This window comes from Lactuca sativa, chromosome 5, assembly GCF_002870075.4.
Source record: "Lactuca sativa cultivar Salinas chromosome 5, Lsat_Salinas_v11, whole genome shotgun sequence".
In the NCBI taxonomy this organism is placed as follows: Eukaryota; Viridiplantae; Streptophyta; class Magnoliopsida; order Asterales; family Asteraceae; genus Lactuca; species Lactuca sativa.
The window spans coordinates 330750656-330822744 of NC_056627.2; the positions used below are offsets into that span (position 1 = coordinate 330750656).

Here is a 72089-nt window from a genome sequence, read left to right on the forward strand (position 1 = left end):
CATTTCCACAACGGAATATCCAACGGCTGCATCTTGCCATGCGGTCTCTGATGTTCGGCCTTGACCTTCCTGCAGGTCAAACATCGCTCGACATACCATGCCACATCCCGCTTCATGCAGGGCCACCAATAGTCTAGACGAAGATCCCTATACATCTTCGTCGCCCCGGGAGGAATAGAGAATCGGGACTTGTGCGCCTCCTCCATCAAAATCTGGCGCACGCCTCCGTGATACGGCACCCACACCCTACGGTGTAGTGTCAATAGTCCTCGGCTATCATAATCAAAGGAGGAAACCTGACCCACCACACGCTCGCTCTTCCGGTGCTCCTCCTTGATAGCCTCCTGTTGAGCCTCCCGAATCTGCTCCAACAGGGGAGTCACCACGGTCATCCTCAAACAAACGTCCCTGATCGGCGCCGCCTTGTGGCTAAGCGCATCGGCCACCACATTGGCCTTCCCCGGGTGGTAAAGGATCTCACAATCATAATCCTTCACCACATCCAACCATCGACGCTGCCTCATGTTCAGATTCGGCTGATCCATGAGGTACCTCAAACTCTTGTGGTCCGTGTAGATGGTACATCGAACCCCGTAGAGGTAATGTCGCCAAATCTTGAGGGCAAAGACCACCGCCCCCAACTCCAAATCGTGCGTCGAGTAGTTCGTCTCGTGAGGCTTGAGCTGCCTCGAAGCGTAGGCAATGACATGCCCCCTCTGCATCAGTACCGCGCCCAACCCAGAAATGGACGCATCACAATAAACCACAAAATCCTCTACGCCCTCTGGCAGGGCTAAGATTGGCGCCTCACACAATCTCTGTCTCAGCGTCTCAAATGCAGCCTGCTGCTCGGGTCCCCACCAAAAGACCACGACTTTCTTCGTCAGCCGCGTCAGGGGTACGACTATCTTGGAGAAATCCTGGATAAATCTCCGATAGTAGCCTGCCAATCCCATGAAACTCCGAATCTCAGATGGAGACTTCGGAACCTCCCATCTCATCACGGCCTTGACCTTAGCCGGATCGACCAGAATCCCATTCTGGTTGACGAGGTGTCCAAGAAATTGCACCTCGCGTAACCAAAACTCACACTTGGAGAACTTGGCATACAAGCTCTCCCTCCTCAGGGTCTCCAACACCTCTCTCAGATGCTCCTCATGTTCCTCCCAGGTCTTGGAATAAACCAAGATATCATCGATAAAGACTATCACAGACCGGTCCAGCATCGGTCTGCATACGCGGTTCATGAGGTCCATGAACGCGGCAGGAGCATTGGTGAGCCCAAACGGCATCACCACCAACTCATAATGGCCATAGCACGTCCGAAACACGGTCTTCTGCATATCCTCCTCCCTGACCCTCATCTGATGATAACCCGAACGCAAATCAATCTTGGAGAACCAAGATGCCCCTTGAAGCTGGTCAAAGAGGTCATCAATCCTCGGAAGCGGGTAACGGTTCTTCACCGTTACCTTGTTCAGCTCCCGATAATCTATACACATCCAATGCGACCCGTCCTTCTTTTTCACAAACAAAATCGGGGCTCCCCAGGGCGAACTGCTCGGACGAATAAATCCCTTGTCTAGCAGCTCCTGCAGCTGCATAGACAACTCCTGCATCTCGGGAGGAGCCAACCGATACGGTGCCTTGGCTATCAGAGCCGCACCAGGAACAAGGTCAATCCTGAACTCCACCTGTCGCTCCGGAGGTATCCCAGGAAGCTCCTCTGGGAAAACATCTGCAAAGTCTTGGACCACCGGAACCTCGCTCACTGTCGCCTTACCCGCCTCCCGGGTATCCATCACATACGCGACATATCCTGCGCATCCCTACTGAAGGTAGCGCCTAGCCCTCGCTACTGAACATACAACGGGCCCATACTGGGGCCTCTCACCATGAATCACTAACTCTGCCCTGCTTGGGGTCCTGACCCGCACTAGCTGCTGTGCGCAATCTATCACAGCCCCATTAGGGCTCAACCAATCCATGCCTATAATCCCCTTGTTCCCACGCAACGGTATGGGAACCAAATCTACCAAATAGTGCTCCTCGAACAAACGCAGCACACAATCTCGAAATACCGCTGATGCTCGCACCGATCGATCATCAGCAATCTCCACCTCCAAAGGGCAATCTAGCTCGCCTGATGGCTCATGAAACTTCTTGCTAAGCGCAAGGGAAACGAATGATCGGGATGCACCCGAATCAAATAACACCTGAACTGGGAGGCCGTTCACATGGAACGATCCTAATGCATACATATACATACAGAGCACATATCAATAACATAACATCATAAAAATAAGATAGAAGGAAAGAATCATACCCGTCACCACATCGGGTGTGGCGCGTGCCTCCTCGGTAGTCAGCTGGAATGCTCGGCTTCTCACCACTGGAGCCTCTGCCTTGCCCTGCTGGCCATCCGTGATCCGCAGGGTCGCTGGAGCTGGCGCCTTAACCAGCGCTGAAACTATCAACTGGAGGCAATTGGCCTTCTTGTGGCCCCTCTGGTTGCAGTGAAAACACAGCAACTCCGATGTCTGAATAGCTGAAACTGGAGTAGTACAATCCCTGCTAAAGTGCCCTGCCTTGCCGCACTTGTAGCAGCCTACTGATCCCATCCTTCATGCCCCCACATGCGTCCTACCGCATTTCCCGCAGCGGCTCGGTCCTGACTGGCCTTTCGGCCTACCATCTGATCCCTTGGGCTTCTTCCCCAAAGCCCCTCTTGTCTGACCCTCCTCTAATTTCCGTTTCCGGATGTGCTCCAAATCTATCTCCCTTTCCCTCGCCCTGGCAATCATGGAGTCTAGGGTAGGGCAAGCCGAAAAGCTAACATGCTCCCCTATGTCAGCTCGTAGCATATCAAGATAACGAGTCCTCCTCATGTCCTCGTCACCAGCATACTGGGGCACCAACAAAAGCCCTCTCCCGGAACTTGGCGGTGATCTCCCCCACAGTCTCTGTCGTCTGCCTCATGTCTAGAAACTCCCTGGCCAGCTGCTGAAGCTCGACAGCCGGCGCAAACTCTGCCCTGAACCTGGTCACAAAGTCCGACCAGGTCATCGCCTCGATAGCTGAGGCTCCCAACGAGTCACCCACTGACTCCCACCAATCCCGGGCTCGGTCCCGTAGACATCCTGCTGCATACCTCACCTTCGACCCCTCGGGGCAGAAGCTAGTCAACTGGGCAGACTCGATGTCTGCAATCCATCGCCTGGCAGCAATGGGGTCTTTCACCCCATGGAAATCCGGCGCACCACTGCCCCTGAAGTCCTTGAAGGACAGCGTGCGAGATCCTGACTGGCTAGATGCCATATCACTCCTGAATGCCCGAAGGCGATCTTCCATCAACTCCATGATCTCTTCCTTGATCGACCCAAAGAGAATGGGGGTCGACTCAAGGATGCCTCTGGTAATCTCTGACGCGATGAACTCGCGTAGTCCCTCATCAATCGGCTTGGAACCTGATCCCGAACCTGACCCCTCTCCTGAACCGCCATCAATCGGCCTCGATCGAAGTACCACCATTCTGCAATACATCACAACAATCATTAGTGATACTGATACTTCCTGAGGGATCACAACTACTTACAAGTTCCCTGGTCTTATCTTGGCCTTCCTTGGTTCAGGTACGAAGGGCTGAGCCTTTGACGCTTAAACCCCTCGTGTTCTGTGGATGTTCATATTACTCGCCGAGTTTGAAGAACTACTCGGCGAGTTCCAGGCAATCTTCATAGGACTCGCCGAGTTTGTTCATCCAACTCGCCAAGTCGACGACCATCTTCATAGAACTCGCCGAGTTCCACCTTGGGACTCGCCGAGTCCTCCGACCCACTTCCTGAGTAGGCCAGATCTGGGACATGCAACACTTCCAGACCACAGATCCATGGTCCTAGGGTTCATTTACCACGTAAAGTTGTAAACTTTACGTGCATGCATGGCCCTATGAGCTCAATCATGCACTTCCAAGCTATACAAGAGGTCCTATGCTCATTGGGGACTTCCACTACCTCAACCACAGAGACTTTATGCTACTATGAAGTCCAAAAGGTCCACATCCGAAGTTCTTGCAGAACATTAGCCACAAACACATAGAGATTTAGGTTTTTAGGGCTTAAAACCTCTTTTCTTAGGGACAAAAGGGGACTAACGAACTAAAGATCAAGTTAGGGTCTTTTCTACCTGAATAGAAGCCTTTCACAGAGTAGATTCCGGATCTTCTTCCCTTCTTGTACTCTTCAATCTTCTCCTTCTTCTCCCAAGCCCCAAATCACCTTCAAAATGATAACAATCACCCACAAGGACACAAAGGAGGCTAGGGTTTCGTTCTACAGGTCTCTGGGAGTGCTAAGGGAAGTGGAGGTTGGGTTAGATTGATTAAATAGGGTGCAAACACCCGAGTTAGGGTTTAAGTCCAAACAGGGTCTACTCGTCGAGTCCATCGGACCTACTCGCCGAGTAGACCGAGTAGATCCCACGTCTAGTCCCGCTTCTACTCGGCGAGTCAGTCCCTCAACTCGCCGAGTCCAAGGCTAATTATGCAAAATAAAGAGATTTAATAATCACGAATACATACCAGGAATCAGGTGCTACATAGAGGAGTGACAATTGTGACTCTATGCTTTCTAAAGTCAATACAAGGAGATTTGGGATTGTTATTGCTATATAACAATCAAGGTAATATATTAAACCTATTCTCATAATTAATATGATTACTTGTATGCTAGAATTAGGGTTTATAGTCTTGGATAACTTGCATGTACAATAGAGAAACCTAGATCCAAGCATTAGGGTTTGTATGAGCACATAGGATGTTCTTAGGACCAAAACCCATCAATAGATCCATAAAAATCCCAACTTGGTCATTGTTATGAGATCATGCTTGAGTTATGAGCTTTCTAAGGTTGGAAATGGGATATTATGAGTGTTAGTGACTTGTACAACCATGCAAAGGCTTAAAGTCACCAACTTTATGGATTAGGAGGCTTAGAAATGTTCAGATCTAGAAGTTGGACGTGTGTCTTAACTGTTTAAGACCTCAAGAGCTTAGGAGTCTGAAACTGGGAGTTACGCGGGGCGTAATCCCAATACGCGCGACGTAAGGGGTTGTGTACCCCATTTCTGTGAGGACGCCGGGTACGCCCAGCGTACATGTTTGGTACGGGCAGCGTAACCCGTAGAGTTGATTTTTGTTGATTTTTAGGGTTTGGTCAACTTTAGGGTATTTGAGCCATGAGAGGGGTAAAATGGTCTTTTACCCTTCTACGAGTGCTAAGAGAGGGTATAGTCTAGCCTTGAGAGTTGTGTTGATTAGAGTGCTTATTCCATGTGATTAGGCGGAGGCTAGACCAGATTTTACTGAGTTTGAGATTACCGAGTTACCCGAGGTGAGTCTTCTCACTATACTTTACCTAGAGTGGTAATTCGAGTTATGTGACAGAGTATTTTGTATGCTATTTATATGATGTGATACACTGCATTATTTCTATGTGATTTATGCTATGTATGTTTCAGGGTTACAGAGTCAGGACCGGAAGGTCCACAGAGTTAGGACCAGAGGGTCCACAGAGTTATGGGACTGGAGGGTCCCACTGAGACACACTGACCAGAGGGTCAAATAGAGTTATAGCCTCGAGTGGCTATTATGTGTTGTATGTGGTATTCTGGGGAACTCACTAAGCTTCGTGCTTACCGCGTTATGTGTTATGTGTTTCAGGTTTTCTTCTCAGGATCGCGGGACGGTGTCGGCTTAATTGTGCACACACCGGAGAAAGAGTTAGGAGGATCCTGGATTACCGTTTAATTAAACATGGAGTTATGTTTTGTGATTTTAATAAATGATGTTCTTGTGAAATATGTATTGAGAATTATACGTTTTCAAAAGAAAAATTGTTTTGAAATTTACGGTGTTACATTCTTTCTATAAATTAATGAGGTATGTACAAAAGATTATTATTATTGAGCAAATTCTCTTAAACTAAAAATGCACTCTACCTGTTTGATGAAAGTCCTGAATGAATAACGAGTCTGATGTATCACTCCCTCCTTCCTACGACTTAAGTCCTCTTTAAGAATATGTATATACTTACAAAATATGAGTCACAATTGGTGAAATATGATATAATGTTTGCTTCTCATATTAGCTTCACTACAGTTTTGTTTAAATATGATTTTTTTTCAAACATAAAAGGTAGGAGATTAATTTTAGCATAATTTTGTTTAAATCTTGATGGAATTGTATATTATTATGATTATAATAATAGTATGTTTTATATTTTATTTTAAGTATCATGATGTATATTTATGCATGTTTGAAAGATTTTGAAAGATTGGTGCTTGCATCGTAGGGAAATATCTGACCATGTTGATGCTTGGAGCTTGGAACATGTTTTATCATTGGTTTGCCTCTAAATGATTAAATCATATTCTTGTTGATATAAATGTTATTCTTTTTCCATAATATTTAGACAAGTACACTAAATGGTGCATATATGAAAGATTAGTGTAATGATTATAGGGAAATCTCAAACTATGTTGATGCTTGAAGCTTGAAACATGTTTCTTCATTGTTTTTATTATTTTGATTATCTGAGTGAAAGGTTTAGGTTAGTTACTATCCTCCTTGTCAGTAGCATGTGAAGTAAAAGATGAATTTGGACCAGTTTAGCATGAAGCAGAAATGGTACTTGGTCCCATTTCATCATATTTTTTATTACATTACATAGTACATGGTACGTTATTCTGATGAGAATAATTGAAAAACATTACTCATACGTCCTTACATATTCAGAAAATTAAGTTTAGAATACAATTTTGTAAATATTTATACAATAATAAATATTAATGGAATACTTGTTTGTAGGTCAAACTAATGATGGTGCTGAAGAATCACACTCAAGTAATGAAATTGTTTAAACTAATAATTATTTAGTTTGGATTCTAGATATTCTACATGTACAGATATATAATGTTATAGTCCACTTTGATTTTTGTTTGTTGAACTACTCAATTAGTTCCATATTTCGTTTAGAATATGATACATGATATAGTGCACATATTTAATGATATAGTCTATTATTATATGTTCTATATTGATGATACTGATATCTTATTGAAGTGTATAATTCTAATTTTAATAATTTATAAGTGTAATATTCTAATACATATTTATAAATGATGATGTAATCGAATGTGTTTTCTTACTATGACTAATATTCTAGATCTGATTATTGTTATATGTTATATTCTACATTGATATTTGTTGTTGATATAATCAAGTAGTGTTGCATATAAACTCCTGAAAAGTAACAACATATAAAATTATTATAATAGAATGTTCTACACATAATACACATTATTAATTTTCATGTAATAAATTAACTTATTTATTTAAAAACCTATAACATAATTCTATTAAAATATTCTACATATATATTTATAAAAACAAATAACATATAACATTATTCTATTTGAATATTCTACATATACATATTATTTTTATTTAATAAATGAAATTATTTAACAAGAAACCTATAAAAATTTTCAATTAGATTATTAACATCATACATCATGCATTAGATTCAAATGAGATGACCTTAATATTGTGAGGTCGTGAGACCATGCGGCCACTTTTCTCTAGTGAAATATTCTAATATTTTAGTGTTCATAAAAATATAATACATGTAATATTCTAATATTCTAAAACATATAACATTATTCCAAAATAATTACTATACATGGACATACAACCTATAAAATTATTCTATCAGAATATTCAACATATAAATAGTAAATAAGTCTTATTAACAATACATATATCTACAAATTCTTTTTTTTTTTTGTAAAAAGATAATTACATATAAATCTATAAAAACCAACAAAATTTAACACTGTTATAATATAATGTTCTAAATGTAAAATTTTTTGAGACCGTAAGACCATGAGACCACTTTTCTCTACTGAAATATTCTAATATTTCAGTGCTCATAAAGATATAATATATGTAATATTCTAATATTCTAAAACATAAAACACTATTCAAATAGAATTATTATACATGAACATACAACCTATAAAATTATTCTATTATAATATTCCTCATATACATAGTAAGTAAGTTTTATTAACATCACATATATCTATAAATTCTAAAATATTATTGTAAAAAGGTCATTACATATAAATCTATAAAAAAAACTACATTTAACATTATTTTAATAGAAAATTATAGATGTACAGAAAACATATAACATTACTCTATTAGGATATTGTACATGAACTATAACAAAAAATGAACATTTGATCATAAAAGCATGATATTTCAGATTGGTCAAATCATAACTATTTTTTAACTATGACTATTATTCTGTGAAACATTAATTGGTCATTGAAACAACCATACCTATTGTTCAAAACTAAAAAAGATAACCATTATTCAAATGAACAAAACACTACCATGTCATTCATAATCAAAGACTTTCAAATATTCCAAAAAAATTATTCATGTCCTTCCAGTATGTTTCTTGCATCGATCCATTCCCTCATCATTTTTAATGACCATCTTTATCAACCTTTCCCTATTCCTTTGCTTCGCCGGTTACTTTCTTATGGAATTGGAATCTGATTGGCCAAAGCATAACTATTTTGTATGCTTCTTATTCTACAGAAAACCATCTTTACCCAAGTCAATATTTCACATTTCCACTTACCGTTCCAGAATAAATTTCCATCTGTCGCATTAAGAACACATCAGAATAAATTTCATTAGCTTTCAATGTGTATCAAACACTAATCCTAGATAAAGTAAATAATTTCAAGAATATTTAATCGAAACTACAATAAAGAAGTTCATTTCTAGCCCAAGCTATAGTAAATCTGTATTAAACACTAACCATAGCTACAATATAAATTTCAGAAAAATAATTCCTAAATTAGAATAAATTGTTTAACAACTTCCTAAAGCCTATTACAATAGATGATTTAGAATCTGCATTATGTAGAATCTAAATCTGAATCAAATATTGTCGAACTAAAACATAAAGAGATGAATTCAATTATGTCAGGATAGAATAACAAATTCTTAAAATGTATTTTAGTTTTGACTTATCAAAGTAAGCAGTAACATCTGGTTAATCAATAAAATAACATCTTAAATCAAATTTATGAAGTAACACCTAACTTTACAAATCAGAATACCTAGAATATTAAGTTACCAAAGACTATTTTACTAATATTTTTACTCGATCATCTAACTTATCAAACAAAGTAACATCTGATTCAAATTAAGAAGTACCATATTACTTATCAAGCTAGAATACTTAGAATATCAAATTATCAAACAATATTTCACTAAATATTTACTAGATAATCCAATTACTCAAACAAAATAACATCTAAAATCAATTTAGGAAGCAAGTTATGTTTGCATCTACAACATTCTATCATTTTCATTCACAATTTTTTTGCAGAAAATATGAAACCATTACAGAGTGCATTATGTCGAACACCTAGCGGGAGATCACTCATTTTACCAAACACCTAACTGACACTAGAAGTATGAAACTAATAAGATAAACCAAACAAACTAAAAAAATTATAATTCAAATTCCAAGAATATCTCTACAGACTTTGTAAATAACTTCATTTATGCATAAATAACATAGCTTGGATCGTAGATTTATTAACATTGAAATTGTTAACAGCCAAAGATGAGTCAATGAAATCTTTTATTACCTGATGAGAAGAATCCTTCCTCAACTAAGAATCATGAGAAGAAGTAGCAGTTAAAGTTTTTTGTATGAAAACGTAGCTCTGAAGCCTTTGATTGAGAATCAACTACTTCTGACGAATCATCACACAAACCAGAGCTAGAATTAGAATCAATTTTAGCAGAACGAGCCACGATTGATGCTCGATTAGAAAAAAAAACCCTTCAAATTGGTGTACTGGAGCTTGAAATCTTTTTTATTATTGTAATTTCTAGGGTTTTTGATACCTTCCGATCGAACAAGAAGCTAGGGTTTTATCGACTGATTTTTCAAGATTATTCCATCTAATTACACCTTTTGATAAGTAGATAAATGAATTTTTTTTTTCTAGAAGATGCTGGGAATAAGATTGAGAGGAAATTTGGATTGAGAAAATTTGGGCGAGAACAATGAACAAACTTTTGAACGTGAATTGATCAGATATCATCCATTAGAGTACACAATTCCTATTTTACCCCTCCGTGTCATTGAATTAATTCTAAGCTTTGATAAATTTTCAAAATATCCACCGCCTCTTATCAGATTTTATGTTTTGATCTCAGCCTTGGATTGTTTTTGATCAAGGGACATAAATAGGTCCCCATATCTCACAAAATATTATGGTCTCATATGAACTTAATATATATATATATATATATATATATATATATATATATATATATATATATATATATATATATATATATAATACAAAATTGTCGTCTTAAACCACGCCTTACAAATAACGTAGCTTGCTACAGTTCGTAAAAACTTGAGGTTTGATATTGTCGTAAAGTCTAATGTTATTTAGAAGTTTGTTAAATACTCTTTTGTGTGTGACCTTATATATATTCACATATAATTAGCAGTTTAATGTATTCATTGCTTTTTTATATTGTAGATTGAACGGAAATAAAACTGGAATTTCGACTAAAATGGTAAATTTCAATAAACCTTAAGGATATATGGTATTATTTATTTATTTATTTGAAAAACTAATTGAAACTATAAATTTCAATAAACCTTATGTAGCTTAGTCTTATAGAAATGTTTAATTAAACATATTAACTATCAACTTAAAATTGTATATTTCAAATTATTCGCACCCAAATTATCGCAAAAGATCTGGTGCTTATGCACTTCGTTATCTTAATAAAAGTCTTCCATGAACAATACGAATTTTATTTCTTGATATGGTGATTTGAGATTTGCTATTGAGTAGAACACCATTTATATGTTTTTGGTGAACTTTTTTCCAAAATACTCGATATAGGAGCATCAAAAGAAGAAATATATTTGTATGGCAAATTCTTGTCTGACTCTATAGTGATAGGTTATAACTCTATATGATATAATCACATGATAGGTCTTGAGATGGATTTGGTATAGACTAACCCGATAATACAATTTATCAATTTTATTAAAACGAAGAAAATGTTATGAGATAACTCTTTCAAATCAAAACGTTTTGATATATACTAAAAAAAAACGGTTAAAGATCCAAACTCTAATGAATTTAAAAACACCTATAAGTGTTGTGAATGAGGGGTGGCAATGGAAAAAAAATAATGTCTAAATTAAACTTTAATACCATATATTGTGTTAATGAAATCTACAACTATATGTAAAATCGGTGTTGGATTTAAGCTACTTAAACCAATATTTATATCATATTAAGTTTTTTAAAGATGCCCATAGGAGTATAGTGGTTGAAGTAGGAAATTTTATAAAAAAATATATGCAATTTAAATTATTTAAATCATGATACATCTAAAATATTGTTACAAATATGCGATTTACCTCCCTAAAATAAGCCTTAAAACGGATTTGCATGGTTCGCTAACAAAATGTGTCTTCCGATACGAAATCAACAACTTGACTGACCACATCCTTTCGATAATGGTCTAATTCATTCTTCGAATAATAGTTCGTTTCCTTAATTAATTCTTTCAATAAAACAAATATCTTTTCACAATTATAATAAAATTAACTATTACATTCCTTTTTCGATTATACCATATACCAAGCACTGTTTTAATATTGTTAAATCAAGCTTATCTATTAAGATTTTCTTTAATTTTTATAAGTAATCAACATATTAATACAAGTATAATTGTATAAAGACTAGTATTATTGATATAATATAATAATTTAGTAAGACAACATATATCAAGTTAGCAACCATCTCGTCGCTGTAAATTGTTGTAATTGTGCTGTTCAAAAAAATTGTTGTTATTGTACTTTATGCATATCTATTTGTACATTTTAACTTCCAACTCCGACCCTCTAATCTCTATTATTGCGCTATGACAGCAAACAAACACACGATAACAGACACCCCAAGCCCACGCAACCTTCTCCCATGTCTTTAAATATTTTCATTAAACCCCCCACATGAACAAATCATTAACCTTTTTACCCCCTCATACTTTTTTCCTTTTCCTTTAAATAAGCTCATTCTTTTTTTTTCTTTTTCTAAATTCAAGGCAAAAAGCACCAATCAACTTAAGCTAATCAGTGGTCCTCCGTAAAGGGGATTTTACTTTTTACTAATTGACTAGTATGGTGGGTTCTTATTTAAGAAAACCTTTGTGTATAAGTATTAAATATATTGTAAACATTTTATGAGTCATATTTGTTGATTAAAAGATCGAAAACTCGTGTTAGGGATGCAAAATGATTAAGTTATTCGCTAATATTATTTTAAAATCGTATTGAAACTTGTATGGTATATACATTTGATTTAACAAAACAATAACAAACTCGACTCCATTACTCCAATAAGAATGAGGTAAATGGAAGGTAAAAAGTGGGAATCTGTTTCCAAACAAGACTTATGACTTATATAAAAACAGAAAGAAAAAAGAAAGATCAAAACCCCTATGATCTCTTACATATTAAACCTGAGACCATCATGAAAAATAGATAATTAATGAATAGATAAATGAACAAAACGACTAAAAGAAAATTATATATAAACAATAAAACTATAACTAAAGATGAATGTGCCCATAATATGTGAAAAGACAAATAATATAAGTAAAAATACTAGCAATAAAGCATAGGGCTTGCACTAGCCATAAAACGTGTAACCAAAGTAGTAGATACAATGCAACAATAAAGAATGAACACTCGCTAAAGCTTATATTACTACAAGCATAAACTTAGAAGAGATGTTAGTATGGAAGGAAAAAAATGCATATAAAAGTCATACTCAAAGGACTATTGATATACTATTCTATTACCATAATTCTATATCTTCATACTTACATATTTGAGGTTATGTGCTAACCCTCGGAAAAAGTTAGCTCATTCAAGTCTAAAACCGCATCTACTTCTCAATTTTTTTGTGTGTCATCTTTTCCTCACATCATCCACAATAATCGTCTTCACCCTCCAAACTCTAACATTGAATGATCTCATGTTCGGATTCTACCATAGGTTCATTATAACATCCTTATTTATGAGAACCTCCAATATCCTCTCATGTTTCTTCTTAGTTGACCAACATTCATATTCATATTATCATAGTTGGCCTTACAACCATCCTATATAATTTTCCTTTTAGTTTCAACGTGACATTTTTGTCATACAAAACTCTCATGATTACTTTCTATTTAAACCATCTCGTCTTTATACGTTGGGTGATGTTCTCATTAACACCCCCATCCTTATGAATAATAAGCCCAAGTATTTGAAATTCTTATTTATAGTAAGACTTGTCACTGATAGATAATATTCATCCTTTTTGTGTCTGCCTCACCATCATTCGTTTCAATTACCCTTCTCTATGAAAACATTCTTTTTTTAGTTAATAATTATCAAATCGAAAAGGTAACAAGTAACAACTCATAACAAAATTTCGTTTGGATACCTAACCGAGAAGAAGAAAGTTAACTATATACTACATTGAAAAATTGTTTTTCTTAGAGCATCTTCAATGGTTACACTATAAATAAGTGTCATATCACAATTCCATTAACTTTGTCATCTACAAAAAAATACTACTCCAATGGTTAAGCTTATTTAATAGCTCTTTTTTTAATTTTTTTTTTTAACTAATTTACCCTTATCTTTCTAAAATGTTTTATAAAATCTTTTTATTTAATTACTCTATTTTTTAACAAAAATAATGATTGGATACGAATATATAAATATCGGTTCATTATTTATGTAAATAAAACACGAAAAATTATTATGTTATAGTTACAAAAATAAAATAAAAACATTTGAAAATATTATATTATCGTCATAAAAGTTATATTTTATAAATAAGATGTTATTAATATATAAATAAGAATAATTAAATAATAAAGAAATAAAAAATATTTAAAACTAAGGTATAATGAAAAGGCTAAATTGAAATATTGTTAAAATAAAAGGTGTTATATGTACAAGTTGTGAAAGTATATTGACTATTCAATATATATTAAATGGTCAAAATAAAAAATAAAAAAAACTGTGTTCTCCAATAATAATAAATGCTTATTTACAAAAAAAATACATAGCAATGAGGCATAAAAAAACCTCCTATTGCTCTTATAATTTTTTTTAAAAGTTACAACTTATAATCATGGCAAGAAAACCAATAAATTAACTTTGCTTTTGATACCCCATCCACTCATTAAACATTTAAACGAATATAAATTCTCATATAAAAAGTATCAACATCGAAAACGTATTGGTCACCCATTGAACCAAATACAAATTTCCCTTTCACAAATACAAGCATTTCAAGCAAAAAAAGTTTGCAACTTTCGAGCCCTCTTTCGAGCCCTCTTACTTTTCATTTTTGCTTTAATACCCCTTCCTATTTTTTTTTACCCCAATATCCATTATCCAATGAGGAAATTCCAGACTAAAGAACCCACGTATTAATTTAATGAAAAAGTTAATTAACTATTTAATATCGACTACTTTCTTTTTCTTAAACGCTTTCTAATTATTTTTATTTTATAAAAAGGTCATAAACTTCCATTTTACATTTAAGTTATAATTAAGTATTATTTAGATGACGGAGGTTATACAATCGAATCGACTTACCTAAATAGCATGTAACATTAAATTATTTATTTAAAATGAAAATATATGGCCAGTTGTTATATCAATTATTATTATTTTAAAATAAACATAATATTTATTTCATTAAGGGTTAAATGGAAGTTACAGTTTTAATTATAAAGAAATATTCGACAAAAATAGTTTTTATTTTTTCTTAAATGTTAAATTAGATAAAAAACTAAAAACTCAATATATACTTAAAATAACTTTTAAATGAAGAGATTTTGTTTAAAATAAAATTTGTAAGTTCTTGTTGGCGAACAAAGTTTTTTTTTTTTTATTATTTTTGTTTTTTACTTTTATTTTTTAACTACTAAAAACTTTTAAATGGTGTGTGTAATAATTATACAGTTTAATTCATATGGACCTTTGCTGACTGAATTCAAGTTCTTATATTATATTTTTTCATGGTCACATCAATAGTAGGAATAGTAGGAATAGAATATCAGGTTTGTCGATCAATGGTCGATGGACATCGGATGTCTCTGAAATAAAAAAACGAATCATTCATATTCTTTCAAAGCAAGTTCATGGAAGAATGCTCATCTCGACCAAAACTAATTAACCCTCATTTCAAATCGATTTCTATTAGGGGTGTGCAAAAAAACCGTAAAACCGAAAAACCGAGCCGAACCGGCCAATCCGAAACCGAAAAAACCGAAACCGAAAAAACCGAAACCGAAACAAACCGTAACCGAAAAAAACCGAAACCGAAAAAACCGGATATCAACGGGTCGGTTTTTGGTTTTTATATTTAGGTATCCGCGGATACCCGAACCGAACCGTTTGATTATATATATATATATATATATATATATATATATATATATATATATATATATATATATATATATATATATATATATATATATATGAACCGTTAAAAAAAAGTATTATTTCATTAGTATTGTTTCGATTGATCTACGAGTGTAATAACCTAAACAAAAATCCATATCGACAAATCCAATTTTGTATTCTAAATTCATTTGATTTTTTTGTTTTTATTATTGTATTTATTATACAAATTATAATATATGATATTTGAACTTCATTATGTTTTTTTTAACTCTTTGACTTACTAATTTTAAGAAAGAGATAAGTAAAATGGAGTTTTTAGTTTCAATTGAATTTAATTTTTTATATTTTACCGGGTACCCGTGAACCGAACCGTGGTTACCCGCTTTTATACGGTTCGGTTCGGTTCGGTTTTTTTGTCAATACGGTTCGGTTTCGGTTAGTGCGTATGAGGTACCCGTCCCGTGGTCACGGTTCACAATTTCATTACTATCCGAACCGAACCGCCCCGTGAACACCCCTAATTTCTATGATGGATGCAATCAGAATTGAGGCACCAATTTCATTAGAAGAGGTTAAAAATGCAGCTTGGGCATGTGGCAGTGATAAGGCCCCGGGACCTGACGGATTCACATTCAAGTTCATTAAGAAATATTGGGGCACTATGTCGGAAAATGTGATGAGACTCATTCGACATTTTGAGGATTATGGTACCGTATCCAAGGGTTGTAACTCTTCATTCATAACTCTAGCACCGAAAATCAATGATCCGCTAACCCTATCTGATTATCGTCCCATTAGACTCATCGGATGTCTTTATAAGATTATCACTAAGATCTTAGCTCTTAGATTGAAGAAGGTTATTGGAGGGATCATTGGAGATGTTTAATCAGCTTACGTGGAGGGACGCAACATTTTAGATGGACCACTAATCGTCAGTGAGACTTGTGCTTGGGCAAAACGAATTAAGAAGCGATTATTATTGTTCAAAGTTGACTTCGATAAAGCATTTGATTCTCTTAACTGGGGATATCTCGATTTGGTGTTATCACAAATGGGATTTGACAATAAATGGAGGTCCTGGATTCAGGGTTGTCTATCATCATCTCGTGCTTCAGTTATAGTCAATGGGTCACCTACCAAAGAATTCGAAATTAGCAAAGGTGTACGTCAAGGTGATCCCCTTTCTCCATTTCTATTCATAATCGCAATGGAAGGTTTAAATGTTGCCATCAAAACAGCGGTTGCAAAAGGAATATTCAAAGGGATCAATATCCCTAGTAATGGACCAATGATTTCTCATCTATTTTACGTTGATGACACGTTATTCATTGGAGAATGGTCTCGGTCCAATCTTAAAAACTTGACTCGCATTCTAAGATGCTTTCATGCATCCTCAGGGCTCAAAGTCAACTTCTTCAAATCCAAAGTCTTTGGTATTGGGGCTACGAGTGCTGAAACCTCCAACTGGGCAAATATCCTTGGATGTGAAGCTGGTTCTTTACCATTCACTTATCTTGGGGTCCCGATCGGGGCTAATATGAACTTGGTCAAAAATTGGAAACCAATTATAGACAAGTTTCATTCAAATCTCTCTTCATGGAAATCAAAAACATTATCATTTGGTGGGAGATTAACATTAATCAAATCTGTTCTTGGCAATCTTCCTGCATACTAAATGTCCATATTCAAAGCACCAATTTCCGTGATTGACACCCTAGAAAAGATTCGTCGAAAGTTTCTTTGGGGTGGAGTGGAGGGGAAAAACAAGATTCATTGGGTATCATGGGATAAAGTAACTGCACCAAAAGAATGTGGTGGATTAGGTGTTGGCTCAATACGTGCATTAAACGTGGGTCTCATTGTAAAATGGTGGTGGCGCTTGCAAACTGAATCGACTGCACTATGGAGTCAAGTAATAACAGGTATCCACTCTCTTTCTAACAAGCCTTATGATTATCTTTCAAAGAAAACTATTACTGGGGTTTGGAAAAACATTGCAGGGACTATAAAAGATATTCATGGAGCTAAACTTACTCTCAACGACATATTCAAGTTGGAGGTCAAATCAGGAGAAAGCACAATGTTATGGCAAGACAATTGGCTGAATAATGAGAAATTAAAATCAAAATATCCTTCACTTTATGCTTTAGAATTGTGTAAAACATGCTCTGTTGCCTATCGAATCTTAAATACTGGTAATTCCTGGGAATGGAAATCTTGCCCTTTAAACGCAGGATTATCCATAGAATTTAACAGGTTAAATCGGGATATTGCTTCTTGCCAAATACAAACCGGACAAGACAAATGGATGTGCTTGTTAACGCCAGATGGAAGATATACTGTGGAAGCTCTTAGGCGGAGAATAGACCTAAATTCACATCAATCCATCATTCTCCCGCAGATCAGTTGGTGTAAGATTATCCCCATTAAGGTACTTTGTTTCACTTGGAGAGCTGGACAAGGTCGTATCCCATCTGCTACAGCACTACAACATCGTGGCATGAATATCGATTCAACACATTGTAGCTCATGTATCGGAGGAGTTGAATGCGTTGATCACATTCTCATCGGTTGTCTATACGCAAGTTATATAAGAGAAAAAATATTCGAATGGTGCGGAATAAAAAAACAAATTTCAGAAATGTTGGTGACCTACTTTAATTTGCAGCCTCATGGGGTCGATGCCCCAAGAAACGTATTAAACTACTATGTATATGCTACAGATTGATATGGAGTCTTTGGAAAACCAGGAATGACAGATTATTTCGTGGAGTTGCTACCACAACATCCAGGGGGATTGATAACATCAAATCGTTAACATATTTGTAACAGCCCGGATTCCCAGGTATTAGTTCTTCTTATAAATTTTGGTGAATTGTGAGGAGACTCGGCGAGTTAGAGCTCAAACTCGCCAAGTATGATCGCGGTTTGGGCGCGGGTTGGCGTCCGGACTCGACGAGTCCAAAAGGTGGACTCGGCGAGTCCATGCTGTTTAATGAAACCCTAATTTCTAGGGTATGAGACCTATTTAAAGGGGCTTATGGCCGTCATTTGCGGCCACCAACCCCAGAGAGAACCCTAAAAGAGTCCTTGAGCGTTTTGTGAGAGAGAAGAGGAAGATCCTTGATTATTTGTGGGTGATTTTGCATATAGAAGAGGATCAAGGCAAGAGGAGACCAAAGGAGGTGCTAATCCAGTGATTCCTGAGTCCAGAGACTTCATTTGAGGTAACCATTCGTTCCTTTCTCAGCCCTTGGTGTAAATCTTAGAGTTAGGGCTTCTTTGTGGAATGATTCATGGAGTAATTGGCCTCTTCTTGTGTTGATGCTTTGGATATGGACCCAAAGAGGTCCAGAGACTCTTTTCCCTCAAGCTTTATGAGTGTTAATGGAGGCCATGAGCTTAGAATAGCATTCTAGAGACCATATCATCAAATAAGGCCTTTGGACCTTTGCATGAGCACCAAGATTGTAACTTTACGTGATGAATGTGCTTGGAAGGACTGGATCTATGAGTTACTGGAACGGATCTGACCTCAGGAGTGAATTTGAGTTCATGCATGGCTTAGACTCACCGAGTCCGAAGAACAGACTCGACGAGTAGCATGAAGATTGTCCTCAACCACTCAGCGAGTGGTCTTGCCGAGTTAAGGGGTTGACTCAGTGAGTCAGGGAGAGTCAGAGAAGGTTGTCGAGTGGACTGAGTCAAGCTGGAACTCGCCGAGTTGTTCTTGAGACTCGGCGAGTTGAGTCGTGGTGGCCCCGCGATTCATGCCAGGTGGAACTCGTCGAGTCAGGGAAGTACTCGACGTGCCAAGGGAGGATCTTAAGGAGTGAGTGAACACGTTTAGACTCGCCGAGTCGCCCTAGTGCACTCGCCGAGTCCTGTCAAAGTTGACCGTTGACCAGAGTTGACCAGTGTTGACTTGATAGGGGTAGTCAACCTTAGTTGTGAAAGTCTTAATTAGAGATATATTGTGTTATAGGAGGATTATAGCTCGGAGGATCGAGCGCGAGTGATTTTCGGGATTTGCGAGTTATCGAGATACACGAGGTGAGTCTTCTCACTATACTTTACCTTGAGTAGGTAATCAGAGTTACGTGACAGAGTATTTGTATGCTATATGTATGTTATGTGTTGTACTGCATTATTTCTATGTGATTTATGCTGTGCATGTTTATAGAGTTGGAACCGGAAGGTTTCCAGAGTTAGAACTAGAGGGTTCACAGAGTAGGGTCTACGGACCCACAGAGTTATAGCCTCGAGTGGCTAATATGTGTTATGTGTGGTATTTTGGGGAACTCACTAAGCTTTGTGCTTACAGTGTTGGTGTTATTTGTTTCAGGTACTAGTGATGACCGTGGGAAGGCGCCGGCTTGATCAGTACACACACATGAGATTTTTATGATATGTGATCTTGGGATTCTTTGTATGACATTGATTGGAGTTTCAAACACTGATGTTTTTATGAAAATTAAATGAATATGTTTTTATATTATGCGAAAAAATTATTTTAAAATTCACGGTGTTACAATATTTATGGCTCAAGTGTAGGGGTAATGATATTACTGGTGATTGGATAGATTGGAATTCATCCCCTCTTTGCCATATGTAATAACTTTAAAAACTATTTCTTTTGTTTTCTTGTTTTGCCCTTGCCTAGTTTCTTGCTAGGTTTCAGGTTCTATTAATATATTTTGCCGTTTTTATAAAAAAAAAAACTAGAATTGTAATTTTTTACGTATTTCTTAGTTCTTTAACTCATGTTTATTTAAAACGACATAAAAGAAGTACAAAATTTTAGATCTCTTGATATCCAAATTCTTGATTCTTAGCAGATTGCATGAATTTCATTATTGATTCGACAATGTTGCAATTATTAAAAATGTAGTGTTTGAATTATTTTTGTCCAATATTACATAATTGCATTATTGACCCGATAATATCAAATCTCCATCGTTGGAGAATGTCACCCATTTGATTTTTAGTAGATTCTTTGACATAACCTTTTATAGCACATGCTGTTGTATGTGTTGCTAAACATATTTTCATATAAGATTAGTTATTCGTTCTAATTCAAGTTAACAAATTTGTATTTTTTTTGTTAGATAGATCACTTAATCTATAATACATTGTTATACATCATGTTGCGAGTGACTTGAATAGCATATAAAAGACAAAATTGCAAAAATGGTCCATGTGGTTGGCAAAATTATATAGTTTTGGTTCAAAACAAAATGTTGGTGCACCACTGGTCCAATTTTAGATACATTGTGTAGTTTTGGTCCTTATGGTTGTATTATCTTGTGTTTTTGGTCCACATTCCACCTAAAATGACTAATATGTCCCTTACATAATTATATATTAATTTCTTTTATTTGTTTTCTTATTCTTATAATAAAATAAAAAACAAAAACAAAATAAACCCACCTCTCTCTCTCTCATGATCTTTATACCCATCTCATAAAACACCGACCCCTCATCTCTTCCATTGTAGTGTCGGAAAAAGAGCAGGAAGAAGCTATGCCCACCTCAACAATCCTTCTAGCCACCTTGCTCCACCATAAATGACCAACACCTCCCATCGGTCGCTACTTCCCCTTCCCCGTTGTGAATCGCTAGAGCAAGAGAGAAAACCCAAAGTTGACTGCCACCCATCGCCGATGCAAACCACCACCACCCACCACAACTGATTCCGTCGAAATCCCTTCCCCGACCTCCCTTTCATCTCCAACTCGTCTCTCTCCCTCGTTTCTCACTTCTTCGGTGAAGAAAGCCACCACAATCGATTGTGGCAGCTCCTCTGCCTCCCCCTGTCGTGACCCACCACCATCAAACACCCCAACGTCGCTGTTTCCTTCTATATGTTCCTCGTCAAGCTACCTAACAGAAGAGAGAGGAAGTGACAGAGCCACCCGCTGTCATCACAGCTCCGCTATCACCACCCGATGCCACCACCCCCATTAAAGCAAACGCCACTGAACCACCCGCGACGTCGTGCTTCTCGTCTGAACACTTTTCTGGCCTCCTTCCCTTCGAAAGCCCTAGCCACACCGAGCCCCCTTCCTTCGCATTCTTCTTCCAAGACAGAAGAGCACAAGAGCTGGACTACTAGACCATCGATCGACCTTGTGGCTGTTCCCATTCGTATTTCTTTTTCTCCATCGGACGAGCATCTTCATAATTTTGTGTATTTTGTGTGTGTGTGTGTTTAAGAAGATGAAGTTAAAGAACCCAGATGAAGATTTAGTGTATGAGAGAGAGAGGATGGTGGTGAGTTTTTTTTTTGAATAAAAATTAATAATAAAAAATGAAAAAACAAATTATAAGGGCATAATAGTCTTTTTAAGTAGATAAGGACAAAAAACAATAGAAATATTCAATTTTGGACTAATGGTGCACAAACATTTCGTTTTGGACAAAAAACACATAAAATTGACAACCATAGGGACCATTTTTGCAATTTTGTCCATATAATATTAAGTCCAACACGGTTAAAATATAAGAGGTTATTTGATAGTTGTTTATTGAATTATATCCTTTATGTAAGATTGAATGAGACAAACTTCCTATGTGATCTAATAAAAATCATATCAGATACTATATAACAAAATCAAATATTTCTAATTACGATATGAAACTGAATCTTATATCTCTTAAAAAAAAATCAAATGGTACCTGACTTTAATTTTAGTATTTAACATATAAATTGACCCTAAATAAAATAGACTGTTCACAGTTGGTTAAATCAGTTTTTTTCCTAAAGAGAAGAGACAAAGAGGGAAGCAATAAAAACTGGCACATAAGTAGACAAATGCAAACACACACACATACACACAGAAGTAGGCTGTAATCTAATCCTTGAAGAACAGAAGATATCAAAGTGTACTTCAAATTGAAATCTAAAGACAGAGAGAGAAACATAACAGAGACAGCAAAAATCAACTTCGGGAGCAGCTGCGGCGGCGGCGATAGTGGTGGTCCAGTGGTGGTGGAGCTCAAGGAATGGGTATTTTCTTGGTTTTTTTCCCTGAAGAACAACACTTCAATTCTTCAACACCTTCATCAACAACATCATCACTATCACCATTTAAATCTCCTAAAATTAACGCCTTTCTCAAACGCACGAATTCCAGTCATATCTTCACCAGAGCTCAATCCACCATCTCCGTTTGTGCTCTGTTAATCTTCCTCACTTTCCTTCTCTTCACTCTCTCATCTTTTGAGCCCAACAACGATTTCATCTCCTCTCATAATCTTCATCAATATCGCCGGTATCTCTCTCAGAATCACCCCAAGTTTCACACGAAACGAATATGGAACCCACCGGCGTTACAAGGGCTAGGTACTCTGTATACACGAGGCACGATGGCCATGAATGAGCTCGTAATCTGTCACGTTTCTGACTCCGTAACGAAGAAAGAACTAAAATTGTTCTTACGAAGCTACCACAGGTCTGGTTTAGCTTCAAAATCGGACCTTTTGTTTGTATTCAATTCCATTTCGACGATAGATTCTTTCGATGATGTAATTCGGGACGAGAATGATTTGTTCCTGAAACTGGTTCACCGGTACAAATCAGAATTGGGAAATGGGAGTAAAGCTGTCGACTTTCCGGCGAGTTTCGACGTGACCCGGTTTGTGAAATCCGGCAACGAGGCAGATAAAGGAGAATCCATCTGGGGTCGGAAAATTAAGAGTAATAATTCGAGTTTCAGCAATGGTGATAATGGAACCGAGTTGACTCGGATGTGTTATGGATCGGTTGTGGGTTTTGGCATTGGCGAGCTTGACCCTGAAAACTCGTTATCCGGGTTTTTAGACCACGTTCCGATGAATCTGAGAAGATGGGCTTCTTACCCGATGATTTTGGGTCGGGTTCGCCGGAAATTCAAGCACATAATGCTCGTCGACGTTAAGGAGCTTTTACTACTCGGAGACCCACTCGCCCGGGTCAAAAACCATACTCCCGAGTCGATTTTCCTCTCATCAACGCCAACACCAAAACACAGCCGGAAAAACAACAAACCCCACCGGAAAACCATAAATCCGGCGTTGATAATAGGCGGAGAACGCGGTGTCCGACGGTTATCCGCCGCAATACTGACGGAGATCGTCCGATCAACAACGCGTCAGCGCCACAACAAGAAGAATTCAATCACGGAATCGACGCTTTTGAGTCAACTCGCCGCAAACGAGTTCTTGCAGAAAAGCATACATTTTGTGTCATCACCCGAGTCAATATCGGAGCCGAGTTCACTCAGTGGAGTGGCATTAGCAAATATGACAGTGGTGCGGCGTGGAAATAGCAATTTAGATATTGGAGCAGTTATTACGAAGCATATCTGTTCATTTTCAATAGATTCCTCGGTGTACAAGGATTGTTGACCAGTTTGACCATGGAGGGTACATGTTTTTTTAGCGTAAGGTACTTACTTGTTCATTTTATTTGTTTACTTTTACGAATTTGCCACGATGTTGTACGATGCTGCTGCAGTTACTTGTACATTCTACAATTAAACTTAAATATTTAAGGAATTTGTCAGAGAAAATCCTTTTACATTTGTGTGTGATTCTATAAATAATAATCTCTTAAACAATAAAACAACTATTATTAAATTACTTAATTATTGAACTACACGAGGATTATACACTTTATCAATCAAAAGAGAAATTAAATATTATTTTAGTTAAAATACTTGGTTTTTGGCGTTTAAACATGTTAGAAGACTTCGATATACAAATGTACAAAATCCTTAATTTGATATGCTATTTTGTGTTTGTCTTTTCTGCATTCAGTAATAATCTTCCACGTTTGGGTTTGATGTCAGCTAAGACGGCGTCGTTTGACAGCCTAGGTGGTGTCAGGGGTAGATGTCGCTTTTAATGCTGACAGTCCAATGAAATCTATGTGTTGAAATGCGGGCTCACCTGTATTTAAAGTTCTTTTAATACATATTAAAAAACAAAAGAAATAATAATACAACGTAAAAATGAATTTGGCGATATAGATGGATTTGAAAGTAATATAATAGTCAATTTTTTTTTACATGTTACAAAAATGAAATAATAATAATAATACATAAACACATTGTCGGTTCTGAAAACTTAAATATCTTCAAAAGGGTTGAGACGAACTACAAAAAAATGACCTGACCCTTATTGTTAATATAAGCTTTTATTTTTAAATAAAATTATATAATAAAAAATTAGATCTTATACAGCTGCCCACTTTGTCCCTTTTAAAGCTCCCCATACATAAAAGAAATAATAATAATACTACATAAAATAACCATTTTTTACATGTTATAAAAATGACCACTGAAATCCTAAGTCTGATAAGTATACATCTGTTTAAGTAGTCAAATTTGAAGGAGATGCGAAGAGTGATATCCACCGCATTCCAAAATATCATCTTAGACTCTCGAGTTGAAGCAATATGAAATCGAATACGTAAGAGATTTAGGTGTACCAAATATTTTTTTTCAAGCTTATATATTTTTGTTATATTTTATCTTGTTTGAAAATTTTATAGTCCAAAACACAAACCTTTTCTGAAAATCCGACGACATGTTTGATATTGATAGGTTTTTGTTTCAAAAAAGGAAACCTAGTGCGTGTTTTTTAGTAGTTAGGCTTTAAAAGCAAATATTATATGGGTTAGTAAATAGTATTATAGTTAAAATGCTTGTTCGAAATGATAATGTAAGGCTGAAATCCAATGAACAAAGGTGTTCGAAATGATAACATTGTCTATAGACAAAACTTCAAAAATGGTCCCTGTGGTTTTCGAAAATATCAAGTTTAGTCCCTAAGCTCAAAAAACCTCACAGATGGTCCCTGTGGTTTCAAAACTTTTAATGTTTAGTCCTCCCGTCAGCTTTCTACCGTTAAGTAAGGGGCATTTTCGTCATTTCAATATCCATGGACCATTTATGAAGGTTTTCTATTATTTTAAATAAAAAGAAAACTAAAAAAATAATTATTTTAATATATTTCTCTCTCTCTCTCTCTCTCTCTCTCTCTCTCTCGTTTATGCCAGATAACGAAAAGCATCAACTTCATCTGGTAACCAAAATCAAAACTTGGAAACCAAAAACCCAAGATCTAGAGGTGCTTAGATGGCTTATACCTTGATTGGTATTCCCATGGAAAACCACTGCCACTCCATCACCCAGCTATATGTAATTTCTAGCCATGGACCGTCGTATGACCTTCCTCCACATTTAAAGCAATTTGCTCAAATCTAATTAGAAAAAAGCGAACCCAGGATCAATATTTCATATGGGTTTAAAATCCCTCCACTCCATACTTGCATCTGGATCTAAATTTGTTATCAGAGATTGCTTTTGTGTCTAAATCGTCGTACACGGAGGTTCTGAAGGGGAAGAGAAGGGGGAGGATGGTGTTCGGTGGTGGGTTCGATGATGATGATGCTCATGGAGGTTCAACAAGAAAAAAAAAAACAAGAGGGGTTTTTACCTTGTGATTTCGCAGGAAAATCTTTACCTGAAGCTCGATGGAGGAAGAAGGATATAGAGAGGGATTTGCTTGGGATTCGAAAACAGAAGGAAACAGGAGGGAAGTCGGAGGTTCTCGGCTACCTTTCTTCTTTGTTGAACAAAACTTATTAGGACCTGTTGCGATGGTGGGTTTCTTCAACTGGGAACGGTGGTGATCAGGGGGTGGTTGGGTTGGCTTATCATTGAAATAGAAGAAAGAAGAAGGTGAAGTCGAGGGAGGCAGCAACTCGGTTGTTGCTGTGTTTTTCGGTGATTAAGTCCTTCTACTTCGTTTGAAGCTGAAGACTTGATCCATTAGGGACTGAACCAGCTAGAGTGAATCGAGAACTAAGCAGTTAATATCGGCGATTTCCATGTGATTTCCAGGTGGGATATCGGTTATCGGTACTTTTCAAAATAGCGGTGTCAAATATCGGTCCAAAATATCGGACCGCAAATATCGGTGATATTTACCGATATTTCCAGGCGATTTCCAGGTGGGATATCGGTTAAATAATTCTACTTGCTTTTTTTTAGTGTTAAGTCATGGCCTTAAGTCTTATGGACTTAACTTAATTGAACCCGCTATTATGTTAAGTACTTAATTGTTAGTTTTAGGTCATAGACTCATGTTTTAAGTATTAACGGATCTTATTGTTATGTTAATTGTTACATACTTAAGTGTTAACTTGCTAGTTTCTATAGGTTTGATCATGTTGATGTGTTAAGTACATAATTCTTAAATGATGATGATGATATTAGAGTTAATATGGATGATCTAGATAAAATAATTGGATGCCTTTGTTGATGTGGACTTGGAGGAAGATTCCATGGCTTACGTAAGATTATGTTTGAAACATTAACAGCTTTGAATTTTGTATTTTTATATTACTTTTATATATGTTTTATGTTTATATATTAATTATACATGATATAAAAATATTGATATCCCACCGCGATAACCTATATCCCAAATATCGGCCGTTGACCAATATTTGATTTCGGATCGCTATAACTGCCTAGATCGAGAAGTGTTGAAGGACACCAAATTGGTTAAATTTGCAAGTGAATCGACTGCAAATTGAGGGTTTTTTCTTCCAGCTCGTGTTCGCCTAAACCGTGAAATGTTGATTCCAGTAACATTGTCGTTCTGACATGAGATTCCGACCCAATTGAATCACGGAATTGATTTTATCGGCCATTGTTGTGATCTTAACCCTAGTGATGATCTTAGAGAGAGAGAGAGAGAGAGAGAGAGAGAGAGAGAAAGAGTTAATATTAAACAATTATTATTATTATTTTTTTAAAAATAAGACAAAACTTCATAAATGGTCCCTGTGGTAGTGAAAAGACTGAAATGCCCTTCACTTAACGGTCAAAAGCTAACGACGTTAGCGAAAATGACAATTTGTTTAAAGTTTTGAAACCACAGGGACCATCTGTGAGGTTTTTTGAACTTAGGGACTAAACTTGATATTTTTGAAAACTACAGTGACCATTTTTGAAGTTTTGTCTTGTCTATAATATGAAAAATACATTTGAAATGCATTCCCTAGTTTTTGTTTTACTAACTTGCTATATTATTTTTCCAGCTAGCATGTGTATGGTGTTCTATTGTCCATGAAATGCAAAGTGAAACTTGATGGGATAATACTTGCCAAACTAAGATCTACCCCGATGCATGAGGTGCTTTTCAGGCATTCATGTTTTACTAACTTGGTATATTGTTTTTCCTGCATGCCCATGTGTATGGTGTTCTATTATCCATGAAATGCAAATTGAAACTTGATGAGATAATACTTGCTAAACCATGATCTACCGTAATGCATGAGATGCTTTTCATGCAGTCGTGCTTTAGGTGGTTTGATGTCCCTGACGTGTTTATGTACATCGGCATGTACAAAATCGCTTACTAACTTGGAGTAACTATACATTAGGGTCGGTAACACAATCTCCACTTTTGAATGAGTGAATTTTGTCTAATAACGGGCATGTGGTTTGGGGAATAGTTTTGTGTCTCTTGTCATCGACAAAGTACCAAAAGAATGCATTTTTGTTTGTGAATAATTGATAAGTGTTTTAAGTTTATATGTTTTGATTATACAACAAAAAATTGTTTAAGTTATTTATCGTCTTAATGTATGTGTTGATCGATAAAATATTATAATATGAATATTACTTCTTATCGAGTGTAAGCCTAATGATGTTTGATGCACGGTAGCACCAACCTTTTTCATAATACATGATTAGGAATGGGGTCTAACTCCTGATGGACAAATTAACATGTGGCGGGATGTTGATATGATAAGTTTGTGTTTAGATTTCTTAACCTTATGTCATATGTAACACCTGTTTTCTAGGATGGATCAATTTAGGGTTTCAAGGAGTCAAAAAGGTTGATTTTTGGAGAAAATCGAGTGTCATGATGTGAACATTGGGTGGTCATGACGTAACAAGCAAAATACGAGAAACGCGTTTCATACCATTCTCACAAGATGAGACATAATGGCTCACGGCGTGAGAATTATTGCAGCCCAAACCCATTATCTTTTAGGTATTCCTTCATATTAAATCCCCTCTAATTTCGACATTGGGGGTTAGACCCACTTCACAAATTTGAATTCTAAGCTAAAAGATGAGAATATTTTTACCTTTTCAAGCCTTGATTCCTTCTCTCCTTTGTTTGATTGTTTCATTCTTCACTTGGATCGAACCCTAAATGGAAAGGAAAAGAAAATCGCCATTTAAAGCTCTCTAGCATGCTCAATTCATAACTGGAGGAGAAATAAGGAGAGTGTTCATCTTATTTCCCCTTTTTTCACATTTAGTCCCTCTAATTTTGTAATTTTGTTAAAATGGTCTATTATTCCAACATGTGTGACTTTTCTTTGAGAATAGACATCCTAAGTTGCTCTCCATCCATCACATACCTTTTGTAGTCATTTCCATTAGTTGATTCAGCCCTTGGTCAAACATACTTTGCCAAATTGGCACCTTTGTCCCTTAACTCTGGAATGTTAAAAGTTCTTAAATTAATTAAGTAATTAAATCATCCTTTATTTAATTACTTAATTAATTTAAGAACTTTATCTTAAATTTTAGGATGTTACAATTATCTATTCCTTAAAAGGATTTCGTCCTCGGACTCAAATCGCGATCCATCTCATTAGATTTTCCTCTCATCACTTTGTAATTTCTTCGATGTCCATGTTAGCTTCGTCATCTCTTCACAATTATAAACCGTTGTAATAATTATTAGTTACATCATTAGGGGTTATTAACCCTCTTGGACACTTTTACCTTTTTTTCTCTTTTTGAACTTTTCACAACATCATGCAATAAGGTTATCCAACAGTAAGTCAACATTTATCTATTTCCTTACTTAGGTCCTAATTTTCCTAAGTATGCCCCTTCGTTCTCAAGCACGTCACCGATATTCCAATCGTTACTGGTTTTATTAGTAAATCAGTTCTCAGACCTAGCTTCCGAAATATCTTTTCAACCTGTCCTTTTTGACTTTCTCTAGTATCAAAGTCTTAAGCTTGACATATTACTTTCAACTTGGCTTGAATGCCTGCCAAAACACGATTTTCATGGTCTATATATTAACATCTCATATCAAATACATGCCAAAACACACTATGGTACACATATTGTCTCATTTCTATTTCTATCTCATTATTCACAATACTTATTAATCTTAGTTCATTGCACTCTATTATGCCATTAAGCATAAAATGTGATATTTACATTAAAGTGCATCACACATCTCAATTTAAGTTTACTTTTAAACCTCCAGAATCTTTTACATATCTCTTTTCATTCACTTTACCGATGTGTCAAACCCAAAATCACCTTTCATGAGTTAATGTATTTCTTAGGCCTACAAACCTAAGGATAATATGACAAAAAGTTCTAAACCTCATGAGTTAATGCACTTATTAGTCATGCAATCCCAAGCATGTCGTGACAAGAAGATACAAAGGATATTGTGTTGTTTTAACTCACTTTGAAAAATCTTGTTGGGTCAAAACTGTCTCGTCACTAGTAACTTGATTCTTCCCAGCTATCTACCCCTTAAAATAAATGAAGGCATTTCTTTTAAGGTTAATTCATAAGATGATCATCATAATGTAGCAAGATGTTCCATTTATTTCCTTACGAAAAGCTCATCATCTCACATCTACTCCTTGTGGTATTCAAATTTTATCTTCTATTTACACCATTAATAACCTGTAGCTTCTATCTAAAGTTTCATCATTCATCTGTCCTACAATAAATCTATCGGATCTTCCATTCATCATTTATCCAGTTTAACTTCTCAAGTATCATGATACTTTACTTCTTTCTAGTTCTTGTCCCTTACTTATGATTGCACAACCAGGTTTTATATCAATGGGTTTTCGCATCCTCTGGTTACGGTCGAGTAACCCATAATGCTCTGAGTCAAAGCCCTATATTTTATGTGAACTTATAACATAAGATATCAATACCATAAGTCTACCCACTCTTTGCCTGGTTGGTGAATCCAGATTAGCGGTAATATGCAAACATAGTACTCAATTGTACTTGAATATGCTCAGTCTGTATCATCAGGTTTCACAACTTAGGAGCTATAAACCTTGTATATTTGGTTCGTTCATTTCACCCATAATTCTAAGAACCACATGCTGTTCTTACTAAGCCCCCAGAGTACTATGAGATCTTGTAACATCACATCATCTTATTTCCATATCCTTCTTTCCATCTACCCCTTAAAAGAAATGAGGGAATTTCCTTTAAGGTCCAAATTACCCTTTGATCCTCACGTAGTAGTAGTTCTTCTTTCCGACTTATTCATGGAAATTTCAAAAAATTTCTTTGCTCAAAATCTTCTTCCTAACAACCCTTTTCAATAAACTTCATGTGTTTATTCTTGTGCGCACATTGTTAGTACTATAAAATTCTTGATGTTCAATTTGCATTCTTCTATATTCCGTCATGTGAAATCGTCTTCCTACTTTATCGATCACATAACACCTTCCAGATACTGCTCCTTCATCATCAAACTATTACACATTGGAGTCTTATTTCTTCTGTCGCCCTCATCACATTCTATGTGTAATTTTAACTTCTCATTACAATTTATAGGACTTATAAGTAGGGCTTACAAAGTTTCCCCTATTAAATTGTTTATCACACTAGTCTAGTACCTTAGGGTAAGGTACTCTCATAGACTCGTCATCATCACTTTTAGTTTCCATTATTTTCATACTTTGAGGCAGTCTTCATCTTGGTTGTCTTCCTTTCAGGCTCGAGAATACCCCCATGTATCTTACACTATTCTTCTTTCCTTGTAGTGATTTCACTCACCGGTCTAGTGTAATTGTTTAATGCACCACTGATCACCTTTTACTAGTGTCCTGGTGTCACCAGGACACCCTTCTTCCACAACTACTATCACACTTGAAACTTGATCATGTTGTCATCTAGTTGCCAACTCCTTAGGATCCCCAAAGATTTCATTAAGTCAACAATATTGCATTCCTTCCAAAGATTTATCGACCATACTCTCTTATACCATCTTGCTTTCATCATCATATCACCATTTTGCCAATCAGATCTTTGGCTCACCTTTGAGTGTCTTAAATCATATCTAAGTATTTACTTTCATCTAAATATGGAATTCATGATTCCATTCCATTCTTTTCTCGATCAACTCGCTTGTAATTTGAAGTTCTCACTCCTATCTAATAATACAAGCTTGTCATAAATAAATAACTTGTACTAGTTACTTAACCATAAATTTGGAATTCCAATTCTTGTCCCATTTTTTATTTTTACCAAAAGTCAACTATGTCCCTTTTTAGCTAATTGTTTGTTAACAAATTTAATAGGTAAATTTGTTTCATTCCTTAGTGTTTCTAACTCACTACCAATAGCAATAAAAGATTACAAACTCACTTTTGAGCATCTATCAAATGTACACCAAGAAATTTTAATTTTCATACTAGTTGTTTGAAAAAAAGTCAAAGTTGACAAAAATTTACCATTATCCATTAATCATGTTTTAAACTCCTTCATGACTTTTATCTAACACAAAGTATACATTTAGTTAGTCCTCAACTCACTCGAATCCTTACCACATTTCACAAAACCCTTCATGTTTCCACCAAGTTCATGTATGTATCATGTGTGTATAATAGTACGGACCCTATACTATTATACCCACATCATACATAATCGACCTTGACTTCACCACAAAAATGTTCTGATCCACTAGTTTAGATTATCCATACACTAGTCTTACTTCCATTACTCACTATAGAATCACTCAATGTAGCATTCTATGATTTCATCTAGATTTATTCAAAGTGTCATAAGAATCTAAATAAGGCAATTCTTATCATCATTCATTGCATAGGATACTACCTACATTAAGGCATAACAATCCTATGTATCGTTCACATATTTCATATCCAAAGTCTAAGCCTAGAAGTGGAATGATCCAATCCTAATTCTCTTAAACTATGGCTCTGATACCAGACTGTAATAGGGGAACTTCGGGATTTTTTTGCTGATTTGGCTTGGGATAGTTACTAAAACCGTTTTTAACACTTAAAATTTGATTTTTTTATGTTTGGTATTGATTATTGTTGGATAAGGTGTGTAAGTCCATAATTATTTCTGGTATGTACTTGACCCGACCCGGCATGGTCCATTTGGGTTGCATGGCATCATGCATTTGGATAGACTAAATGAGAGAAATAACACTTGTGGTCTATTAATATATTATAAGTTCTAATATATTAATAGTATTATTTAATTAGTATTGATCAAGAATTAATTTGGAATTAATTAAGTGATCAAAAGATAACTAATTAAATATATGGGTTGATTATGTAAATCATCCATAACTTGTATAGTGGGCTAAGAGGCTCCATGGATTATCAAGTTGGGTTAAACCCATAGGATGCTCCATGGATGCTCCATGGGAGTTACAAACCCATGGGTCATGAAAATGAAGAGTCATGACACATTAGGGTTTACATGGTGTAACCCTAGATGTGTCACGCTATATAAGGAACTCATTCTCCACCAAAATCGGCTACACAAAGAGATAAGAGGGCTAGGCCGATTTTTCAAGTGTGTGTATTCTCTCAAAGGTCATTCCAAAAGCATTTGGTGTTGTGTGAAGCATTTGAGGCATCATACTTGGGGTGCTAGGCTCACAAGGTTTCAAGGAATCAAAATCAACTACAAGGTATGTAATTCTAGCCATTCTTTTAGGATTAAAGTTTCCCATGTATGCTAGATAGGATTATGAACCTTGGAAACCAATTTTGCATGTATTTAGACAAACATAGATCCAAGGTTATTAGGGTTGCATGTACACTTAGGAAGTGTTAGAATGCTCAAAACCCATCAGTGGTATCAGAGCCTAGGCTTGTTTGTGAATACTTGATGCAAAATAGTGTTAAAAATCAAGTTTTTTGCTGTCTGATTAGGGGACTCGACAAGTCCATTGGGAGGACTAGTCTGTTCGTGCACTCGACGAGTTGGTCATGCAGAATGCAGAAATTCGATTTGTGCTGCTGGAAATGGACTGAAAACATTACCCTAAACTGTTTTGGTGTTATAAAACTTGTTTTAGATGGTGTAATGGTTGTTCTAATCCATTTACAATGGCTAATATCCATTTTTCATGATTATATGTGTTCATATGTTCTTGAAATGTTGATATGAATATTCATGTTCTTATGAGTTCTTGATAGATCATAGGAGTTACTTGTTTATATGATTAATTCATGATCTTTATGTGTTTTAATGGAGTCCATAACTTGTCCTCAAGTTATGGATAACCAAAAGTCTATTTGTGTTAAAATCCATTAAAAGAACACATAAGTTATAAAATAAAGAGTCTTCATTTTAATAACTCATAAGTTATGAATATGAAAGGTTTTGTAAAGTTACAAAACTTGCCCTCAAGTTTTGGAACAAGTAAAGTAACTTAATAAACTTTAGTTCCAACCCTCAGATTTTTAAAAGTTAAAAATCAATCCTTATATTTTATAATATTATAAGTTAATAATATATATATATATATATATATATATATATATATATATATATATATATATATATATATAAGATCAAGTCGTCTTACCGCTAGTACGCCTCATTCACGAAGCCAGTCTATAAGGGGGGGGGTATAAGGTTGTTGCCTATAAAATGGCAACTTAGTGGGTGTCCACTCTCTCCCACTGCTTCCTTGATCGGTGGAGGGTCGTTAGCCGAATGGTTAGGACAAGGACTTATAAATTTTCATTAAAAGTATGATGAATATTATAAAGTAACTAAAATGTTTTATTAAATTCCCAATCTTAGTTACTTTAGGAAAAATGTGAATAAGGTGCTAATCCATGAAATTACACTTTACACTTTGTTTAATTTGTTGGTGGGGCGTGTGTGGTTAACCGGCACACTAACTTGGGCTTAACAAGGTAGGTAAAGGGTGACTTAAGGTTTATCATAGTATCGATGGAGCGTGTGTGGTTTACCGACACATCGATTGAGTGATAAAATTTAAGGGTACCAAGTGATTTGCATGGTTACTTCACACCTCGTTTTGTGATCGTCGGTATCCCAGTCACAAAACTTGGAGGGCACACTCGAGATTGAAAAATGCCTTTGAAAAGTCATTGAATCTCAAAAGAATCTAGGAATTTCTAAGAACCAATCAAAAACCTAATATTTAATATTTCATTTTTCATGGTGGAAATTGGTGAATCGTCATTCACCTACCTTTCAAATATGTTATAGCTTGGATTACGACATACCTCTTCTAAGTTATAATATATTGTGATTGGATCCTAGCCTTAATATTACATTTGGGTGTTTTATTAAGGACTCTCTTAATATATAAACTAATCTTGTCCTTTTCTTTTAGATGTCTTCCAACAATGCTGCTTCTGGCTCTAATCCTAATGGCTCCTTTACCCTTATGAACTTATGTGGGAAAGTCACTTTTGATGGATCCAACTTCAATGAATGGAACAGAAACATCAGGATGATTACCTGCTACGAGGACAAAGAATATGTCGTTGACAAGGAGCTTAAGGAGATTGATGAGACCACTGCAACTCCCCAGGAGATCGCTGACTTCTGGGCACATGAAAGGGATGCTACAAAAGTGGCATGCATCATGTTGGCCACCATGACAACGGAACTCCAAAAGTCCTATGAGGACTTCTACCCTTTTGAAATGCACCAAGATCTGATGGAAAGATACCATCAAAGTGCACGGCAAGAGAGGTATGAAATCATCTGCTCCATGATAACAACCATGATGAAGGACGGAGAGTCTATCACGAGCCACATGCAGAAAATGCAAAGGTATGTGGTTCGGTTGCTGAAGCTTAATGTGAAATTCCTTGAGGAAGTCAAGAATCAATTGGGCAGGAACATTAAGATGCTTCGATCCGATCGAGGTGGTGAGTATCTTAGTTCAGAGTTCCTTGACTATCTTAGGGAATGTGGGATTGTCTCGCAATTGACACATCCCAGGACACCGCAGTTCAATGGTGTAGCTGAGAGGCGTAATCGAACCTTGTTGGATATGGTTCGTTCCATGATGAGTCAAGCTTCGCTACCAATCTCATTTTAGGGGTATGCCTTAGCGACTGCCGCCCATATCCTTAATCTAGTCCCTACAAAGAAAGTTGCCAAAACTCCTCATGATATGTGGACTGGTAAAGTACCCGAACTAGACCACATCAATATTTGGGGTTGCGAGGCTTTCGTGAGACGCGAGACTCATGATAAGCTCGAACCTCGAAGTGAGAGGTGTATTTTCATCGGCTACCCACATAAATCCTTTGGTTACCTCTTCTACAAGCCTAGTGAAAATGTGGTCTTTGTAGCTAGGAGGGTTGTACTTCGAGAGAAAGGGTTCATAAGCCAAGGAAACAGTGGGAGGCAAGTTGACCTTGAAGAAATTCAAGAGTCAAGTGGTCAAGGAACTTCAAACCCTAGCACTCAACTTGAGGAGGAAACTCTTGTTGAGCCAATTGACAAGTCTGTACCTCTGAGGCGTTCCACAAGGGTTAGGAATGCACCTGAGCATTACTATGGATTTCATATTACTGCGTAAGGTGATACACTTATCGGTGATGAGACACGGATAGGTCTGGATGAACCTAACAGTTACGCGAAAGCCATGGCAGGCCCTGAGTCAGCCAAGTGGAAAGAAGCAATGGACAGCAAGATACAGTCCATGTATGACAATCAAGTTTGGAACTTGGTTGAGAATGTACCAGGTCGTAAGACTGTAGGTTGCAAATGGATCTTCAAGAAGAAGACCGACATGGATGGTAATGTACACACTTATAAGGCACGACTGGTTGCAAAGGGTTTCTCACAAACTCCGAGAGTTGATTATGATGAGACCTTTTCTCTAGTGGCTAAGATTAAGTCTATTAGGGTTCTGTTAGCCATAGCTGCATTTCATGACTATGAAATATGGCAAATGGATGTCAAAACCGCTTTCCTTAATGAAAAGTTGGCTGAGGATGTTTACATGAGTCAGCCAGAGGATTTTGTCAATACAGAGTACCCTAATAGAGTGTGTAAGCTTGAGAAATCCATTTATGGATTAAAGCAAGCATCTCGCAGATGGAATCTTTGCTTTGATGAGAAAGTCAAAGAATTTGGCTTTTCTAGGAGTGAAAATGAATCGTGTGTATATGTCAAGGCTAGTGGGAGTATAGTTAGCTTTTTTGGTATTGTATGTGGATGGCATACTACTCATAGGAAATGACATCCCACCTCTGTAGGAAGTTAAGTCCTGGCTCGGGAAGTGTTTCTCTATGAAGGACCTAGGAGAAGTTGCGTATATTCTAGGGATAAGGATCTGGAGAGACCGGAGTAAAAGACTAATTAGACTTAGTCAGAGTACTTACTTGGATAAGGTGCTGAAGAGATTCAGCATGAAGGACTCCAAGAAAGGAGAGTTACCCATCCAGAGTAACGCTAGATTGAGTAAGACACAAAGCCCTAGTACTGAGGCTGAGATAGCAGAAATGAGTCGAATACCTTATGCTTCGGTTGTAGGATCAATCATGTATGCTATGACGTGTACTCGACCTGATGTAGCCTTTTCCTTGAGCATGGTTAGCAGGTATCAGGGGAACCCTGGCAAGGCACACTGGACTGCGGTGAAGAATATCCTCAAGTACCTATGGAGGACTAAGGACTGGGTCCTTACCCTCGGTGGGAGTGATGACTTGAGAGTTGTAGGGTATAGTGATGCTAGCTTTCTGACTGATAGGGATAATTTCCGCTCTCAGTCAGGCTGGGTCTTTACCTTAAACGGAGGAGCAGTTTCTTGGAAGAGTTCCAAGCAAGAGACAATGGCTGATTCAACTTGCGAATCAGAGTATATAGCAACTAGCGAGGCAGCAAAGGAGGCGATATGGCTGAAGAACTTCATTGGAGACCTTGGAGTTGTACCAGCTATAAAGGAGCCAATGGAAATTTTCTGTGATAGTGAAAGTGCAGTTGCCTATGCCAAGGAACCAAGGGATCACGGGAGATCCAGACATATGGATAGAAAATACCATTTCATCGAACATCGAATAGAAGAATGACTCCTCGTGGCAAAGAGGGTGTCATCGGATGAGAATCCAGCAGATCCCATCACAAAGGGACTAACTCGGGTTAAGCATCTCCAGCATGCTAGGAGCATAGGGCTGAAGGATGATATTAGATTTAGTAGTTAGATAAATTTGAAATGTGTAAAGTGTAATTGGCATTAGATGATGAATAAAAGGTGTTTTATTTATGAGTAAAGTGTTGCTATCTCTTGTCAATCGTTTACTATATTTCTTTTGCATGTTTTGACTTCCAGAATAATTATGTTTGGTATATCATAATATTTGAACCTCCACAGTCGGTCATATGTCGGAAGTAGGTATGAATCAAGACTGTCATGATTGGTTGTTGAGGTCTAAGTTGTTAGACATGGCTACAACACTCATGAGTGCTCATAAGTTCTGAGCATTGGACTCAACCCACGCTCACTAGAATCACTTCATGGAATTTATCTCGAGTGATCGTGAGACGGTAATATCATATAAGTCTTCAAGCCTAGAGATATGATTTGTTACTTACGAGTTGGTTATGCATTGATTGTACAAAAACGCATTGGTAACTCGATGTTATAAAACGTGCTCTTGTGTATAATTCAATGACTAGTAGAACAAACATATGAGTCGAAATTTATCTGTTCCTTCTTGGATTAGAAACTGATATCTGGGCCCCTCGATGATTTTGTTTTGACCTATGTACCGGGCCCGGTCAGAACTAAGTTGATGTGTTCAATTAAGTTCTTTTTCAAACAAATCGGAAATCGGGAAACAAACTGTTGGACAATAAGTAAGACATTGTTCCATGTATTTGTCCGGCTGATATCTAGAACAGAGGATTATATTATCACTTATCTTAAATGGCGTATCATCATCTTCTCAGTTCTGAGAGACCTTGAAAGAGCTACGATTGCTGATCGGTTCCTGAAGTCATACTTGCAGTTATAGTTATTAGACTTATCCAAGTGGGAGACTGTTGGATAAGGTGTCTAAGTCCATAAATATTTCTGGTATGTACTTGACCCGAACTGACATGGTCCATTTGGGTTGCATGGCATCATGCATTTGGATAGACTAAATGAGAGAAATAACACTTGTGGTTTATTAATATATTATAAGTTCTAATATATTAATAGTATTATTTAATTAGTATTGATCAAGAATTAATTAAGTGATCAAAATATAACTAATTAAATATATGGGTTGATTGTGTAAATCATCCATAACCTGTATAGTGGACTAAGAGGCTCCATGGATTATCAAGTTGGGTTAAACCCATAGGATGCTCCATGGGAGTTATAAACCCATGGGTCATGAAAATGAAGAGTCATGACACATTAGGGTTTACATGGTGTAACCCTAGATGTGTCACGCTATATAAGGAACTCATTCTCCACCAAAATTGGCTACACAAAGAGATAAGAGGGCTAGGCCGATTTTTCAAGTGTGTGTATTCTCTCAAAGGTCATTCCAAAAGCATTTGGTGTTGTGTGAAGCATTTGAGGTATCACACTTGGGGTGCTAGGCTCATAATGTTTCAAGGAATTAAAATCAACTACAAGGTATGTAATTCTAGCCATTCTTTTAGGATTAAAGTTCCCCACGTATGCTAGATAGGATTATGAACCTTGGAAACCAATTTTGCATGTATTTAGACAAACATAGATCCAAGGTTATTAGGGTTGCATGTACACTTAGGAAGTGTTAGAATGTTCAAAACCCATCAATTATCCTAACCCAAATAGAAGATAATTGTCAAATTAATTAGATAATCATTGCCTTATGTCATAAACTTGACTTATTTGAATTATTTGATGAGTTATCTTGCAAGTAATTGAATTAGGTCAAATTTAGATAATTACTAGTTATTCGACTAATTAAAATTATTTGTAATTTGATCTAGGAAGTTTTGAAAAGTTTCAAAACGTTTCCTCAAGTTTTGGAATTTAAATTTTTGATTAGAAGTTTAATATTGAAATATTTAAATTCTAATCCCTAAAGTTTTGAAAAGTTTCAAAATTTGTCCTCAAGTTTTGGAATTTAAGATTTAATTAATAGGTATTAATTTTGAAAATATTAAATTCTAAACCCTAGTTTTTTGAAAAGTTCAAATTACACCATTATGGTTTTATTAAATTAATTAAGTGTATAATTAAAAGAGAGTTAATAAATCCATAATAATATGGTTTATATTTAATTAAATTAAAATGTATAATTTATTAAATTAGACCACATAGTATTTTAAAAGTGTAAAATACACCCTTATACTATATATAAAATTGAAAGTCTAAAATTATATATTTATAAGCAAAATGTCAGTCTTACCATTAGTAGGTCTCATTCACGAAGTTGGTCTATAAGGGGTGTTTAAGGAAGCGGCCTGTAAAATGACCGCCATTGGGTATCCATTCTTACCCACCGCACTCTTGACTAGTGGAGGGTCATTAGCCGAACAGGTAGGATAGGACGCAACCTTCCATTATAAGTATAATGAAGCACGAAGTAACTAAACACTTTTATAAATTCCCAAATCTTAGTTACTTTAGGAAAAATGTGGAGTTGGTGCTATTCCATGAAATTACACTTTGTACCCTTGCTAAGATGTTAGTGGAGCGTATGTGGTTAACCGACACACTAATTGGGCTCTAAGCAAAGGTGGCAAAGGGTGACTCGATGTTTTTCATTGATCGATGGAGTGTGTGTAGTTACCCGACACATCGATTAGGTGACTGTAACATTGGGGGCACCATGTATATTTGCATGTTTATCCATGACTTGTTTGTGATCCTCGGCATCCCGGTCACAAACGAAGGGCACACTCGAGATTTAAATATGCCATTGAAAAGTTCAACGAATATCAAAAGATCTAGGAGTTTCAGTTCATTTAAAACCTAAATTTCTTTTTTGCTTTTCATGGTGGAAATTGGTAAATCGTCATTTACCTACCTTAAAATGTTCTTTTGTAATACGGCATCCTTCTTCCAAATTGTAGAATGTTGTGTTGGGTCCTAGCCGTAATATCTCATTTGGGTGTTTTATTAAGGACTCAATCAACTAACTTGATTTTTCTCCTGTTTTGTAGATGTCAAAGTCTGACAACTATGGTCTTCCTGAATCCGTTGGAAAAAGTTTTCCACTTGAAGATGATGTTCCACGATTGGATTGTGGAAATGGAAATCATGCTTCACTTCCTCCGCCTTCTCCAATAATTCTCCCTGACGCACGTGTTCTAAGACTTGAAAAGCTCAAGGTCACTCAAGCCATTTTGGCGAAAAGACACGAAGATGGAAAGTCGGTATGTGCTCATGTCTTAGATATGAAGTTACATATTGATAGATTGGGAATGTTGGGAATCGATATCTCGGAGAAGTTGGGTGTTGACATGGTTCTTCACTCACTTCCTTATTCATATAGTAAGTTCGTTAGAGAGTACTATATGATGGAACATGACGTGACCCTCATTGATTTGACTTATTTGCTTATTGTTGTTGAATCAACAATGATTTGGTGCACTGGTCGAGCAAATTTGTCTGGTAAATCAATATCCCAAACTTCTATAAGAAATGTCAACATTGGAAGTCCAGAAAAGTTTTCTCTACCCAAAAGAAAGGCTAAGTCTGAGATAGTCCCATGTACCATTCCAGAAGAATCCATATGTTTCTACTTCCAAAAGAGGGGGCATTGGTTACGAAGCTGCCCTGGCTATCTGAGAGATCTAATAGACGGGAGATTCAAGATGTATGACTATGCTTCAGGTAAAATCCACTATCTAACTCTAGTAAGTTCTCTATTTTTGATTCTTAATACATGATGTAATAAGATTACATTTTAATGTGTTATAGGATCGAAGAAGAGAGAGGAAGCGTAAATGAAGAAGTGATCTGAGTATGATCACGAAGAAATGGATTTCGATCGCATGATTCGATGATCGTATTTTTGGAGTTGCTACTTTTAGAGTTATGATAGATTGCTTAGGAATGTGTAATAGCTAGTTTTCATTCGAATTGCATTGTAAGGACAAGTTTTTCTGCACCTTTTATAAATAAAATAAATTTTGGTTTTGTCTTATTTATATATTTTCTTGCAATGACATGTATGAAAATTGGTGTTTGTGTATTTCTATTATAAGAAATATTAAGTGGATATGATTCTTAGTTATGTTATTTATGGTAGTGTCATAATTTTTCTAAGTAAGGAAAGATTCCTATCGCCCAAGTTTCAATTGGACAGAAGCTTGGAATCACATGATTTGAATCATGTGATGTATGGAAATCTTGATACTTAGGAAATTAAGACTAAATCCTCGATCACACAAGTATGTGAGTCAAGTGAAGGACTAGAGGACTAGAATACAATGTTGTGCACTGGTCAGGTCTGCCACAAATAACAATAAGATTATTCATCACGATTTACCAAATGCCTAGTAAATGTGGCTATACTTACAAGATTAAGTATGTTTCTGACTCATTGAAAAATTGCAATGAATGGCAGAATGAATAAGAAGAATCAATAAGGCAGAAAGATAAAAGTGTCTCTAATTTGAAAAGATGGAAGAGTACTTTTGTATCATGTTTTATGATTGTCTCATTGATTGTGAAACCATATCACAATTTATCCTCTAGGTAAACCTTAGTGCACTGGTATGGCTAAGAAAAGGAATCAGAAATTGTTGAAATGGTTAAATCAAAAAAGGATGAGTCATAATTCGTTCCAAAATCAAGTCTTAGAGTCGTACTCCAAGATTGTGACTTGAGTGACACATCTTAAGAAGTTCTAACACATTCATCAAATGTGAAGTAGAAAATTGTTTTTCTTACTCTTGCATGTTTGAAATTGGTAAATTGTGATGTCTTGGATAAGACCAAGACCAACTAATACCAATTGTGTGTAGTGGTTTGTCTTGATAAGAATCCACACTAACTCTTGAATATTTGTTTGTCAAGAAATGTTTCTTGACAAGAGAATCTTATATGTCAAGAGGCTAGTGGGAGTCTAAATGATCTTGAAAAGGTTCAAGAACTAATCAAGAGTAAACCTATTAAACGCTAGCACACGACTTGAGGTTTGTAACCAATCGTGTTGACAGAATTTTATTTCTATTCCATTCCAGTAAACTTACTTATGCATATGAGTTCTATGAGTTCTCAATTGACTGCACAAGGGCAAGCACCTTGTTCAATGAAAGTACATTGACTAGTATAAGTGAGTTGCTAAATAACTTGGAAGCAATGGTGGGACCCTTGATGGCAAGAAATTAAGAATGAACAAGTTATGTCCATAAGAGTTTGGATTTGACACAAACATTATCTTATGATTATGGTTATGACAAATTCACATGGATAAGAGCACATACACCATAAAATCTAAGTGTCATAAGGTTTCTCACCTTCATGAAAATGATTGTGAGGAAACGCTTACACTAGGAAGATTTTGAGGAGTTAGCTATTGTGTAAATTGCATTCTCAAATTCGATTATAATTATGGCATCCCTCTTCATAGTTCGAATTTTGAGATTTGACAATTATTTTAAACATTTAAGACTTATTGCTATAAGTGTTGAAATTGTTTAAACACACATATAAGCTTTCTAAGGAAAGGTGTATGAGTTTGTGAAGCTTGATAAAGGTTTATCGAAGCATCTCGTATTAGAAATATGAACTGTGGAAGTCAATAAGTATTGATTTCTAGAAGTCCAACTGTTTTCTGAATACGTGTCAAAGCTAGTGGGAGCATACATGTTATTCTGGTATGGATATAATTATCATGTTAGTGGGAGCATGAATACTATTTTAAGTGTTGCAAGTTAGTAATATTAATTATAGAAAGCAAAGTTTCAATTTGCAAAGGTTGAATAGTTGTTTTGCTATAATTAAGGGAGATAATATTATACTTCGTTTTGAAATCTAAAAGCTTGGATCGAGTAATAATCAAATTTAGTCAAAGGACATATATGGATGTTATGTTGAAAAGATTCAACTTAAAAGGATTCTATATATGGCAATATTATAGAAAGGAACTGGTAAAGTATCAATTTTCATTATGAATTGTGTCCCATATGCTTCGGGTATAGGATCGATTGCATATGCTGTAATATTCGACCTTTCTAAAATTCCCAAATGCCTAGGGCATTAAGAGGGAAAAGGGACTAGAACCGGATTTGACTAAAATAATTAAACAACTGCCAAGTACAATCTAAGGATCGCCAAGGATTGGTCACTTGTGGGTAGTTGGAAGTATAGTAACGAATGGACCATAATGACATTATTATGATTAAATATGATTCTATTAATAATGAGTTGTCGTATGGAAAATACGGAAATGTTTCCATATTGGGAGTTGGATATCGAGAATCTATGTCTAGATTAGAAACTTTTATGCAAGAAGGATGTTCAAAGGAATGTACTTTGAATGTGAGAATTCACATCTATGGATTTTTCTTGTAACAATCGCAAATAAAGAACTTTGTAATCTCATTGGCAAAGTCTTGGTGACTTTTATGCAATAAGATTACAAAAGGATCATTACATAAAATGTTAGAATCTAACATGTTCTATTAGCAGCGGGAATTTTGTGTTCTTACACTAACGATAAGGACTAAGGGATTGTGAAATGAGCATCATTGCAAAATGTTTTCAATTGATCTATTTCACAAAGTATGGACCGTAGGTAAACAGAGTGTGCATACTTGGTGCATGGGACAACTACTGTTATGATTCAAGTAATAAGTTGAATATCCGAAACATTATATAATGAATGATGTGTAATCAATATGGTGACTAAATAAAAGGGGTTTTATTTATACTCAAAAGTTTAGGGCATATTGGATTCGATTATTATTGTGTTTCACCTTGCATGTTTTGACTTCCCAAATAATAAGATTATTCAAACCATCCACAGTCGATCATACTTTGGAAGTAGGTATGAAAGAAGATTGTCATGAATCTGATTGTAGATTGTCTAAAGTGTTTTAGACATAGCAAAAGTTTGCTACAGGGTTCATGAGTGCTCCTATGGGATTAGAGTATTGGATTAAACCCACGCTCACTTAGATCGCTACATGGATTTTATCACGAGTGATTAGTGAGACAATAATATCTTATATTCTTGAAACCGAGATGTGTGAGTTGTATTCTGCAAGTCGGTTGCACATTGATAATATGTAAACGCGCCAATAACTTGGTGTTATAAAACATATTGTTATGTGTGATTTGATGAGTAGGTACAAGCGAACATTGAGTCAAAGTTTATCCGTTCCTTTTAACCAAAGTGGGTTAAAAGCGATATTTGTGGGCCCCTCAATGATTTAGTGATGACACCTTAAGCGCTTGGCCAAGTCGGGACTAAGTTGATGTGTTCAATTGTAGTCTGTTGTTAGTCGTCATAAATCGGAAGTCGGGAAACAACACATAGACTGAGATAATGATTATAATCCATGTCTAATGTCTATACGATATCTAGAATGGAGGAATATATGATCCCTTATCTAAAGGACACGTTTATGATATGATCAGAGTTCGACAACGGCTTTTGAAAGCTATGATTGCTAATCAGGTTCCGAAGCATACGCGATATAGTTATTAGACATATCCAAGTGGGAGACTGTTGGATTAGGTGTCTAAGCCCATAACTATTTTGGTATGTACTTGACACGATAGTGAGCATGGTCCTTTTGGGTTGCCTTTACCATAGCAACTGAGAGGATGAACTAAGGAGAAAGAGGATTAATTATGATTTATTAATATATTATATGAATAGTATATTAAAGAGAAATCATATTGTTTAATTAATATTAGTCAAGAATTAATAAGAATTAATTTTGTGGCTAAAAGAGATTAATTAAATAAAGGGGACTGATTGTGTAATTATAAGATAAATGCATAAATGGGCTAATGGACTCCATAGAAGTTGGAGTGGACAAAATCTATGGGGAAACCCATAAGAATTCGTCCAAGGCCTCTAAGGAGGGAGTCTATGGGCTACTTAGGGCCTAAGTAGTCAAATTAGGGTTTCCTAGTTGAAAACCCTAATAGCCTACTTATATAAGGAAGCCCTAAGGCCCCCAAAACGCGGTGAAGTAATCCCTAAGGGTTCTTGGATGTTTTTGGTGCCTCCCCCCTCTCTCCTTGTTCATCTTGTTGCATATGGTGTTTGTGACTCCATTAGAGGAGCAACATTTGAGGCACTAGGCTGTCAGAAGTCAATTACAAGAAGGATTCCGATTGTTATTGTAACATAACAATCAAGGTAAGATCTAAACTCTATTCTTTTGTCAATTTTGATTATTGTATGCTAGAATTAGGGTTTATGAGATTTGGATGATTAATTCATGTTCATTAGACAAACTAGATCCAAAGCTTTAGGGTTTGCATGTACACCATAGGATTGATGTAGTGCTCAAGACCCAACATTAATTGCTAAGTGTATGTTATCAAAGTTTAATTGCTAAGTTTATGTTATCAAAGTTGTGTATGACTAGGATTGTATAGCCCTAGAATGATCGATTTAGCCTCATTTCATGTTCCTTGTTTGGTTGTGGACTTAGGGTAGAATCTTCATTTGACAATATATGTGATCATATTTTATGTACAACTTGGGTGCATAAGGCAACCAACAGTGTTGATTGAGGTTCTTGGTACTATGAGTGGTGAGAGTTGAGAGTTCCTAGGATAGTCTAGGATATGTATGTTGTGTGGCATACAATTTTTTTAGGGTTGTAGTGTGGTAACTTAGAGGAATCAGGATTAACCTTGAGGAAGGTACAAGTAGGTGTGGAAGGTAGTATTGGGCCCATACTACTGAAAACATAGGACCTGTACCTAAGACAAGAGCAAACCTGGCAACTCTAAGGAGGCCTTTGTGTTGGGAATTTCCCTATGGTCATAAACTGATTGTTAATATGTTGTGTTTCAGTTTTAGGATTGTGATGATTACTCGAGGAGGTTCTGGTTCAAGCTCTGGTCCAGGTGCCAAACCAATTGATGAGAGGTTGCTCGAGTTTATATCGGCTGTGGTTACTCGTGGGATTTTGGATGTTACCCCTGTGTTGTTTGGTACCATCAAGGAGGGGATTATGGAGCTTATGGATGAGAGGCTCGGGACTTTTCGAGCCTAGATTGTTTTGGGTCATATTGGTGCTCGAGCTCCTTCATTCCAGGAGTTCAAGGCCTATGGAGCTCTCGAGTTCTTTGGGGCTAAGGACCTCCACTGCTAGTCGTCGTTGGATCGCTGACATGAAGAATGCTCAGCAGACGAGCATTTTCCCTAAAGGGGCAAAGGTGGGATTCACATCCTGCCTATTGAGGGACAAAGCACGAGATTGGTAGGAGGAGGTTACCCATGTTGTAGGGACGGAAACAATGGAGGTGATGACCTGGGAGGATTTTGTTCAATGGTTTTACATAGAGTTTGCACCAACTATCGAGGTGTAGCAGTTGGCGAGGGAGTTCTAGGAGCTTTGCCAGACAATAGCGACTACGGCGGAGATTACCGCCAAATTCAGGGAGAGAGTATTGTTGGCTCACAATACGATGGTGATGAGGAGATGAGGAAGACGAGATATCATGACATGCTGAGGGAGGATATCAGAGAGTTCGTGACCTTTTTGGGGTGCAAGACACTGAATGATATGATCGAGAAGGCCCTCAAGCGGGAGATTGAGTTGGAGCTCTGAATGAAGAGGAAGCTGGAGCAGGATCAGGCATTAGTGGGCTAGTCTAAGAGGCCCAAGACCTATGATGCTATCGCCAGGGGCAGCAGGTTGGGGCTGTTATGCCAAGTGTGGCAAGCCGTAGAGTGGAGCTTACCAATCAGCAGGATCAGGATGTTTTAGCTGTATCCAGTCATGCCACGTGATCAGGGTTTGCCCCAAGAGGAATCTGATTTGCTTTCATTGCAATCAGACCGTCCATAAAAAGGCCGATTATCTGAGGTTGTCTGGGGGAGCAGTGGCTGCACCTGCGCCATCCATCTTGAGTATTACGGACGGCCGCCAGGGCAAGACGGAGGCTCCTGTAGTGAAGAGCAGGGCTTTTCAGCTGACCACCAATGAGGCCCCTGCAGTGCCGAATGTGGTTACTTATATGTGTTTTATCTCTATATTTTATTGCTTTCTTTGTTTATGCTTATGCTTATTGTGATCTTGTATAAGGACCTTTTTGGTCAATTGTTTGTCTGCTCATGTTTTGTTTAATTCGGGGGATGCCCGGTCCTTCGTATCTCTTGCGCTCAATAAGAAGTTTCAAGATGCTCTAGGGACTTTGGTTCCCCTGTAGAGGTGGAGATTGCGAATGACTGTACCATGAGTGCTTTGAGGATTTTCTGTGGGTGTGTCCTGAACATGTTTAGCGAGAGGTTCTCTACTGATTTGGTGTCAATCACCTTGAGAGGATGAAAGGTTATCATCGCGATGGATTGGATAGGACCCAATGGGGTCATGATTTATTGTGAGAGGCAGTTGGTGAGGGTTCGAACCCCAAGTGGGAGAGAACTGGCTATTTCTGGTGAGAGAGCTTCACATGGTCCAACTCTTTGTTCAGCTGCGAGAGCCAGGAGGTATCTGCAGCAGGGTTTCTCGGGGTTCCTAGCTTATGTTTCTTACATATGGGTTGAGGGAACAACATAGTTGAGTAGGGTGCCCATTGTGCAGGATTTCCTTGATGTTTTCCCCAAGGATTTACCAGGATTTCCTCCCAAGAGGTAGGTTAAGTTTCAGATTGATTTGGTACCCGATGCGGCTCCGATAGCCAAGGCGTCGTATCAGCTCGGGCCACCTAACATGCAGGAGATGTCTACACAACTGCAGGAGCTTCTAGTCAAGGGTTATATTCGTCCGAGCAGTTCTTCTTGGGGAGCACAGATTCTACTTGTGAGGAAGAAAGACAATTCAAAAAAAAAATTGTAATGACTATCGGGAGTTGAATAAGCTAACTGTGAAGAACCATTATCCACTTCTAAGTATTGATGATTTGTTTGATTAGCTTCAGTGTGCATCTTGGTTTTCCAAGATTGATTTGTGATCAGGGTACCACCAAATGAGGGTCGGAGAAGAGGATGTGCATAAGACAACCGCCAGGACTCATTATGGTCATTACGAGTTCTTGGTGATGCCATTTGGGCTCACCAATGTGCCAACAACATTTATGGACCTCATGAACTGAGTCTGCAGGCCAATGCTGGATTGCTCTATGATTGTGTTCATTGATGATATTCTGGTCTACTTTAAGACCAAGGAGCAGCACGAGCAGCATTTGCGAGAGGTGTTGGAGACCCTGAGGAAGGAGAGGCTTCATGCCAAATTCTCCAAATGTGAGTTTTAGTTGTGCAAGGTGCAGTTTTTAGGGATAATCGTCAACCAAAAGGGTATCTTGGTTGACCCAACCAAGATCAAGGTTATGATGCGATGGGAGGTTCCGAGGACCGCGTATGAGATTCAGAGTTTCTTAGGTCTCGGAGGGTATTATCGGAGATTTATCTAGGATTTCTCCAAGATTGTTGTGCCTTTGATTCGTTTGATGAAGAAGAATGTGACCTTTCGGTGGGGGCCTGACCAGCAGTTGGCTTTTTAGACCCTGAGGCAGAGATTGTGTGAGCACTGATTCCCATGATCCCCGAGGCTTGGACGATTTCGTGGTTTATTGTGACGCCTCTATTTCGGGTTTGGGAGCCGTTCTTATGCAGAGGGGTTAGGTGATTGCTTACGCTTCAAGGCAACTAAAGCCTCATGAGGCGAACTACCCTACTCATGATTTAGAATTGGGGGTCGTGGTTTTTGCCCTCAAGATCTGGAGGCACTATCTGTATGGGGTCTGGTGTACTATCTACACTGACCACAAGAGTTTGAGGTATTTGATGGACTAGCCAAATCTAAATATGTGGCAGTGGAGATGGCTGGAGGTGGTAAAGGATTACGATTGCGAGATCTTGTATCACCCTGGGAAGGCCAATATGGTGGCCGATGCTTTGAGCCGCAAGGCGGCGAGTTCTTCTATCAAAGATGTTTGCTTGAGGATGGTTGTCACCTCGCCTTTATTGGATTTGATCAAGGAAGCTCATGTTGAGGGTTTGAAAAATGAGAATTGGAAGGCCGAGCGGATCAGAGGACAAATTCCCTTGTTTGTCAGGGACAGTCATGGATTGTTGACTTAGTGCGGTAGAGTTTGTGTCCCAACATCAGGTGGGGTGATACAGACGGTTCTGGAGGAGGCGCATGATGTGCACAAAAGTACCCACTAATTTTAATATTTATAACCTAACAAACTTAGACTATCTATGCACTTATAGGCAGTGTACCTAGTCAGATTACAGTATAGCTTAGGTAAGTTGGGTGTCGATCACAGGGAACGGTGGATTAATTTAATATATTTGATTATAGGTTACAGGTCACACGGAAAGAATTAAGAAATAGTTTAATAAATCTCAAACTAACAATTAATTAACAACTCTCGATAAACTAACAGGAAAGCAAATCTCTTCAGGTACTTTGGTTTAAACAAATTACACCTTAAAAACTTAGACAATTGCATACACAAATTCATTTATTCATGTTCACCGATTCCTAAAATGATTAGATTCATGTTCACTATAACTAATCCTTTAGCAAACAAGTCAATTCAAACAGTGATCAGTTGATTAAACTAACATGCTTCCTAGTGTTCAGTTCGTATCAAGCAAGACTTGTAAATATAGTTAATCAATGTAGACATTTAATTAACCTCTTGTTGATGGTCATCAAACAAGGCTCACACATTAACTTACCTATTCTCAAGTTAATCCTAGTTTCACATTCGTTATTTCTAGTCTTATAATCTCGATGGTCATCAAAAATCATAAGAGACAAGCAATCGAGCAGATGTTCAAGCAACTCAATTCACTTAACAATTAACAGAAAATAATCATCATTAACACATGAGGATCTTTAAACAAGCTTGGCAAGATAAATTAAACACAAATAAACTATTTAATATAGCAATTAGTCTAATAATCAAAGCTTCATTCAATCATAAACACAAAGTAAAAGGTTTTTACACCTAAATCAGAAACTAAATACAGAAAAGTACCATAATAGAATGCTAAACATGGTCACGTCAGCAAACCATATGATAATCAACATGTATCCGCTCTCCAATCCTTCCGATCTCCGCTTCCGTTAGCTTAACGGCCTTCCGGCCGCCTCCTAGACCCTCAAAACGGCTTAACAGAAGTTAATTGTCGACTAAATTAGGTTAGAAATCGAATCCCATCGATCTGTGGAATTATCTATAAATATATGAACCGACTCGTCGAGTCAAGTGTTGACTCGTCGAGTCCCTCTCACATTCCCCGTATTGCGATAACTCTCTGGGATCCCGAGTCATTATCTTCTCGATTCTTCGATTGGACTCGCCGAGCAAACGATCTGACTCGCCGAGTAAGTGCCTTTTTCAGTATTTTTCTTCTTTATTCCATTCTCAATCTTCTAACTGTTTCTCCCGCTTCCCTTTGCTTTCGAGCTTCATCTTTGGACTGAAAAACATAATTTAACACTTTTAAGTACCTTTTGTCCATAATATGCGATAATTAAGTTAATAAATGAATACTTAATATGAACTAATTATGCACATATCAGCGCATAAGTCAAAGTTTTCTATTCATCAGGGGGCACGAAGATGTATAAAGATTTGAGGTTGAACTATTGGTGGCCATGTATGAAGAGGGAGTAGCTTGGTTTGTTGAGCGATGATTGACTTGCAGGAAAGTAAAGGCTGACAATCATAGACCCCACGACAGTATGCAACCGTTACCCATTCCTATGTGGAAGTAGGAGGAGATCACTATGGATCTCATCACAAAATTGCCAAGGACGACACGTGGTGTTGACTCTATCTGGGTCGTTGTAGATAAACTAACCAAGAGTGTGCATTTCATACCGATTGTCGAGAGTATATCCATAGAGAAGTTAGAAGACATTTATTTTCGGGAGGTAGTACTTCGGCACGGGGTGCCGACATTGGTGATTTCATACCGGGATGTTCGGTTCACCTCTCGATTTTGGAGGAAATTCCACGAGGAGTTTGGTACTCGGTTGCACTTTATTACAACATACCACCCTCAAACTGATGGCCAGAACAAGAGGACGATTCAGATGCTCAAAGATATGCTCTAAGCTTGTGTGTTGGATTTTGGAGGGAGTTGGGATACGTACCTTCCATTTAGCTAAGTTCTCCTACAACAATAGTTATAATGCCAATATTAACCGACCACCATTTGAGATGTTGTATGGAATGAAGTGTAGGAATCCGATTTGTTGGGGGGGGGGAGGAGGTCGGGGATCGAGTCATGGGTAGTACAGAGGTTATACTCTAGACTACGAAGTTGATCCAACAGGTGCGCGGTAGGTTGCGGGTTGTGCAGAGCCGGCAGAAGAGTTATGCAGATCGGTGACATTCAGATCTCGAGTGTCAAGTGGGAGACTTGGTTCTTCTGAAGGTGTCGCCTTGGAAAGGTGTCATCTAATTCAGGAAGCTGGACAAGCTGGGCCCCATATCCATTAGGCCTTTTAGGATTTTAGCCCAGGTGGGCAAGGTCGCATATCAGTTGGATTTTCCCGATGAGCTCAGCCAGTTCCACAACACTTTCCATGTGTCTCGGTATCAGAAGTGTGTGGTCGATGAGTCCGCAGTCATTCCTCTGGATGACATTTAGTGTGACTTCCCCAAAATCACGACCAAAAAAGACCGGTTTCATTTATGCTTTTAAAATAAAATCAAAGTAAATCCATTGATTTAAAAGAGTTGTGGAATTTGTCCCTAAAACAATACATGATAAAATAAGGTTATCAAAGCATTTCTTAGAGAAATGTATTTTCATTATATATCAAAACTTGGGATGTCATGTTCCGATACAGACACAAAAGCATAAACAATAAAACATAGACCTTACACAGTTATATACAACTATTGGTCTATAAACAAAAACATCTTCACAAGTTCTCCAACTTATGCTCTCACGCCACTACCTGTAATACAAAGAAACTGAGTGGGTCAGGCTTGGGAGCCTGGTGAGCATATAAGGTTTTCTACCCACAACAATAAGTATATTAAATTCCACCAACCAAAATAACCCGATTACCCATTCCTGTTATCCTCACTTTAAGTCCCTATGACAACAACTATTACAAGGGACCCAATCTAAGATTTTCATCGGGACGGACACAACTGCAAAGGGGTTTCCTTAGCAATGAATGTCCTAAGGCAACCATGAGGGGGATAGAATACAACAAATGAACACCCAAGTTCACTACACCTACAGGTTATGAGCCTACCAGCGTTCCACTGAACTGTTTAGAAAAGTTAATGGTCGTCATCCATATTCTGCTGGACGACTAGATCACAATCAAATCGAGGCCTCTCATCATTTTTATTTCATCACACATCACTATCTACCCATGTTCTACCCAAAATATTTGTAGATAAAATATACTTGTTTATATACAGCTTAAAACATGTATAACATGTTCATTCAATACTCATACCACATAATAAATAGTATAAAATCACATAGCATGTATTTCATAGAATATAATTCATATATGTGTATTATCAGAAAGCAACTACACACTTACTCATATCATATATCTAATACATTCATCAATACTTGTATTAAAATCGTGTATATTAAAAGGACTATGCACTCACTTGATAAGACGATGCTCGGACAGCACTACGGCTCTTTAAAACAGTATTCTTTGGTGAAACTGGGATGCTTCACAAAAACTGGACTTCTCGCGGGCAGAGCTTCGGCTCGGAAACTCTTTTCTTTTCGGGATCTTCGGAGCTTTGGGACTTGTTTCGGGTATCGGGATGATACCGGGGCTTCGTGGGTATAAATTGCACATAAATCGAGGTAATACGGGTGAGAGAGAAGAGATTGAGCAACCCTAAATGACAGCCCTTGCTTCCTATTTATAGGAGGCTGGAAATCTAGGCCCACATCATGAGCCACAAGTCCTTACGTCGTGAGCTCGATATGTCATTGCATTCGTCATGGCCACTTGCCTTGGAAGATGTCTATCACCTGCTCATGTCGTGAGATCTGACACAAGGGTTGAAGTTCGTTCCCCGAACTTCGGAAATTCATATTTTTTTGCATGCGAGCTCCGTTTTCGACGTTCTTTATATCCATGCGTAGGTGAGATTATGCTCTACAACTCTCGTTTAGACTCCGTCGGATAATTTTCACTTTATTTTTATTATATTATTTTTAGTAGGTCGGGACAGGAAAACTCCGTTAGAAATTCATAACTTCTTCATCTGACGTCCGTTTTCGTCTGTCTTTTTACTGTTACATTGCTATCGACGAGATCTTTAATTCTCGTTTAGATTGTTTTGGTTAGAAATCACCCGATCTCATATTCGAACTTTGGGTTGCATACCGCTAAGTCGAAACTTCAAAAAATCATAACTTACTCATACGAAGTCAGATTTAGACGTTCTTCTTATGCACGCTCTCGGTTTAAAGTATTCTACGACTTTAGTTTAGATCACTAAGGCTAAATATCGATCTATCGTAAACTCACTATTTATGTCATACAGTGTCGTACCGCTTTTGTCGCAAAACTTCAACAGGTTATAACTTCTTCGTTATAACTCGGATTTTGGCATTCTTTATATATTCGGAAACCTCGTCACGACCACTACCACATCCTTCAAAGATATCGGGTTTATCTAACATTTCATTTTGATGCTTATTTTTATCCTTAATTCATTTAAGTCACACAATTAAGCACAAAACACATAATACTCAAATAATACATCTTAATTATTTCAAGACGGGTTATAAAGGTTAACCTAGACTATTACATCGACATTAATGACTAGCCTAGAAACATAGGTGTTACATTTAGGTTGATGATCGCTTGAATTATATGGAGAGACCGGTGACGCTTTTAGATCGGAAGACGAAGGCTCTATGCAACAAGGAAGTGTCACTGGTCAAGGTCCAGTGGCAGCATCGAAAGGTTTCCAAATAGATGTGGGAGCCGGGGGGAGGAGATAGGAGAGCACTATCTAGACTTGTTCGCGACATCAGAATTCGAGGGCGAAGTCTAGTTCAAGTGGGGGTAAGTTGTAACACCTAGAATTCAAGTATTCGTTTTAACCCTTGAGTTATGTTTAATTTCCAAGTTTAGTCCCCTGTGGCAAAATCGTGAATCCGAAGTCCTCTGGAGTATGCGGGGTGTACACCCTCGTATGTAGGGCATACTCTGGAGAACCTTAGTACGTTGAGTATACATAGCCAGGGTGCAAACCCTAAATATTAGGGTTTGGACACTATTTAAACACATTTATGGCCTCATGCTCCTTCTTACCTTCAGCATCCCTCCTCATTTCGACAACCTAAAGTGTGTTTGTACATTTTGAAGCTTGTTTAACTATTTTTGGTGCCATATAAATCCTTTGGAGTAGAAGGAAGAGCATTGAAGTGGTGGTGGTTCACTCAAGGCTTTGCATGCATCATTTTGTCCCCTTTGTGTACCTTGTGGAGGTAAAAAGTTTCAAACTTGATGAAGAAATCTCTTGGATCTAGTTTTTGCTCAAGTAGTTCCCTTTTTGGTCCCAAACTTAGCCTTTGTGAGTTGAAGGTACTCCGAGGCATTTGAGTTGTCCTTTCAGAGGTTTTAAGGGGTGTAAAGTCATAAAGTTGGGTTCTTGGTCACTAGTTTCCCTCCATGCAAGTGCTAGATGGTCTTAATGGGTTAAGAGACTGGAGTTTTGGTGTTAAGGACTTAATATTTATGGTCTATACCATAAAGTTAGAAACTTTATGGTTTAGAGCATCTTTTGTGACCTAGATCTGAAGTTTGGTCGTAGTTGCTTAAGGGATTAAGCGCTTATTTAGAGGTTGGCAAGCAGCCTCATGCACAGGGCGTACCATAGGGTACGCTGAGCGTACAAGGTCAGCGCCCCGATCCTTGGTCAAATGTGAGTTACGCCCCGTGTACACGAGGAGTACGCCCCACATATTGACTGAGTTAAACCGGTTGAATCGGTTGAATTGACCTGGATTTTGACTAGGGTTTGACTTAGGGGTATTTTAGGTATTTGAATGGTAGTCTGAGTTTTGGTTACTGTTGTTCGTAAAGGTGACTGGTAGTGAGGATTTTGGATCAACGTGTCAGTTCAGCTTTTCGTCTACCTATGAGGTGAGTTTCCTTACCAGATCCATGGGTTGAAGGTTCCAACAGACACATTGTTTGTTGTGTAGAATTTTGGATGCCTTGTGATGATCATATGGAAGACCAAGATCTGGCCCCTGACAGTTATATGGAAGACCAAGACCTGGCCCTGACATTTGTATGAAAGACCGTGATTTGGCCCTCAGCACTGAACGAAAAGACTATGATTTGGACCATAACATTTATCTTCTTTCATGTGTAGTATTTGGTACTTGGGGAACTCACTAAGCGTTATGCTTACAGTTTGTGTTTATGATTTCAGCTTCTTCTAGTTCCAAAAGGAAGGGTCCGGTGTGATGACACAACATCCTCCCCTCGTGGATTCCGCATTTGAAATAATTTATACTCTGATGTTTTGGATATTATGACTTGATGTTTGTTTTGAACAGTTTAATGAATGAGTTGGCTATGGTTGTGATTTTAATCATGTGACTTGATGTTTGATTCTAATTTCTATCTAGTGAATTGTTTCAATTATATGTTTGATTCTAGATTTATTTCTTATTGACCGTTTAAATTAGGTTTAGATCAATCAAGTTATCTAAATCGCAAAATCCATAATTCTTTTGTGAATTGGAATAGGTAACAAACACTAAATTGATTTCTATTGAATAAATCAAGTGTAAATCATATTCACACGCTTTTACTCTCCCGAGCTTGTGAGGAGTATTGGGTGTTGATAGGAACATTCACGTTAAACTTAATGCAATCTTTTAATCTAATGTTAAGAGCTTGTTTAGGTTAGGTCAATAAGGTTCGTGTTAATCAAAGAGCTTATTTTGGTTAGTTAATGTGGTGAATGGATAGTGTTAGAGCTTGTTAACACTTTCAAGTACTAACTTAGATATAATTGAGTAAATATTATATCCTCTTGGAATCACATCACTAAATGTCATACATGGAGTTGGAGTCTTTTATAAAATCTGAATCTATTTCAATTAGTTAACCGTTTACTTGTTTCTTTAATCATTTACTTGAATTTATTGCATATATAACCTCCTTTTACTTTTTGTGACAAAGTACTTTACGCAAAAATATATAAATTTTAGTCATGTCTCTATGGATCGACCCTGGTTATCATGTACTACCATTTTAGTGCAATATAGCGGTGTTCTTTCGAAGTATATTGTACCCATATCATTTGTTGGGTTTGACACGCTTAACAGCAAATAATATATGGGTTCATGGGTCAACCCGTAAACCCAAATCTGATTTGTGAACTTAAATCTAGCTCACGAACCCAAATCTGATCCGTGAACCCGAATCGGACCCGCAAACCCGTATAATTAAACGGGTTAGAAGGATCGTGTCTGGGTTGATGTTTTCAACCCGTCAACCCGAACCCGACTCGATTTCCACCCCTACTTATAAGCTAGTATAAACTATTTGTATAGTCTTATAAACTCTAAATTACAATAATTTCAAAAAATAAGTTGGTTACTACGTATCAAACTCAATTAAAAAAAAAATCCTTTTAGATGAAAAAGTCTTGTAATTATTATCATGGGTTGAACAAAGTAACATGAACTGTTTAACATGTTAATATATAGAATATCAATCATGAAGGCCATGTTAATCATATCGTAGATAAGATTAATTAATTTGTTGATGGAATGTTAATGGTGATCATAATGGGACCATATTTGTTCTCGTTCATTATATATAATAATAATATAACTAATTTGTATAAATAAAAACAAGTCAACACCGTAAACGTAAAAGAGCCGAAGTTGATTACAAAGCATGTGCGTGATCTTTCCTTTGATTATTTTTTAAGTTCTTTTTCTTCTTTTAAGGATGAAAACATGCCTCCAATCTTATTTATATTAAATTAGGTGTAAAATTACACGGGTTAAGTTGATTTTAAAAAAATAAACATTAAATTAAACTGTAAAAAGAAAATATTTTTAATATATAATTTTAAAATAATAAAAAGAAAAACGTATTTATTGCAATTTAATATCATATATATATATATATATATATATATATATATATATATATATATATATATATATATATATATATATATGATGTTTAATACTTTACATATATAAGTATATGACTTTAATTTTAGAAAAATGAAACAAATTAAAAATTGACAAGTGGATAATATTTATCTCAAAAAATAACAAGTATCAAAACTCACGAGAGATTGACATTTGACAAAAAAAAATCTTCATTTATTAAGTAGGATTAATTAAACACTATTCATTTTATGGTTCTTCGATTTCAAATCTTTAATTGAATTAATGGTGTGCTACTTGGTTTTCGATATTTATTTTGTTTTTAATTACGGTTTTGTTTGAAGTTTATTTAAATATTGATATATGGTCTCCATTGTTTTTTTTTTTGGCTTTATATTATTAACGCTATTGATAATATAGATAAAGTAAATTGACACTCACAATTAAAAACACTTATGCCCTTTATCATTAATACTAGATTGTGATCCATATAAATCAAGGAGAATATATATAGGTAAATGACACAAAAAACATTCTTTTTACACTGAAATTCGATTTTGATACCGTGTTTTTTTTTGTGTCAATTTTGACACTGTGTTTTCCAATTTGTTACAATTCTGACCACTTGACCGGTTAACCAGGTTACATGCTGACGTGGCATGATGACGTGTCACTTTTGATGAAGTGGCATGCTGACATATCAAAATTGATTTTTTTCCACAAAAAACACTAAGTTTTCACTTTTTTTCGATTTTGACACTAAGTTTAATTTTTTATTTCAATTTTGACACTATGTTTTTTTTTGTTTCAATCGAACATCATTTATCAAATTTTGTTCAATTTTGTTTATTTTCCATTTGAAACCGTATAAATATATTTTTTATTACATTTTAAACCGTATAAACATATTTTTTTCGTTTAAAAACCACATTTTTATTTAAATACAAGGTGTCTTTTTTCTTACATTCAAAGCATTAGTTATATAATGAGAATCAAACTAACCATAAGCTTCTAATAAGATGTAAAAATTTGATGAGTTGCAAACTTGATATCCGAGTTTTGATCGACTACACGCCTCCAAACCTCCAAACACATTTTAAAGTTGCATATTTAATATAAAATACAATTTTTATATAACTAATACATATTTATACATAAAAATATGGTTTGAGTGTAAAAAAATATATTTATGCAAAACTATGGTTTTTAAATGAAAAAAAACATATTTATACGGTTTAAATGTATTAAAAAAATATTTATACGGTTTCAAATAGAAAATTGTCAACATTGAACAAAATTGGAAAAAATGATGTTCGATTTGGAACAAAAAAATATAGTGTCAAAGTTGAAAGAAAAAATTAAACTTAGTGTCAAAATCGAAAAAAATAAAAACTTAGTGTCTTTTGTGAGAAAAAAAAATCAATTTTAACACGTCAGCATATCATATCAGCATGCCACGTCATCAAAACTGACACGTCATCATACCACGTCAGCATGTAACCTGGTTAACCAGTCAAGTGGTCAGAATTGTAACAAATTGGAAAACACAGTGTCAAAATTGACACAAAAAAAACACGGTGTCAAAATCGAATTTCTGTGTAAAAAAAGTGTTTTTTGTGCCATTTACCCATATATATATATATATATATATATATATATATATATATATATATATATCTTATCCTAATAAATAAGTAGAATCTTGCCACGTGTCATTCTATTAGCCCTCCCCAATCTATTTATCCCGCCAATTTCATCCAAGTGAATTTCCTATATTGCCCTGCTTCCTTTGACTTGTATTACATACCGTAGTTTCCATTATCTTTTGTCTCTCATTCAAATCAAAATCAAAATTCAAATCCTCCCAAATTGAAGCCTCAATTTATGCATTGATTGCTAAACGAAGATAATATATCGGTATCAAGGGATTATAATGGGATACTTTGGCATCAGAGCAGAATCATCGACTAGGGTTTATGTGTTTTCTAAGAATCTGTCGGTATCATCATCTTCTTTCTTTGTTTTCAAACAGCCGATTTTGGGCAGTTTCGGTTTGGTCGTCTCTATCCCTATCTCCATTTACTGCTTTTTATGGGCGCTGCCTTTTCCTCCGCAACCACCATCGGCTATTTCCTCTCCCTTTCTCTAAACCTCCAGGTTTCTATATTTCTCAACCCAAAGATCTCAGCAGTCGCAACTTCATTTTCACCTTTTTTGCAAGTTTGCACAAGGAGTAAAGGTTCGTCCGGATATTTAACTCCTACATGAACTAATTGGATGCAAGTTTGTTTATTTTTTTCTAAGTGAATGGTCATATGGAATCCAATTAAAGCTTTCGATTTTGGTATCGGTGAATGGTTAGAGAGAGTCTGATTGAGATCGATTGAAGTGCGTTTTATTTGTTATAATTTTTTTTCTACTTTTTCATTCAACGTAGATGTGTTTTACATAATCATGTTCCATTCTTATCGATTTTCTTGATTCTGTATTCCTATTGCTTTGATCAATACATTTGGGTCTATGGAATTTCAAGATTTTGGGTTTGCGATTTTTACTGTTCTTTTAATGATGTATAGGTCGGTGTGTGAATTCCCTGAATCAATTGTCAAGTATGCATCGTATTTGAAAGAACTTGACTGGGAAAGATGTATGTTAAAGGACCGTATCAGAATTTGATTCTTAAAGAATGTACTGAACACTAGCTTAAAGGCTATGAAGTAGATTTGGGCTATATAGCCATGATTCAACACATACATCCAATTTGTTGTATATCCATGCATCTACATGTGCATCTTGCAATCAATTGTTGTATATCCATACTGATTTCTATGCCCTAATTTAATGGATCGCAATTTACCCTAGCTAAGGGTAGCATAAGCCTGTAAAGTGTAAATTTGACGCTCATGCTTTACTGTTATCAGTCAATTACCTAAGGTTCTGTAATGTATAATGTATTAAGGTCCCATTATATCTTTATCAGTGTCATCGATCTATTCTCGAGTGTTTTAGGGGTTAATTTGAATTTGGTTGACATTATAAATCCGGTCAGATTCTTGAGACTGCTTTCAAGAAGGAAATAGTTGTGCCTGTCATAAGGGAGCAATATGTTGAAAAGGTTAGTCACTGATTCAAACATTCTTTCTCCTTTCACTCAACTTACTACTTACAAAAACAACTTTGAATTTCACATAACTATACTTGTATACAGAGGGTTAACATTCAGAGTTAAGATTGAAGAAGAAGAAAAAGAAAACTTTAATAGCTACAACAAGAGTGAGTAACATTAAGTCATTAACATTTATATATTTTCGTGTTTACAGTTAATATTCATTCTTAATTGCTAATTTTATATTTTTGTATTACTTTAGGGAAGAGGAGCTTCAATTACAAAAAAAAAAAAACGGAAAATCAAAGCTAATCCATGGCTATCTTTTTCTGAAGATATTGAAACGAGGAAGAAAGAAGAATAAGATGAGGCGGATAGTAAGCATATGTTTAGTTTATTTTTCATTATTTTAAGTTCATTTAATCAAATACTTCTCTTTTTAACACTCATTAACTTAAATTAATGTTCTTATGTATATACAGAAAAACAACAATCAAATACGTTTGGTTGTAGAGAAACTACCTTTTTGCATGATAGTTTTGATTGAAAACTCTCAAATAATAAAATAAAAAAATTTATAAATCTTATATTTTTTGCTGATTAATTGTCACCATCATAGTGTGAAGCATACTCCTTTAGTGAGAGGGAGGCAGAGGAGCAAGCTGAACGTGAAAAAGTAATTTAATATTATAAAACTTTATCTTATATTTTATTAATTAACAAAAAATTGTCCTTTAAGTTCTAAATCATATGTTAATTACATTACAGATGAGGCTCTTGAAATCACTTATAGTTATTGGGATGGTGCAGGACATCGAAGAGTCATGCAAGTAATTCCTAATTTCTTATGTTCTAAATATTGTTAAATTACCATTTTACCCCATCCTTGTGGGTTTTAGGTTAGAAAAGGGGATACAATTGGCGAGTTTTTACAGGTTTGGCAATAACTTGCACTTGAATTTAGAGAAATATCAATAGCTTCAGTTGAAAATCTTTCATATGTTAAAGAGGATCTAATTATTCCACATATATGTAATAATGTAACATTCATCATTTTAAAAAAATTAATCCAAATTAAAAAAAATTAAGATGATACTAATAAATAACTAATGTATATTTTCAGTAACACGATTTCTATGAGGTGATTGTGAACAAAGCTAGGGGAAAAAGTGGGTTAGCATTTTTTTTTTCATTTTTTATATATTATTATTATTATTTTTAATTGGAGTATGAAACTCGTATCTTATTAGTTTAATAACTTTTTAGAGTTTTAAGATATTAATCATTTAGCTATTTTCCATTCTTCTTTTTTCCTCCCAACTCCTATCATTAAAATTGATGATTACTAGACTACAGATTTTGTGCATAACCAATTCTTACACTTGGAACAACAGATTTTGTTAAATGGGAAGATAACTAGACTACATTAACAAAGGATGGCGGTCATGCAACTCAATTTGAGCACACTATTTTGATCACAAAAACTGGTGTAGAAATTGACAAAATGTTGAAGCTTTTTACATAATTTTTGCACATAATAACATAAAAACTCAAAGAGAGGTTTCAATATTTGTTTATTTTAGTGATTTTACGTTAATATAGTGACTAATTACAAAAGTTATAGCATTGTACTTTGAAAATACATTGTTGTAATTGTTATCTTTTACTTTTGGTTATCCAAATTATAGCAATGTACTTTCAAAGTACAATGCTATAATTAGGAATCTATCATTTGGCAATGTACTTTCAAACAAGTCATCCGAAATTTAATGTTCTATAATTAGGTGTGTCACTAAAATGTTAGGGAAGATAAAACAATGTGAATATTATTTCTTAGTTTTTATAGATTTACATGTATTTGAATTTTGTTATTTATTTTTTATACTAAGTCATTTATCATTTATTATTGTTAATTTAAGTAATCAACCCCGTGTATTACACGGGTTTTAACCTAATATATATATATATATATATATATATATATATATATATATATATATATATATATATATATATATATATATATATATATATATATCTCGTTGAAAAATCTATAAGATATGATTTAAGTTTCAATGACGTGTCTTCCGAGCCTGACAACCTGTAGTCCACCATTACAGAGTCCATTGGTTTGGTCGATATTACGAAGTAACATGACTGGAACACATGTAGTGGTTTTGTAAAATTTATAATTAATCATAAAGTTACAAACAGTTATTTCTATATAACATTGTGTTTTTTGTTCGTATGTACATCATCGTTATTTTTAATTAATATCTAAAATGGTTTCAAAACATTAACAATGTTGTTTAACTCAATTACACTATTTATATTGATGTGTCATAATATTAGTAACGAGAACTCTATCCTTAAAAAAAATTTATATAGAATATCATGAACATATGTCAATCTTGTTACGAGATAAGAGCCATAATAAAGGTAGATACATATCATTTAACTGAAATCCACACCCACACTCACTCCTCCAAAGTCCGCATAGTCGGCGGAATAAAAGAAATAAGGAAAAAAATTCAGCATTAAAAGAAAAAAAAATGAAAAATCAATTCCCAACTACTCATGTTCATCAAAAATTTAATTCTTCTATGACACTTTTTTTTATTGGCTTATTAGTTATATATATATATATATATATATATATATATATATATATATATATATATATATATATATATATATATATATATCCCTATTCTAATAAAAGAGTAGTTTTTAATCTCCTTTTGACATTTATCATCATATTAAGCCTCATAATTAATGCAAATTTTATTTTTCTTTGTCATGTTTCACCTTATTATGTCTTATATTTAATGTATACCATTTTGTCAATATATTGATTGTCCATTTTAAATTTCAAAATTTGAATTTCTCATTCTAATTACATTAAATTAACAATACTAGAATAAAAATTAAAATAAAATTCATACAAATTATAAGTCATATAATTTTACATATTTATTTAAATCAATAATTATAATTTTATATAACTAAAAGAACCTTTTAATTAATAATTTATTTAAAATAAATTATTAATAATTTTAAATTTTAACTATTAAAATTTAATTAATTTTATAACTGTGGTTCTCACGGGTTATAAACTAGTATATATATATATATATATATATATATATATATATATATATATATATATATATATATATATATATATATATATATACTAGTTGTGAGACCCGTATATTATACGGGTTGATTAAAACAAAATATTAAGTACGAACGATTAAATAAAAATTTTATTTGAATTTGAAATTGAAATAAGTGAAAATTATCAGAAAAAAAAACATGCAAAAAATAAATAAATTAAAATTATGTGTTTAGTTTGTACTAAACGTGTTAATTATAACAAAATGTTAAACATAAAGGTTTAAACTGTAAATTTATTTGAAATTGAATTTGAAATTTAAAATTTGAAATTAATAGTCATTATGGTAGGTTTAATTTATGGAAACTAAATTAATAATATATTGAAAATGAAAATTAAAGTAATGACAAGTGGAAAATAAATATATCTCAAATTATGACAAAATGACATGTGACTAATTTTATGAGAGAAGGACATGTGGCAAAGTCATTTTCATTTATTAGGATATATATATATATATATATATATATATATATATATATATATATATATATATATATATATATATATAAATTTTATTTTGTATTTATTCCTATTTTAATTTAGTTTTATAAAAGAAATTAAACTAAAATTCATTATTTTTCTCACTACGAATGAAGATCATTATTGATCCAGTTTTATATAATTTCCTATAAATTAAGTTGATTATATATATATATATATATATATATATATATATATATATATATATATATATATATATATATATATATATATATATATATATATATATATATATATATATATATATATATATATATATTAAAAGAATGTTGCCTTATGAATAATAAACTTGAATGTTTTTTTTTGTTAATTTTGTCTTTCATTTATTTTTATAAAAAAAATTATATTTTTTAGGAACCTTTTACTATTCAAAGTTTGGCCACAACACTTTAAGGAATTGATAACTTTTGTCCATTATCTAAAAACTTTCTAATTCCAACTTTTTTAATTCTTTAACCATTTTGACACTTTTGTTCCTTATAGTCAAAATTTTTACATTTTTTCATAAAAAACACAAAAACGGCCCGGGGCGAAGCCCGAATTTTTCTGCTAGTTTGTATAGATAAACTAATCTTTTTAAGAAACTGTTAGTCTAATTTTAGATCGGCCAACTTTCAACCTTAGGTTGTGTTTAGTATGCATAAAAGATTTAATTTAATTTAATTTATTGTAATTTAACATTTGGTGGGACGTTTAAAATAGTTTATCATAATTTATAATTATCATTTTGATAAGCTAATCTAATGATAACTTATTCATAAAACTGGTTTATTTATACTACATTATAAGATTTCTTGAAATTTATGAGTTGATAAGCTAATCTAATGATAACTTATTCATAAAACTGGTTTATTTATACTATATTATAAAACACGTACAAATTCTAATACATTATATACAACCATATGATGCTTCATCATCCAATCAATCTGTGAAACGTTGCAAACACGTCCCCTCTCCTAACCCTAAAATTCAGTTCTCAAATTTTCCCCAGAGCTGCGAACCCTCCCTTTCCCGCTCTACCATGCACATTTAGTCCAAATTTTGAACACCAACGTAACCATTGTTGATCTTCCCCTCCACCAGGAACACCCTCACCAACACGTAAGTCATCGCTACTCTTCGTCCGCGCCACCAAAGCCGCCGAACCTGCTCTGTGTCACCCGGAACATTATGTTTTTGTTAAAAGGTTTCCATATTAGGTTTGGATTATGATTTCAATCTCTACTATGTTGAACAACTGCATGTTTTTCAAAATTAAACATTACTTGTGTAGAGATTCTGAACGATCTTATTGATTCAAATATATGTGCTCAATTTTGCAGTTTGGCTTTTTCATGTTTTGTTCAATTTGCAGGCTTTCTCCCACATGTGGGTTTGATTTCTCATTTGCGGCCTCTTATTTCTACTATAATCCCTCTGAATCAAGGTTAGTATCCCACCCCACCTACATGCTACAGGATACAAACATATCACCTCTCTTTGTGTAGATCCATACTCCTTAATTCCTAATGTCATCGATCCAATCCACAAGTTTCCACAACTTCCTTGCGTTGTTTCTGAATTTGAATCTTATTTTTGTCAAAGTTTGGTTTGATTTTGTAGCTTGATTGCATTGCAGGATACTGAATAAGGATTTAATTTTGAAAATTATGGTTACTTGCACATCCTTTTATCAACCATAAAAGTTTCTTATTTGTTTTTTCAGATGCTTACAATGAAGTTAGTTTGTGTTTCTCATTTGTCCGAGCAACACAATAATTTCTATGGTTCTTTCAACAAAATTTATAGATGATTGATTGTCTATCTACTCACACTTTATGTTATCCTATTTACAAAATTCTATCGGTATACATTGTTTACCTGATTTTGAGGTAGAGTTATAGAAAATTGGGAAAGGAGAAAGTTGAAAGTTTGATGACATGAGCCATAAGTTGAAGTTTCTAGAAATTATAATCTAAAACCACTAAAATCAGGAATAACAATTTAGAAATGGTTTTTTATTAGATATCGAAATGAATCAGTTTTCAAGAAAACATATTTGGTATTTAAGTGAAGGTTTATATCGATCGGGTACACTTCAAGCATGATAAACAAAAACAAACTAAACTAAGCAATTAAAGAACACAAACAGTAAAGAACATGAAGAATTCTCCAAATTTTCTTTCACTAAGAAAGGGTTTGTTTTCACAAAGAAAACGGGTTGTCACAAAAACGGTCACTGTAACAGCCCGGAATTCAGGTATAACCTTTTAGCCCTTCATCTTTTCATCAATGTCATGTTGTCCCTTTTGTGTTGGGGCGAGTACGCTGGGCGTACAAAGAGTACGCTGCGCGTACTCGCGCGCTTAAATTGAACGCGTTGCCACCCGGGTACGCTGGGCGTACCTAAGGCTACGCTGGGCATAACCGGTCCAGACCCAAAACCCTAATTTGAGTTGTTGGCTATAAAAGGAATGAGATGGATTGGTTCCTCAGCACCATCCTTCAGAAAGAAACCCTAAGAGAGTGTCCCTTCGTTCCTAGCTGTAACACCCCGTTCTTTCAATGTTTAATTATAAGTCCTTGAGATTTAAGAGGAAGGGTAATTCTGGTCCTTTTGCGAGAAATGAGTTTCATCCGAGAAGGTTTCGGGATGGTGTATGTGTTAGAAGCATTTGGGCTTCTCGTCACCCCCGTATGAATGTAAAGTTATTTGGGAGCGGGTTTAGATTAGAGGAGTTGCGGTGTTTTGAAGTTGATCATTGTTTATAGCTCTTTGTGGTATGAGTGGATAAAGGGTCCCATGCATGCATGGCATGCATGCAATTATTGGTAAAGTCTGGCTGGGTACGCCCAGCGTAAGCTGGACGTACGCCCAGCGTAAGCTGGACGTACGCCCAGCGTAAAGGGGCGAAAAGTTGCGGGTGGTCGGGTGAGTACGCCCAGCGTACCATGGAGGTACGCCCAGCGTACTCTCAGAAACCCCAAACCCTATTTTAGGGTCAGCCACTATATAAGGAACATGTTGGTTCACCCCTTAGCCTCCATAAGCTCATCTTTAACCTCAGAAACCCTAGAAAACCAGTAATCCTCCATTGTTGGGTGTGTTTGACCTTGGAAAGCCCATTTTGGCAAAAGAAAGGCTAGAAGGAGAAAGGAGAAGTTGTCAAAGAAGAAGAGGATCGATTGGAGCTTGTAGATCTGAAGAGATGCCATCCTTTGGAGCTTGTTTGAGGTATAAAGCTTCTTGCTTGCCATCTATTATGCATAGATCTAAGTGTTGTGGAGTTTTTAGCATCTCTCTTGTCCCAAAGTTCTCACCTTGACTCATGCTTTGTGTTGGCCGAGATTATCTGTCCTTTTAGACCTTTGGAGAGGTCTTGAGTGAGAAAAATGAGGTCCTAAGAGCTGTAGTTGTTCCATGTGTGAGAAACATAGGTCTTAATGGATTAAGACCTTGGATTAAGAGCTTATGGACGTCCCCAGTGATAAAGTTTGAGACTTTATGAATCTTAGGCATATTTGGCCTAGGGATCTGAAGTTTGGGCTTAAGAGCTTAAGACATTAAGAAGTTACGAGGACTTGATGAATAGCGAAGTTACGCCCCGTGTAGCGGACCGGTGTCCCGATTTCCATGATGCGAGCTTTGTTGTACGCCCAACGTACCCCATCTGTGACATTTTTATTTTGGGCCTTATAGTTTGGGTTGTTATTGGACTGCTGGATTTTGGGCCGTGACTGGACATTATGGTTAGAGTATTTTGGGCCCATTGGTTATTATAGATCATGAGTTTAGGCCCATTTGGTGACGTGGGCCCACTTTAGTAAATTGGGCCAATAGTGGGCTTTGCTTTGGACTTTTGGACTTGGGCCATTGGTGGGCTTGGGAGCTTACCTAATGTTGGGCCGGATTGGGTTAAGGGTAAAATGGTCAATTTACCCTTGGAAGAGTATGGTGCTTGGCCTAATGTTTATTTGTGCTATGATGGCTAGTTTAGGATTTGCGGTGAGTCGGTGATTCGAGAATCTGCTTCTTCAGTTTAGAGTTTCGGCAGTGCGAGGTGAGTTATCCTCACTATATCGACAGGGTCTACGGCACCAAGGCCGGCCCTTTATCGGATGGAAATCCGGATAGTTGTCTGTTATGGTATTGCTTGATATGGGCCGGAAGGCATTATGTTATGGGCCGGAAGGCATTCTATGTCATGTGGACCGGAAGGTCATGGCCTGGAAAGGCGTATGTGCGTAAGTAGTATTTTGGATGAGACGTAGGGTGATGCTATGCTAGTGATCAGTTAGGTCGGTATCCTGGTTAAGGTGATGATATGTTATGTGATCTGTTTGATTGATTTGTTGACTGTGAACTATTACATGGTTGTTTGGACTGGAGTTTGACCCGATGTGCATGGTTGTTCTATATTCTGTATTGTTACATATGCTATTTATGTTATGGGCCGGAAGGCAATACGCTACGGGCCGGAAGGCAATATGCTATGGGCCGGAAGGCAATATGTTTTAGGACCGGAAGGTCGTAGCCTGGAAGGGCGTATTTGTGGTTGGTATTTTGGGGGTATCTCACTAAGCTTTCGGGCTTACAGTTGTGGTTTAAATGTTTTTCAGGTTCTTCAGGAGACCGTGGCAAGGCGAAGGTGTGATCGTACCGCTCCTTGTGTTTATGTTTATGGCATGATTATGGAAATACTTCGATAATAAATGTATTGAAAACGTTTTTGTGATAACGTTATTAAAATGGATTGTTTTTGAAAAGTTAAAATTGGCTGAAATTTTCGGATGTTACACTAGCCCTTTTTATGAGTGTTCTAAGCTTGGTGGTGTCATTTCAAGGTAGCAAAGGAGAAGAATAGTCCATTGTGAAGGCTAGAAGCTGGTGTTCAAGTGTAGATCCGGGCTTAGCAAAGGTTGGAGCTTCTTTCTAAGGTAAAAAGTTCGAATCTTGACTTGTAGATCTTGTGGTATGCTTTATGGACCATTTTCTAGGGTTTTGGTCCCAAAGGTGGAGACTTTATGAGCAAGTGGTCTCCATTAGCTTAGATCCATCATATTTCTGGTCCATTTGAGTTGTAGATCCTTAAAAATGTAATCTTGGACGTGAATGATTAGCCATGCATGAGATCTAGATCCTTGAGTTGAAATGGAAAAGTGTTAAGAAGTATAAGAGCCTTTACAGCCATGCCAAGGCTTAAAGGTTCCGACTTTATGAGTAAGGATGCTTAAATAAGGCCGGATCTAGAAGTTGAAGTAGTGGCTTAACCGATTAAGACCAGAAATGAAGTGTGTCTAGATCTGACTATTACGTTGGGCGTAACTCCTAGTACGCGTAGCGTACTGGGTGGAGACCTCGATTATTGAGTTGGCGATGTACGCCCCGTGTACATCAATCTGTACGCCCCGCGTACTGAAGATGTTGACTTTTGCTGACTTTTAGGGTTTAGGTCAACATGTGGACTTTGAGTCAAAGGAGGGTAAAATGGTCTTTTACCCCTCTGAGGAATGTTAATAAGGGGTAAAGTCTAGTGGTGGAAGTCTATATTAATTAAAATGATATTCGTTATGATTAGGCGAGGTTGAGTCTTCATTTGGGATTCGGAGATAGCGAGCACGTGAAATTCTAGACTTTCCACGAGGTGAGTTTTCTCACTATACTGTACCCGGAAGGGTTTTATTGTGTGACCGGAAGGTCGGGTATGTTATGAGTTGTATGCATTGTATGTGATTAAGTTAGCCGTCTATATGTGCTATGTATGCTATGCTTGATGTGGGCCGGAAGGCATTATGTTATGGGCCGGAAGGCATTTATGTATGGGCCGGAAGGCATTTATGTTATGGGCCGGAAGGCATTGTGGTGTGGACCGGAAGGTTGACGCGGGTAAGACCGGAAGGTTTACCGGGTTGGGACGGAAGTCCCCTGAGACACATGGACCGGAAGGTCATGGCCTGAAAAGGCGTATATGCGTAACAAGTATTTTGGGGAACTCACTAAGCATTTATGCTTACAGTTGTTGTGTTATGTGTTTCAGGTACTAGGGAGGACCTTGGGAAGGTGCCGACATGATCTGTACACATTGATGGGGGATTTATGATCTTGGGATTTATATGATTTGTATTATGATATGATACATTGGATCTTTATGACTTGTTTTGGATGAAAACATGTTTTTAAGAAATGATTTTTTTTTTGAAAATTTACGTTGTTACAAGTTGGCATCAGAGCCATGGTTTGAGGGATTCGGATGCACCTTCGGGCGTAACTGAACTCAAACCGAGGATTTGAGGAATTTCTCAATTAATAAAGGCATAAAAATTTTATAAGAGATTTTGTAATAACTAAAGGAGAAGCAGTGTGTACGGTCAGCCAGCGCCCGAACGGTAAAATCCCCAAAATACCCTTACAATATGTGTTATAAGATGTGTTGTGATATGTTATGCATGCTAGAGTAGACTAGGTATTCATATTAGGACTAGAGTGGCTTGATTTGTGATGCCTTAGTCTAGGGGGGAAACCTGCTGCTACGAGATGCTTTGAGAGCGAGTAGGTAATCAGTGCATAGCAAGAATAGAGTACTCGTGATTCGGGGTCCAAGGATGAGGACTTGAGGTGAACGCTGATGCGGTGTAGTCAGTAGTATAGGGCCTGTACTACTGAAGACACTGGATCAGTGGGCCGTCCAAGTAAGAATCCTTTCGGTATCGGAGGTCGAGTAAGGTTGCGTTATCAAGTGCGAGTATGCTTGATTGGGTCTTTAATATTTTTATGTTGTATTTCAGAGGCATCATGGTTGGGACACGCCACAGACCTGAGACAAGCGGTGTGAGTGACGAGGAGATTCGTCAGATGATCCACGATGAGGTGGCTGCGGCAATTCGTGCCGAGATTCCAGAGATGTTTGGGTCTATCAAGACCACGTTGTTGGAGACTTTTGATGAGCGGTACGCCGCGGTGACTGAGGCCGCATCCGCTGCAGCTACGGCAGCTGTGGCTGCTGCCAGGCCTCAGGGAGGTGACTCGTTGCTGTTCCGAGAGTTCAGCAACACGAAGCCACCCGAGTTTGATGGGACGCAGGATCCGATCGCTGCGATGAGATGGATTGCTGACATTGAGGGATGCTTCTATACTTGTTCATGTCCGGAGCATCTGAGGGTACGGTTCGCTTTGAACCAGCTCCGCTTGGGAGCGAAGGATTGGTGGAAGTTCGTTACGGCGAACTTCACTCTTGCAGAGATTTCAGCGGTGACCTAGGAGAGGTTCACCACCATGTCCAGAGACGAGTATGTTCCCCCGGTGGAGAGGGAACGATTGGTTCAGGAGTTCTTGACCCTCAAGCAGGGTAATGATTCGGTTACTGTGGTCACCCGGAAGTTTCATGAGAGGGCGATGTTCTGCCCTGA

General features: G+C 36.3%; 1 protein-coding gene and 1 non-coding gene across 2 annotated transcripts; both read left to right on the forward strand.

The window, feature by feature from the left end:
* Window positions 1–22613: 22613 nt before the first annotated feature.
* On the forward strand, window positions 22614–23996 carry LOC111887571 (uncharacterized). Its single transcript, XM_023883742.1, has one exon. It carries the CDS (start codon window positions 22614–22616, stop codon window positions 23994–23996), a length of 1383 nt encoding a protein of 460 aa, XP_023739510.1.
* Window positions 23997–61016: 37020 nt separating this feature from the next.
* LOC111887570 (protein XAP5 CIRCADIAN TIMEKEEPER) lies at window positions 61017–66333 on the forward strand. Its single transcript, XR_008223936.1, has 9 exons — window positions 61017–61189; window positions 61281–61395; window positions 61501–61554; window positions 61638–61696; window positions 61758–61848; window positions 61918–62058; window positions 62142–62191; window positions 66058–66129; window positions 66306–66333. It is a non-coding gene; the product is annotated as a protein XAP5 CIRCADIAN TIMEKEEPER (transcript).
* The last annotated feature ends 5756 nt before the right edge of the window (window positions 66334–72089 follow it).

Coding starts and splice junctions, on each gene's coding strand:
- LOC111887571 (XM_023883742.1), top strand. CDS start 22,614: ATGGGTATTTTCTTGGTTTTTTTCCCTGAAGAACAACACTTCAATTCT.